The 72,089-nt window shown below is 43.0% G+C and overlaps 1 protein-coding gene and 1 long non-coding RNA gene across 4 annotated transcripts in view; both read right to left on the reverse strand.

Moving 5' to 3' along the window:
• Positions 1–20,063: 20,063 nt before the first annotated feature.
• LOC132252088 (uncharacterized) lies at positions 20,064–46,001 on the reverse strand. 3 transcript variants are annotated; one of them, XM_059732105.1, is made up of 3 exons: positions 42,633–46,001; positions 40,077–40,189; positions 20,064–24,326 (listed from the first exon to the last, which is right to left on the reverse strand). In XM_059732105.1, exon 1 carries the CDS (start codon positions 45,999–46,001, stop codon positions 43,605–43,607), a length of 2,397 nt encoding a protein of 798 aa, XP_059588088.1. In that variant the 3' UTR covers positions 20,064–24,326; positions 40,077–40,189; positions 42,633–43,604. The 3 variants fall into 3 exon arrangements, with proteins under 3 accessions (XP_059588088.1, XP_059588092.1, XP_059588090.1); XM_059732109.1 differs by lacking the exon at positions 20,064–24,326 and adding an exon at positions 24,344–32,293; XM_059732107.1 differs by lacking the exon at positions 20,064–24,326 and adding an exon at positions 24,344–34,070.
• A 21,442-nt stretch (positions 46,002–67,443) lies between these two features.
• Positions 67,444–72,089, reverse strand: part of LOC109285433 (uncharacterized) — an 18,442-nt gene continuing 13,796 nt past the window's right edge. The window contains exon 3 of the long non-coding RNA XR_002093171.2: positions 67,444–69,259. This is a non-coding gene — a long non-coding RNA (uncharacterized LOC109285433). The remainder of the gene's footprint in view (positions 69,260–72,089) is intronic.

Raw genomic sequence — 72,089 nt, forward strand, 5'->3', positions numbered from 1 at the left:
AGCTGACAAGGACATTGGGATATGTTTCTGAGACCAATGAGAGTGCATATACATTAAACAATAACTTAACTTTATGATAATCAGAGATAAGGATGCCAATAATAAAAATACTTAGAATTTTAGCTTAGAAATTTGCATCATGATACTACTAGACAAAACACTGACTTAAGTACTATTGCTACTGTGGGGAAGATAAGTATTATTGCCTTTCCTTAATATACAGGGAAACAGAGACATAAGAAATGTAAGTAACATACCCAAGAGCATGCCAGAAATTTGCATATGGATTTGAACTTTCCAGTCCTCTTGGTTTATATTTCTACTGATGTATTCAAACCACATCAGTTTTGGATTTGGTGCCTAAACCTAACATTTTTGTTTTGGTGCCTGCCCCTGAAAAAAAAAAAAGTCTTTTGCAGTCAATCTAGAATGTTTAGTTCAAGCTGAAACAAAATATTTTGTTTCATTTTGAGGTTATTTAAGATCTTTTTAGACATTTCTTAAAAAAAATAGGTCCATTTTGAAATGAGAAATTAGCATGTTTCCATGTTTCATTTAGAAATATCAAAACAAAAAATTTAAACGTTTCCAAATCCCTCCTGCTGTCATATCATTCTTTTTGTCTCAAAGTTTTTGCTGAGTTTGACCTCAATTCATAAATAGTTTTTATCCTTCCAAAAATGTCTTCTCAAAAAATTATTGTACATTGGAAATACTTCAACCCACTTTTACAGAAATCAACAGGATTCCTTCTCTTACCTTATTTAGCTCTCCTTACAGAAAGTCTAGGGATCTTGCCTACAATTTTATTACACATAGGGAGCATGTATATTGAGTAAGGAAGTGCAATATTACACAGATATTTTTAACACAGGGTCAGCAAGCAACGGTTTATGGGCCAGATCTGGTCTGTGGAGCCAGTTGATCTCCCACCAATGTGGGGCTTTGGCAACACTTGCTGTTGGAAGGGGGGGGAGGTGGAAGGGAGGGGTCTTCAGCAGCATTTGCTTTCCCTTCTGCCCTGAGGAAAAGTGCCACCTGTGGGTGCTCTCTCCATGCTGTCATAAGGAAAAGAGATGGCAGTGGCTGGGTCCTAGTGTCTTCCTACTTGCTGTCTCTGACTGGAACTGGGACACTCTGACACGCAGCCTAGAAAGGTTTCCAACCACTGGTTTAATGCACACTCATCCCTTAACCACAATTAAGGATGAACCATTATAAGGTTAATGGTATTACATGGACTATAACATGTAAACACTAGCTTAAAGTGTTTATTATTTTCCTATGAGAAAAATATTTGTCAGAATACCAGAATGAGTCTTGCTTTGATTGCACTTAATACATTCTCAGCACATGTTACGGGCACGACAGTTCTGGCTAATTAAATCAGAACGAGTTCATTTTCCAGATAAGAAATCTTGTTCTGTATCTGTAGAACATAAGGGAATAATAGATGTCAAGAGCTGAGTTTGTGGGATTTAGGAAGAACTTTCGATAATTGTTTTCTCTGCTTCTTACATTCTATCACCTTACCTTTACAGCAGCTTGGCACACACAAGTTAAATACATATATACACTGTACTGAACATACTGAGCTGTTTTGCTTAGATAGGATGAAATGCACTAGAGTGCAGACAGCCTGTCTCTGAATCACTGATGTCTCATTTATCCTGTTTTAAAGACCTACTCTATGCACAGCCACTGTGTGGATTCTGTGCATAGAGACAAATTCTGTCAGGAGGTGTCAGATTTACATAAATCCCCAGATTTACATCATGCTATCCTTAACTGATGGAAGAATAAATCCCCCTCTTATCAGTCTGTGATGAGCTGACCTGAAAAAATCATATTTTTTTTTCAGTTAGTATTTGCGAGTGTTGTGCAGCAGCCATTGCTTCCTCCTCCATTAAACCTGGAGCTGAATTAATGATATCAAAAAGTTTTTCACAATTACTCTTCTGATTATTGTACATGAATCCACTTTCATTAATTACTTGCCTCTTTTGAGTTGTCCTTCTGGAGGCACTGTTATGACAAATTTATTAGCTGGAGTATTCATGGAAACAATGAATGTTAGGCAAATATTGGAGAAGTTTCCTAAACACTCATTTTGCTTTCTATGAGGACTTTATATTGAAACCTGAATATTTTCATAATAATCAGACTTATGCAATCAGTATAAGCATGGCTCTAGAACAGAGAAGCTAGTATTAAAATAGAGAAACAAACAACAAGACTTGGATTTCTATTCACACAGCATATCCAGCATGTTCAATGCATTGATTTGACTAAGCTACAGCCAAGAAATATTTATGAACATTATTTAGCAAATCACATATAACTTGTAAATTCAAGACAACTGCAATCTGTTTTTGTAGGGAAAAATAGAAAGATGAAATACTTCAAAATATTTGTTGGGGATGCTTTCTTCGCTTCAATTAAAACATTGATTTTTTCTGTGGCTGACATACTGAATCTGTTTCAACCTAATAATTTATATTTAGCTGTACAAAATGATATTGGTATTCTACAGTATTGAATTTTGGGCTGTCAGGAGGCAAAAAAGCATACGGCTTTGGAGGAAGAAAACCTTAAGAGGAGAACATGCTGTAATATATGAAGATCACACTAGGTGGCAGAATGAGCACAGGGCTATACAAGAAATGAATGTCAGTGAAGCACTATCACTTTCCAGGCTGCAGAATATCCTTGCCTGCCCTACTAATATGCCAGGTCCCTCCTGCATATGCAGATGGATAATACAGAATATTTGATCATCATCCAACTACTTCCTTTGGAAACTTAAAGGAAATGGTGGGAATCAAAGGCTACTAATAGAAATTAATAATCATGCAATTCTAAATCAGATCACACCTTCAGTTTTATTTAAAGCACAATTTATTTCCTATCAACATATTGATTCTGTAAGTGAGGCTGAAATCCTAAGTAGAAGGACAGCTACAAGCATGGGCCAGGCCCTGAGGGAACATTTGGCTTTCCATTATTGATATACTGCTAACTTTGTTTCAATTGTAAGTGAGTTACTCCATTGACACTACTGGAATTACAGTTACTTGCACCAGGTCCTACTTTGCCACTTGAAGTGAAACATATTCCATCTGCATTGATGTATGTGGATGAGGTACAGACAGGTGAAATGAACCCTTCCCTTCACCCAGGGCCACATATTAGATTGCTGCATAGAAACCTCAGCTGGTGAGCTGGGACAGCAGCTGCACTTCCTCTTTGCCAACCACATAGGGCACAGGGACCACTAGATCTGTCTAATTATGAGTACTGGACACTTCCCATAGCTCACCTGACAGCCTGATTCCACAGTTCCTCTCTGCAGTGACCTGAAATACTCTGCATATGGAACTGGTGTGGTGATAGTGGATAGTCTTCATTGCATGGCTGCTCAGCTATGAAATCATGCATATATCCCCAGTGGGAGAGCATAAGCAATGAGGAATCATATAAAATTAGTGTTGGACCTCACGGGGGTTGTCATCTTGTCCAACCCCCTGCTCAAAGTAGGACCATCTCTAACTAGATCTTCCCAGCCAAGGCTTTGTCTAGACGGGTCTTAAGAACCTCCAAGGACTGAGACTCCACCACCTCTGTGGATAACCTGTTTCAGTGCTTTACTACCCTCCTCATGAAAAAGAATTTCCTAATATCTAACCTAAACTTCCCTTACTGATACTTGAGACCATTGCCCCTTGTTCTGTCATCTGCCATTACTGAGAACAGTCTAGCTCTGTCCTCTTTGCAACCATTCTTCAGGTAGTTGAAGGCTGCTATTAAATCCCCCCTCAGTCTTCTTTTGTCCAGACTAAATAAACCCAGTTCCCTCAGCCTCTCCTCGTAAGTCATGTGACTCAACTCTGTAACCATTCTCATTGCTAGACCCTCTCTAATTTATCCACATCCTTTCTGTTGTAGGGGGCCTAAAACTGGTCACAGTACTCCAGATGTGGACTCACTAGTGCCGAATCACTTCCATTGACCTGCTGGCAACACTCCTACTAATGAGTGCCACCCACCTTATCTACAGAAGTGCAACCTTTCCTCTTAATGTATAGATGCTGGCCATCTGACATGGCTAATAACTATTCTTGAGAAAAAAGATAAATCAAAATAGGTTTATTTAAAATGTAATCAGCAATTTGTAATTTTAAATACTATTCAGCATTTTAGTTAAGTCATGTCTATAAATTAATTACAAAATAATTCACCAGATTAGTTTTATACATAAGGACTTTTGGAGTGGAATTATTCATCTGTCCTAATGCAATATGTTGTGATAGGCTCATAAGAAGTTATCAGAGCTTATTCACCCTTTCAACCTACCCAACAGATGTTCATCTTAAATGTTTTCTGTCATTGCCATGAGGTCTTTGACTAAAAATATAAATAGGACATAAAGTACTGCTGATTTCAAAATTATTTCTTTTCCAGAAATCCAATTAAAATATAGATTATTTTTAAAAAAGAATTTCCCTCTACTTGTTCTTGATTTTTCAATTAAAACTAAAAAACGAGAGTTAAGTGAACCATGGGAAATTCCAGTATTTAAGTATGTGCCCCATGCCAGACTGCAAAGTAAAAAATAACAATTTAGAAAGAATGAAAAGTTCTTAAAAAAAATGAATCCAGCAGTAGCAAAATATATGGGTGGAATTTTATTATCCTGTGGGTGCCTAAATGGCACTTACACAGCTGCATAAGTGACAGATTGGGCACTTGTTATTCTGTTACCTGTGGATGTGTACAAATGCTCACCACACAGGATCTAGGAACACAAGGCTTGCTTTAACTATGTGATTGGAAGTGGTGCATATAGACTTTTACCTATACTGGGAGCTGTTTAAGTAACTTGGGGTGGGAGGAAGGGTGGGTGGGATCAGAGGTCTAGTGGATCTATTGGGGGGGGCGGAAAGTGTTTGTGGGTCTGGAGAAAGGGCTTGATGGGATTTAGGGGAGGATCTGGTGGGTCTTCGGGGGCGGGGAGGGCTTTATAGATCCACCTGGGGGTTGTACTTTAAGGGTTGGGAAGGTGGGGGAATAAAAATAGTCTAGTCAGGGTAGGGTAGGGTGGGGGTTAGGAAGAGTTTAGCCTAGAGCTAAGGTAATTGATTGGGCTTTACCAGCCTTGGGGCTGTGCTCTCAACCTGTACAGATGTTTAGAGGATCAGGTTAACTCATTTCTGATTTGAATTAGTTCACCTACTGAGGTGAACTAACTTAGATCATGCACAGACATGTTTTGCCCTGGGTGGATGCACATTTTTAGGTCAATTTAATGTAATGTCTGCACTTAGCCTGTGTAGCGTAGATAGAACATTGTGTGTGCACATACTACACGTGCTCAGTAAGTGATACACTGGCTGGGTAGGACTGATAGGCAGCTATGTATGTTAGTTTATATAAACCAAGAGAAGGACTCTCTCACATTTTACCCCAGTAGCTCAGTGACTAGGACTCAGGAATTAGGAGAACCAGGTTCTAGGTTCCATCAATCAGAAGGGGTTTGAACTTGCTTCTGACTTCTTATGATGGTTCTCTAAGGATCTTGTCTCATGTTACACTAAGGACATGTTAACTGCATTTAAAATGCTAATGTCTGAGCATTCAAGCAGTAAAACGTGTGCTGGGACCAACAAACTCTGTTTGTTGCAGTCCTCTGCAGCACACCACTCACTATCTGTCTAAGAGTAACATATCTAAATAAAACCCATCCAAAGAGTAATGTGCAGCAAGGCTCTTAACCATGGCACTAAAGGTGAAGCATTATCCCTGCCCTCCTCCAGCATTCTTTTTTTAATATGACCCAACGCTCCTTACATTTGCTAGTCAATAAGGTCCAGACATATGTAGTGGCTGAATAAATAACAGTTGGTGGGTATAACAGTCATAACATGAATAACAATATAATTGGCCTCAGCCAATGTCTTCTGAGTTACAGAAGAACAGCAAGCAAATGTAGTAATGACTCATTGATGGCAGTGCTGAGGGAGCTGTGCTGGCAGCCTTCTCATGCAGGCAAAGAGTGGCAACCACCCATACACTAACATCTGTAGCACCCTGCCAGAGAGAGGTGTTATTTATATGCATATTGTACACATGAACCTAAACCCTAATAGCTCCAGGACCCGGGAAGATTTCATATTCACAGTATGTGGAACTGAAACATATATTATAAGCTGCAGCCATCTTGTCATCCACTTCATAGAAAAACATTTTATGGCTGGATATTCACTTGAAACCACTCAGGAAAACAAGTGGGTGAATACACGCTATACATATCACTGGAGTGAGGAGACCAAAGTAATGAGTGTGACATGGACAGTGGATAAGAAAAGAATGTACTGTATGGGTTATTTGGTCACTGAGAATTTACACAGATCAGTGTGCTCCTGAAAAGCTTGTAGGAGAAATGCTGTATATGGATGATGCCAGTGTCTGGAAAATGTACTGTGAAACTGCTGTATTATATTGCAAGTGATTTCTAAACTGCAGACACTGACTGACAGCCTATGTAAAGCCATATGAAGCAAAGTACCAGTGCGAGGGAGGAAATAATTCTGTCTTGATTAATGCCTGTATTGTAACTATTGATGCTTTAGCTGCTTGTACAAAACAAATGTGAGTGATCAGTTGGTCCTGAAATAATTCATTCTATTGAATAAAGGATGCTATTGCCTAATCCATTTCTTACTAATTGCTCCATGCCATATATTCAGGGCCTGATCCAAAGCCAAACCAAAACCAATGGGAATCTTTCCTTTGTCATCAATTGACTTAGGATCAAGGCTTCTATATAGGATCAGGACCACAGACTGCTAAGTTAGCATGAAACCAAGTTTTACACTTGAAAAAAAGAACTAGTATTTTAGATATGGTTAACAAGTCATTGTATTACATGCTAGATAATAGGCCAGCAAAAACAACATGAGCAGGTCAAAATGCCAGTAGCGGTTAATGCTTGTCACATGATTAGCCACTGATTTGATAGTAATTATACTGACAGAGGGCATGAATAACACTAAGGTAGTGTATTTGGTCTATTTTATCACACATCAATGTTTCAGTAGGTTTTACCTATCTAACCTGATCAGACTTTCTTCAAAAATATCAGCATCCGCCAGTGCCTAAATATCTTTGAAAATCTAGTCCCTATAGCCAGATCCAGTAAGACTGAATCCAGTAAAAGATGTTTGTTCCTACAAATTAGGTGGTGAACTTTTAGGCACCTCAGGCGAGATTCTGTTCTTTCTTTCTTGTCCAAGTGGCCATTTTTTGTCCATCTACAAGAGTTTTTGATGTTTACATGCCTACATTACCCCTCTTTTTTCTCCCTCATTCCCCACCCCACCCTTCCCTGCTCTACCTTTTGTTTTCCTAATTTCCACCTATTTACATTCTCACTGACATCCTGTCACACTTTTAGCTTTTTTCATTCTCCTGAGTCTCAAAACAGCAGAGTCTTCTTATGCAAAAAAACTTTCCCTCAACTACTCAGTTGGTCTAACAAAAGATATCACATCTACTCAAAGAACCTTGCCTGCCTACATGCCTACAGGAATTATCTTCCTAGACATGCATGGGTAGCAATGTAATCATGTAGACTGACAGCAACAACATGCTGAGTGGCTATGGCACTCACCTGGGAAGCCAGACAACTTGGATTCTTTCTCAACCCCCTGCAAAGAAAGGGTTTGAAACTAGGTCTTACTAACTTCCCAGCACAACAGCCTAGCTACCACACTGCAGATCAGCCATTCCAGGGCTTACTTTAGTGATCCTCTTGTGGTCCCTTGGGCAGCCATGAGAAGGAGCTATGTGGGACCAGGAGGAAGAGAGTGAGAAGCAGGGTGTTTGTGGTTGATTGAGGTGAGTGCTGGCTTGGAAATGAGGAGGCCTCAGGTTCTAGCTGGGATACTTGCTTCTGATGAGAATGGGTCAGACAGAGGTTTGGATTTAAGCTCCCTTTTGGGTGAGAAGACCCAGAGCCCAGAATATCCAACCTCCCTGGTGAGTGCCCTAATCACTGAGTTTTGAAAGCAAAAGAAAAGCACACTCTCTTCTCATCCTGAGGCCAAGTCTGCTAGATAGATGTTTTGGCTATATCCATTTTCAGGCATCAAATATGGTTACACATCCAAAGGTAGTGCCCGTATGTGCTGTGGTTGCTACTATGCATGCTCAGTCTGCATGATAGTGTAGCTGGGTGTAGTTGTCCTTGGGCACAGAGCTATGTGCCCAAGAGTAGAATTCCTCTGGTGCCTAAGTGCCAAAACTTCCCTGCAGATGGTTAGAAACTAGTGACTTAGATGCCCAGGAAAGAAAAGAATGACTCTTGTTTTCTTTTAAAATATCACCATGATGAGTCAATGGTGATATGATGTCTTATATAATTGCCTAGTGAATAGAGTGCTTGCCAGGAAGTGGGAGATCTGGATGTAGCCTGATGGGATTCAAATTCCAGTTTCCCACAAGAGCCTAACATTCACCAGGCTAAAGGATGTGTGTGTATGTGTGTTTGTAGGAAGGATACTCTCCAGTCCCTTCTGTGGGAATGTGTGCCATCACGCAGAAAGGAATGCAAGATCATGGGGCCCAGGAAGAGGGATCCCAGAGTGGATAAGCACAATTGCCTAACAGGGAAGTATGTGGCAGTAGAGAGTCCTGGGTTCTGTTTCTATCACTGCTTGCATTTTACATTAAAGAGTCATTGGATAAAAACAGAAATAATAATAAAGCCAAGGGTTTTAATTGGTTCTTCAGCACAGAAAGTACAGCCTTCAATCTGTTCTGCTAAAGGAAATCTACAAAAATTAATAGCAATAGGAGTCCTTTCCAGGCCAGTCACTGAAGGGCAAAATAGATGTCTCATGAGAAGCTCAGAAGGCCTTTGATTGTGTTGCACAGTCATTCCTTTTCCTGTCATTTTGATGATGAGATTAAAAAAAAAAAATCTCCTAACCAGATAAGATTAATGTAGCTGAGTCCAATTTAGAAGATTTTTATTAATTGCTTGGGATTAAAAAGTTTTAACCAGACACATGGGAGTCAGTAGGGTTTCCCCTTCACCTCATCATTTGCTCTATAATATACTTGGTTGAAAGAAGCAGCTTGTGAAATTATTAGTGATAACATTTTGGGGAGCAGAGATCACTGTAGTACATTACAAGCTTTACCTTATTACCACAAGCCCCACCTATATGTATCATTCCCAGTATATGAATTGTTCTGTTCTCTTGAGGAATTTTCAGAATCAAAATTAATTGAAGTAAGACAAAGTTTACCACCAGATCTTAGAACAGAGAAGAGAAGCTCTTCAGGCTGCCTTCATTTCTTTTCGGATTCTACCTCTGGCAGGTGTCAGTAGCAGATTATTAGACACTTTGAAGGAAAAGGGGAGAAGCAAAGGGATAATCATATACCTCTGGGACGTAGATTTTCCTGGTACTGCTCCTAGGGTGGTGCAGCTACATGCTGTCTCTTGTACAGTGGAAAGTGCAAAACCATACTATTTCCCTGTATAATTAAATGAATATTTAACTGTTTTAAAGTGCAGTATGTTATAAAACAATTAGGTTTCCTTTTGCATGAAAAGGTAAATTGCCATTCAGCTTCTTTATGTAATTAATATGTATATATGGCAGGTGTAGTATCTCAGAAAATTGCAAGACACTGTGCTATGTTTTTGTTCCAGCTAGTAATGTCAGAGTCATAACTCCTGAAGACTTGAAAACAGGAGTTACAGAGATGTGAGTATTTGAAGTGTGATTTTATAATCATAACTAGCACCGATAGTCGTCTATGTAATAGGCATGAAATGAATGCCGTATTTTCTCACAGATTGTACTTTTAACTCATTTAATTTAACTGCAGACTGCAAGCTATTCAATATTATATTGTGTACTACCTTTCTTACATTCCCAGTTCATCTTTCTAACTGTAAATAGAGGTTTGTGAATGGTAATGGTAGTGGTATTATATGAACTTTAATTTCTCTCTCTCAAGACACCGTTTTATTTCAGTGGCACAGAATTCTTTATGTTCCTTGAGATAAATTACTTGGGGTTCATTAGCTCTTTATTGTGTTTTGCATAATTTTGTTTAAGAAATTCAAAGGTAATCCCTCAAGACATTTGTAAAGCAAAACACTAATCTCTAACTGTTTGTGCAAAACTAAGCCCAATACCTGACATTGCTGTAGCAACCTTTCTTTCTAAATTCAAGTCATTTATGTATTCAGGTGCATATAGTAAGTAGAATGCTTTCAAAACTCTTTTTTATCCTAAAGGTTTAGTTTAAAACATGGGTGGCATACCTACAGCACAGGTCCCGCAAGTAGTATGGGCAGCTTCTGTGTGTGGCATGAAGAAGACTGGGTAGGGAACAGGCAGCACAGTGGCAGATACAGAATGCAAGGATCAGAAAGTGGAGTATCAGATCAAGGAGGGAGCACAGTGTAGGAAGCAGAAAGCAGAGCAGAAGCTTCGTTAGGGAGTGCAGGGCAGGGAGCAGAAAGGAATTGGAGCAGCACGCAAGGAGGGTGTGGGGCTAGTTTGTTGTACTCCTACCAAAAAAGTTGGCTCCCACTTGTCTAAAACTATATCTAAAATTGGTGTGAACTGGAGTTTTCAATAGAGCAGCATCAATTCACATCAGCTGGCTCAGAGACTTGAAAGGTCTGATAACCATATGAAGCAACTTTATATCACCCTCATAGAGAAAAGTGCCTTAAAATCCATGGAAATTATTCATAGCCATATTAAGGCTCTCTTTATTTTGCCAGAGAAGTTTAAAGAAGCCTCCATGGAAATTAGTCCAACCCAATATTTTTAGCAACATAAATCATCCTGAATTGGTGGGTGTGATCAGTGTGTAACATTTCTCTGTTCCCACTGGGTGTGAAACAAGTTAGTCTTGGACACATCATCATTGAGCTTAATGACTGGCCCAGTATGTTTGTTAAGTGGAAAGGGGCTAGTGACTACCATTCACAAGAATGGTGCATGTGTCTATGCATTGACTTTGAAGCATCTGCTGAAGTGGGGAAAGAGAAAGGCCTAATTGGGAAAAACAGCCAGAGAAAACAAGATTATTTTTCTGCTGAGTGAATCACCTTGGTGGGTATACTTTAGAAAAATTACAACATTTCCTGCCATCCCTTACTTATACCTTTCACTATATTGTGTTGTGGGAGGAGGTGAAAAAGCCTATACTGGAATGGGAGCAGCCAGAAGAAAATGTCAAATAAAACAAAACCTTGGATTATGCATATCTCATGACAAGATAAGAGACATTTGACTTCAGGCAGAAGTATGCTGTGTATAGCAATCATAAAAGTACAGCTGTTTAGGGGGCTGTGTGTGGCATAAAGACATACATGTGCAGCAAAAGCCTCAGGGTTTTACTGCATGACACATGGATTTATGCAGACTTCAGTTTTCTAATGTAGATATACTGGGTAGTTTGATACTTGCTCTGAAATTATAATTCTAACAGCTAGAAAAGGAAATTTTATCGTAGAATCACGCAGCAAATCCCCTTAGTCTGTGCTGGCTGTGAGCAGAGCTGGCCTTAGGGGTGGGTGACATGGGTGATGTTCCAGGGCACCAGTGTCAGGGAGGCGCCACACACACACACACACACACACACAAGCACACATGCACATGCACACACATGTAAGTAGCCCACAATCACATCAGCGCCCTCCCCTCCCCTCGCCCTGGCCAATCCCTACCCTAGGCAGGAGGAGCAGAGCCCAGCCCAGCCTGCCCCCCACCTCCAACAGCTGGGCAGGAGGAGCCAGGCTGGGCAGTGCAGGCATCAGCAGCAGTGCCTGCTTGCCTGCCTGGCACACCATGCTGCCGTGTCTCCCCACTGCACCCCTGCCTGCTTCTGCCAGTAGTGGGGAAGGGGGAGAGGCATGTCACTGGGGGAGGCCACCAAAATACAATTTTGCCCAGGGTGTCGTTTTCCCTAAAGTTTGTTCTGGCTGTGAAGTAGTGAAATTGCTTGCCTCCATCACAGTGGGTGCATCTACATGTGATGCTATGTTACTGTAGCACTGCATTATGGCCACATAGTGTCCACAGGCAAAACCCATGATGCTGCAGCTACATTGCTGTAGTGACACACTCCCCTGTTATAGTGCATTGCTACAGTGACATAGTTCCTAAAAACAGGAGTGCACAACTTTTACTGCACTCTTTTAGCACTTCCAAAAGGATGTATTCCTAGATGATGGTACAGTAACCATGGCACCATAGTGGCACATGTAGATGTGCCCAGTATCTCTTGTCATCATCTGTGGGTTCTCTGGGCAGACCTCTGTGCTGTATAGTACCCTTCACACACTTTTAATGGGTAGGGCAGGTATTCACATATAATTGCTGGCTGGAGATGGTATCTCTGGGGAAGAGGAACCGAGGTTCTGACTATACAGAATCTTCAGTGTAGTGTGACATTTTCTCCTTCACTTGTTTTCTTATGGACTTCTTGTGGGAGTGGGTGACTGATCCCATGGAAATTAGAAACTGAGAAGACTTTGTACAAGTGAGTGTACTTCATGAGATCCTTTTAATGGTGCTGAGCAATACTAGCCCTGTTAGGTGTACAAAAGCCTACACAATTCATTAAACAAAACTGGAGATTGCAAATAAAAATCCATAGAGTCAAAAATATTTTGACTTGTGGACTTTCTGAGTTCTTTGCAACAGAAAAATTGCTCTATTGTGTTTTTTGTAGCCAAAAAATGAGTGAAAGCTAGGAGTTGGCATTTTCCAAGAGATGCCTGGAGTCTGAAAATGTTGAGAACCACTGCTCTAGTGATTTCAAAAGTCATAAGTAATAGACATTCTGCATTTCCCTAACCTGTCTTATTGACAGAAATGGACAGAGCTAAGGATCTCAGAATCCAGCAGAGATGTAATGAGAGACAACAAAAGAAGAGAGATGTGGGATTCATCTTTCATAATAAGTAAAAACTGTTTAGGAGTATAAGGAGTGGGACTAAAGGTGTCTACTCAATACTTATCAGCTAAGATCTCCAAGGTTTAGATATAATGAAATTTAGCATCATCCCAAAACAAGCATTTTCATCTTAGCTCCCTTTTATGTTTAAAATTATTTTTTATTTCACATTATTAGTGGCTTCTTCTTGTGTATTCATACATCGTTTAGTTCAAGAGGGTCCTTTTCCACTAAACTCTTGGGTATGAGATAAAATTGGAGATGTTATAAGAATATGAGACACACTCTCCTTGCAGAATTTCTGATCTGCCAAGAAACATCGAATTCTGGTGAAATTTATAACCATGAAATGTTTAAAATAAAGCAAACAAGGTTCCTTGGGTGAATTTGATATCTTTTATTAGACCAACCCAAATAGTTGGAGAATAGTTATTAAGCAAGCTTTCGGGTTCAAAAACCCTTCGTCAGGCTAAGGAAGTTTCAGCAGTTGGTGTGTGCTCATCCTGGATGGAAACCCTCCATCAGGCTAAGGAAGTTTCAGCAGTAGGTGTGCGCTCGTCCTGGATGGAAACCCTCCGTCAGGCTAAGGACGTTTCAGCAGTTGGTGTGTGCTCTTCCTGGATGGAACCCGAAAGCTTGCTTAATAACTATTCTCCAACTATTTGGGTTGGTCTAATAAAAGATATCAAATTCGCCCAAGGAACCTTGTCTGCCTATGTCCTTAGACCAACATGGCTACAACCTAAACCCCTAAAATAAAGCAATACACTTCTTACTCATCAAGGCTTAATGAAAAGAAAGTCTGAAAAGTTTTGAGGTTCACCTATCAGTTCTTATTGGCAGTGTTATGTATCTATTTTCTATTCTGTGCTGTATCACAGCTCACTGGCCACTTACTCCTTGGCCTGGACATATTGTCCTATTAATGCCTATTGAGTTTTTTTCTCCACTTCCACTTATCCATATGGGCTAGGGACAGAAGTTACACATGAACTGGTTTAAGTAATCAGCAACTGGTTTAAACCTGTAACAGAATAGAAGTTCAGTGCACATAAACCAGTTTCAAATTGGCTGAAACTGGTTTAAGATAAACCTGGTTGAATGTACTATCAGACTTAACTGATTTAGGTCAAATCAGTTTATGAAATTTCTGTCCCAGACCCCTTCCTGGTTCAAGTTAAATCACAGTCCCCCAGCATCCCAGCATTTTGCAGTCCTGGGCTGGGCTGGGCTGGGCTGTGCTGTCTGCTCCAGAAATCAGGACTGGCCCTACCCCTCTGCTCCCCAGCTGGAGCAGTGAGGGCTAGCTCTCTGGCTTCACTGCCTTCTGCCCCACTCCAGGCAAGACCCTGCTTGGGTCTGGGGCCAGGGTGGGGGGTTAAATTTCCCTTCCCCTCAGTACAGAGCTGCCCTGCCCTGCTTAGTGCTGGCTGCCACCATGGGCTTCAAATCCCAGAGGCACCTGGAAGCAGGAAGAGGAAATGATGAGCAACCCTACAGAGTCCTGCTGCTGTGAGTCTAGACTGCAAATCCCAGAGACCTCCAGGGCAGCAGGAAAAGGAAGCAAACACACAGCATATGCTGGTTATGTGCCAGAGAGCCATGCTGTAGTGCCCCCTGGCTTCTGGCTTGAGCCATTGCAGAAACATAGCTACATTTCCTGAATCAGAAGTGAATGTCTTTTCATTTGCTTATTATTTCAATCTTTGCAGCTTAGACTAACCTGCAAAGACTGAATCAATTCAGCCTCGGGCTTTTTGACTGTCTGTACTTAGCCCCAGTGTTGCAGTATATAAGGAATATTATTTCAGCAGAAAATAACCCCTGCTTATTACTGGTTACTAGACAGACAAAAATCATGTAATTTTTATCTAGCTGGTATTTCATGTATAAACATTACAGATTTTGCCATGATAACTGTTACTAAGGTGGTGAATAGCAGATGTAGCTGGTAGTTCATTCTGCTTTAGTCTCATTATGTGGTACCTTCTTTGTTTCTTTGCTTTTGTTTTGTTTGTTCAAATTAAATATTTATTGAATTTTTAAGAAGAATGAATTTTCAGTACAACATAATAAAGGATTTATCTGACAATAAAACATGTAAATGTCTCCAGAAACTTCAGGAGGATTTTAATATTAATGCATATCAAATATGGAAATACATGCAACTTAAGAATTGTTTTACAAAAGCAGAGATCTGTGAAAGCTGTCTTAAGAGTAACCCTTTATTAGGTGAGTTGCTGGTACTAATAACAGCCTAATAACAGAAACATGTTAACTCAAATTTCCTTCTCTTGTTTTAATCTCTTTCCTGTATGCTTAGTATGACAGAATGGGAAAAAATGGCAGTACCATATGTCTTTTTTTACAATCTGTGGTTCTGCCACAAAAATTCCTGTGCTTTCTGTTTATATTTCTCTTGCCATGAATCTTATGCCTTACTGTGGAATTTATAGTTACTGTCTTTTTTGTTTTGTGGTTATACACTTCCGACCACCATGGGCTTCTAGTCTAGAACTGGGACTCATAAGTACTTTCTCAATATAAAAAAATAATAGGGAATATTCTTTGTTGTCAAAATTACTTTTTGTTCCCCCACTTAATCTCCTCAAAATATTAAATCATTTCCCTCCAGCCAAGGAAGAGAAATTTGGAGCTGGAGAAATTAGAGAAATGATGGTCCCTGAAAAGGGAGGGGGCAAAAAAGCCAAGACGTAAAAAGGGCTACTTTTTCAAAATACTCTTATTATAAAACTCCTTTTCTGATTTCTTATAAATATTTTTTTAAACCCTTTTTTGTTGAGGAGAGGGGATGCGGAATTTCAGGACTGTATTTTCCTCTTTGGGGAATTTAAGGAGAGTATTTAGAAAGCCAGATTTACAATAGGAAGCTTGTTCTAACCCTAACAAAAGGTTGCCTATGGCTGCCCTTTAACATTATCATTTATGTTCTACTATTTTAGATAGTACTATGTATTACTCCATGTATGAGATGGAAACAGAGTCCATGAAAATCATTTACATAAAAATCATTCAACTAGACTTGTACTTAGACAACACACTACTTATCAAATAAAACACAACAATGTATGAAGCATGTGCTGGATTACCTGAGAATGAATTAAGATTTGAGATGTTATTATTTAGAATTAAAATGCAGCATTAAATCCTAGGTAAAAATGACCCCAATCCCATTCAGGAAACTCCATCCATGTATGGAGCCTACCCTAGTGATTTGGTAGGGCTTCATATGAGAGGTTTATGTTACCAGGATTGGGGCTGTGTCACTGTGTGCGATGCTTATTGAAATCAGTGTAATTAAAAGGCACTAAGGCTAGGGACAGACCAAAAACCAAAAGAATATGGTTTTTCACCATATTCTTTTATAATTAAGAATAAACTTATACACCTCACTAGTGTATAAACATAAATTCTCAATTCATTCTTTCAGTCAATTTAAGGTATATCTTGATATTAAAGAAAAAAGTCATCATTTATATAAACGTTACAATAATCAGATTACAAAATAGCACATAAATGTTATTGAAGATGGTTTCAGAAGTGGTCACTTGAAAATTTAAAACCTGACCTTATGTGCAGTAAATTCAATGTAGACACTTCAATGAGCTTGGATCAGTACATCATTATACTCATCCATAAAAGACAGGATGACATAAAAACATAATTAAAAGATGCTGGTAATTTAATGTTGTGAGTTTATATGTCTGAAAAACAGGTTGTGAGGTACTGAATAATGAATTACTTTCCAAAGTCTATCTGTTTCTTAAGCAGAAAAAAATGTGTTGAATACATTAATCGAATCACAGAAAAAAATGGGCTGGAAGGGACTTCAGGAGGTCACCTAGCCCAACCCTGTGTTGCAGGACAGGACTATTCCATGTCTAAAGCATCCCAGCCAAGTGTTTACCTAACTTGTTCTTAAAAAATTCCAGTAATGGGGATTCCACAGCATTTCTAGGTAATCTATTCCATTGCTTAATCACTCTTAGGGTTAGAAAGTTCCTCCTAATATCCATCTACCCTGTTACACTTTTTAAACTTACTTCTTGTCCTATTTGAAAATGGTTATTAAATTCCCTGTAAGTATTGTATATCTGTGCTGACAAATTGTTAAAATACAGATCTTTGAGACAAGAAAGCTTATTGTACAGAAAGTCCAAGTCAATAAAAAGATTTAGAACCATTTCAATACTTCAATTTTGGAAGTATACAAAAATTAAAAAATAACATATGCTAGGTGCATAAACTTATAAAGCAGTATGATATTTATAATTGAGAAATAATATGTTTTTAGATAATAAAGGACTAACATAATGGGTGCATCTACACATGTGCTTTACTGCGGAGTTGAATAATTAGTTCTGTAGTAAAGTGTCACTGGGTGCATCTCCATGAGACACTACTGTGAAGCTGTTACTGCACATTTATTTAGTACTTGTAGTAACAAATAATAAATTTGCAGTAATTGGAGTTACTGCGTAGTAGCACAGGTCAATGTCTTTTAAATGCTGCTGCTGCTGCACAGTACCCTAATAATGCTGCTCAGTAGCGTATTAGCACTGTCTGTACTGTGACATGCTATTGCGCACAGTATTTTTTGGCTACTGTGCAGTCAGCATCTCATGTAGATGCATGCACTGTCTGTCTACATGTGTGCTGGTATTAAGGCACAATAAATTAATTTACTCTGCTGTAGGATAGTACTGTCAGGGAATGTACTATTTTACTATTTTATAACGGAATAATGACGTGCTGAAATGCACGTGTAGACAGTGACGGGCTGGCTGAGGCACAAGGGTGCTAAAGTGTGGGGGCTGCTTGCTGCCTAGCCCTGCACTTTAGCATCCTTGTGCCCCAGCCAGCCCCTTTGCCACCTGGCGCTACCACCTGGAGCAGAAGGTGGAATTAAGGTAGCATTTCCAAATCTTACTTTGGCATTTTTGGTCTTTTTAGTACTTAACTTTTCAACCTTAATGTTCCCTTAATGTAGTTTCTGTATGGAATTGTTTCTTGGTCTCTGGCATGCAATTGATTCCTTGAGAGATGTATGCATCTCTAAATAATGATTGCTTGTCAGCAAGACCATTTTTTTACCTGGCTTTAATGCAGACCTTTATTTTATAGACAGGTTCTCAGAGGCTCATGCTGTCTGATTTCTTAAGGGAAAAAAAAGGAAAACACTGTCATCCAGACATTCCAGACAAGCCTGGAACAGCAGCTCATTTAAATAACCACCCTACAGATCTATCAAGCTGAGCTGAGACATGCCTCAGCAACCTCTAGCAGACTCAAAATCAAGCCCTTGGATAAAGAGCTGGATAAAGAAGTGCCTGCAGTCTGATCATGCCTTGGAACTATTCGCTGAAATAAGTCTGCTAGAAAGAGAACTGAAGTGAATAGAACACATTGTTACAGAGGAACTTAATTGCTTCATTGCTGTATTACACAGAAACATATGGTTGGAAGCCTGGAGGAAAATACTAATGGGAGAAGTTTGTTACAGTACTATAGACATTTTTCATGAACCCCATTTTTAGGATCAGAATACTATTCATTACCAGATCAGACTGAGTTTTGGGGATGTTATGGTGTCCTCATCCTTAAAAAGATGTGCCTTATGTTAGAGGAGAGATCTGTCAACAGAAAACTGGCTGGGAGTGAGTTCCTTTTTGTGAGGACTCTGGTTCATGAGATTTATTCCTAAACTTTGTGTCTTGACTTGAGAGATCATGTAAGACTGTAAGAGTTCAGAGTCAGAAATAAATCCAATGGTGAAGATTAAAGAGCATAAAATGAAAGCAAGCTTGATATGATGGCCCAACTCCAACTCCACCTTTTTATAGGTAAGCTGCACTTATGTTGCTAAAGTTAGCCACATACTTAATAGCATTTCAGGCCACTTATCCAGGGCATTTATACACGTACTCCAGGAACTATTTTAATTAAAGCACCAGAGTGTCTTGTGTACCCTGTGCTGAAAAATGGTGGTGGGGGAGCTTTAACTAAAGCTTCTGGGGATGGTGATACCCATGGTCCAGCAAACTTGATTAATCAAATCTGCTCTGACGCACTGTAACTATAGCATGTCAGAGCAGCCTTGCTGCGCATGTATAGAAGCCCCTCCATTTTGGATCCTACTCTCTGCAACCATCCTTTACTCTTTGAAACATGTTTAGAAGGCATCTTCTGTTGCCACTTCCTGGTCAGTCATTTCCAGGTTCTAGGCTCCCATCACCCAAAGAGAATTTGAACTTACATTTCCCCCTTTGCACCAGGTGGGCTAAAAACACCCTCTGCACCTTCTGTTAAAACTGGCTTTTTGGGCAGCCAAGAAGGAAAGCCAGAAGGAGAGCAAGCCAGAGGGAGTGTGGTTTGGTGATGTGAGCCCTGTTCCAAAAGGGTTGGTGTATTGGGTTCTGCCCTGCTTTTTCTCCTAGTAGTGTTTCTACATTATTAACAATTGGATAAAATGATTAGACATCAGTAGGATAGCTTCTCCCCCAGTGGAGCAGAAGCTATAACTCAGGACTCCTTTCCTCCCAGGGTAGGGCCTGTCTCACTTGAACTGCCCTCCTTCTGGCCTCATGTATCTTCTTCCTTCTGAGTTCCACTAAGCAGGTTATTCTGTGAAACAGATACCTCCCCTTGCACAGAGAGGTGGAAAGACGCTACCAATGATACAACCATTTCCTTGTGCTTGGCTATAGATGATTTTCCAAGCAGATTAGCTTGGAAACAAATTAGATTAGAAACAAATTATCAGGCATAATCAGCATTACATGGGGCTGATCACTGACAATATATACAGAAGGCATATCCACAGAATAACGGAAAGAGACAAATATAGTTGTGGATTATTGGTCTTCATCTGCCATGAGCAAAGCAGTTACTTTAATGGGTAAAGATTAAACATATGCCACTAATTTTTAAGGATGAACATCTTTTTCATGTAGATGGGCTGTTTAAGAAGTGTTTCATTTCCATTCATTCATCCATTTTGGCTAAACTTTTTGTCACAGTTATGGGAGAAGTGTAATTAAGAAGGACTATAAGATCAAAAGCATATTTATTTAAATGAAGAAACTTTTACAGTTATGATTGTAAAGACATATGATGAAGAAAACAGAAATCCTTTGTATGCCATGACTTGGGGCAGCTGTAAAAGATAAAAATCTTGTGGGGCAAATATACCATATAGCCCATTAAATGTATAGATACATAATGTATGTACACCTCCTTCCTAAAGAAGACATTACAATATTAGCTAAATCACATGTACAACAGAATAATTTAGACACACTGAACACAATATAGGTAAAGCTGCTGTGAAAATATCTGGGACATATGTACTATAAACAGTAGCTCCCAGTTACTTTTGATAAATGAGCTTAATTAAATTTTTTTTTTTCTGACATTGTTCTCAAGATGCCCAAATAGTGATTCTATAAACAACCTTTGCTGGTGATCTGATGAGAGCTGGCCAGCTTCCTGGTGCTGTCATTAGGTTGCTTCTAAATGCTGAGCTGCATTAAAAGGAACTAAATGTGCATTAAATCCTTCTTAATATCACTGTGCTATATAAGCAGTTGGTGTAGATTCCACAGAGAGAAAATGTTATGGTGAAGGGAAGGGGAGGTGGTTTGAGCAAATGTGAACAGAAGGGGAATTGGTCTATGTGATCATCAAAGGGAGAGGAAGTGATCACTGAGACCGTCACTGTTCCTTGCTTTATACATTGTAAAAATTTTCCTTTCACGCCATTTCTGAACGGATTGCTTTATGAAACTTCATTTAGCTGGAGGGTCAAGTAGTCCACAGATTTAGTTTCCTCTTCTACCCTCCTATTGTCATACATTGTGGTTTATTTTAATTATACTGGATACTCTGTTGATGGGAGCAATATACCCACAGTAACATGAGTACCATTACGTTGATTATCCTTAACTATAAAACAGTGTAATCATACTCTGATGGGAAGCATTCAAGTATCTCCTCAATGAGAGATTTAAACATTACGGTAGCTCTGTTAACATTCTTTGTCTTCTGTGGAATGAAACACTTCACTATTGCACATACATGCTACCTTCCAGACAGAGCTGTGACTAACAGTGCAAATTAATTTGTCAATGTATTTACAACTGGATTTACAAAATAGCTTTTCATAAATTTCTAAAAATATATTCCAAACCAGGTCAGAAAAGGGGCAGCATTTTCTATGAAAATTTTTGGAAAAAAAAAAGCAATACTCTCCATTCTGGGTTTTTCTTTGTGCAGAATTTTTCGGTTTTTTTTTTTAAAGTTAAAATCTGAATCTGTTTGGTTTACACAAATTGAAGGACAAACTATACAGCCAATAAGTACAGAGTCAGTTGCAAAAGGTGGGCAAGTATACCAACAATTTTGACTTTTGCTTAAAAACTGCAACATTTTTTCCCCCTGAAAACTAAAAACTGAAATGTTCCTTGAAAAAAAAGCTAATTTTCAACCAAACAGTTGTTTTAATTGAAACATGTCTAAGAGCGTTATCTGTTTGTCATATCCATCTTGCCCTTTGCCTCTTTTCTATACTGAACTGCTTCTCATTCCTTTCCTATTTCTTTTCCTTTTCTCATCCTCAAAAACAACCTCCTCATGCCAACCTATACAAAAGGATGAAGGCAAGAAGGCAAGGAAAGGTGTGTTACTGCTGTTTTCTTGTTAATGTCTTCTAGGTCCGCTGAATAGTGCGGTCTGATAACTCAGTTAGAAACCTAACTTACAATGTGATGTCTTTATTGGTGTGATAGTATATAAATGTTTTTCTAAAGTTAATACACAAAACATATGCATCTACGGTAGTTTTCTCAGTGTATTTTATATAGTACATCCATGTTCTACTAATGTAACAACAATATTCAGACACCAGTAGTTAGCTCATATTTGCCTTAAAGTGTAACAACCACTTTAAGCAATTTGTCATATCTCTGTTTCTAGTAATATTAAATACACAACCTTGCACCTATCTTTTAACAGAGGAGAAACGTTTGTGCTTGGAGCAGAGTGTTCAGCTGAAGATTTTTTTTACCCTTCGGCCTTGTGGCTCTTTAACGATCTGCTGCATGCTGTCTCTTTCTCTAATCTTCTGAGAGATTCAGTAGGCACAAACTGTACTGAGAAAATTATACTCTACCCATACTCTGAAACTGTGAGTTTGATTCCAGCTTGTCTGGTGGGACCGCTGCTAAAAATCAGCATCTAAAGGAGTAGCTCATTTGAATTCTCAGTGCACACGTGAGTTAATAAGAATGTGCTTGCAGACTGAAGGCTGATGTATGAAAGACACAGTTCTATACCACCTCAGGAGTGCTCCTAATAGTGCGACCATTTTTTTCTTTTCACTGCTGTCAAATGTATCAATGTCTGATGTCACTCTTTCTCAAAGAGAGTGCCTATTAATATGTATAAAGTAAAAAAAAGTTCATCCCTATGCATTAACATTTACTCATAGCAATTATATCAGAGCTTATTGAATTTCTAGGGCCCTCTCAATACTAACCCCCACCAAAAAGAGCACCAGGTATTTGAATTTTCATGAAACTCATGAGACTGTACAAATGTGCGTGCGCATATAAAAAAAACTCAATGAATGAATAATTTCGCTGCTGCTTCATATTTTGCTGTTGGGTAGCCGTAACATTTCCTAATGCTAATAACTGTGTATCTGCAGCTAGACTGAGTCATTAGGCTCACATTTGTACTTCCCCAGGAGGAGTAAAGGCAAAGAACTGGGCCTTAGAGATACACACTTTGACTTGCTTCTCTCTTCTTATTTGTAAAAGGGGACAGGTAATTTGTTTTACCCCTTTCGGTGGTGAGTGTCAGTGTGAACTCATAGGGCATCTATACACATACTTTTCTGTCCTGCGATGCGCTGGAGATCTGCCGCTTCTGAGCAGACTCGATTAATCTATTAATCAAGTGTGCACCGCACGCGAGCTGAGGTGAACTGTGCTGCCCTGCATGCGGTTGTATAAGTGGAGAAATGTGCATCAACACGCAGAAAATGGCAGCAGTGCGCTTTTGAACCAAAGCACCTGTGATGTGTTTTAGTTCCAAAGCACATCACTGCCATTTTCTCGGAGCTGACATGCATTTTGCCACTTATACAACTGTAAGCATTTCAGCGCTGGGCCCTTGCATATGTAAAAATGCCCATACTCTTTCCCCTCTCCCTATAATTGCAGGCACAATTGAGTCTGAACAGTTCTTACTTGACTGTGCCAAAGAGGAGTGTATCAGGGAAGGTCTGTTGTACTGCATCACAGAACCAGGCGTAGGGAACATCTGATAACTAGAGCCCTACTCTAATAGCAGCTAGATTTACCAATTTTCATAAGTTAGTTGTGACATAAAGAGCAAATTTCCCAGACATTTTGCAGATTTGCTCTGGGAGCCCTGCCCCTCGGTGCTGATAGGTGGAGAGGCCTCAAAGGGGAAGGAGAGATGAAGGGGCGGTGGCCATCTTTTCGGTTGCTCTTTGTGCTGCCCTATCAGCTAGCCCCTTCCCCTTCTGGATGGGCTGTGAGTCTGGGCTGTTCCATTCGGGAACCAGCATTTTATTATTAAGTGGGGTGTTTTTTGGTGATTTTGTGGACAATACTAGATTTTGCAGTTTCCATGAAATCCGCAAAACAGCATTTTAATGAGATCCCTACTGATTACTATTCTCTGCATGTAGGGCCACCAACAGGGTTGAATTCTGGATCTTTCCTTTCTTGAAATTTTTCCCTGTCCACGTGTGTCTAAATGGATTCTATGAGTGTGCATTTTCAATCTATGACCTCCTTGCTTTTTGTGCTGTGATAGTGTTTATTTGCACACACGTGCTTGTTGCTGTTGCCCAGGGTATTGATTCAGAAAATGGCACATTTACTTGGAGTTTTCACATGTAAGCTTATATGGTAACTATTCAATATATAATTCACATGCACACTGTGTGTGTGCTGTGTCAGCTCTTTTCCTGTCTGCAAGATCTAGGTGGTTTAGTTCTAGGTACAATTCAGATCATTACCCAAAGCCAGGGCCTTGATACTTGTTATTGGATGCAGTTCCAGTTGAGATGGACTCAGGTGTTTGTACTGGCATTTCCTTTGTTTTAATTGGAGGGAGATGATGGAAGGGAATTTCTGATGAAGGCCTTTTGACTCCAGAATTCACTTCTTGGTCTGATGTATCTTGACTCTGTTCCTTTGGGGTGTTCTACACAACTGATCTGTTTTCCTAGGCTCTTGAGAGGAGTGTTTCAAAGGGCAAGTTCTCTTTTCTTATTAATTCTGAATGGGAGAGGGGAGAAGAGAATTGTATATTTCAATATTGGCTTGTTCTGTATACTCTGTTGCTGTTGTTATATCATGCACATGAAAGGATAGGGCAGAGTATAAAAATAAACAGAACTGGATAATTAAATAAAAATCAAAATTTCCCTCCTGACAAGCTTGTTAGCATTTTATTGCATGGCATAGGGACAGGACTAAGAGCAGCTATCCTCATCTTGCAGTTTCTTATTGAGGCTCTGATCTTGCACAAGAGATGCATCAGGCAGATATCCAAAAGCAGTGTTTTGCAGCATTAAGGTCTTAAGTTGCAAGCTCCTTGAGGAAGAAACTGTCTCTTACTCTGTGGGGAGCTAGTATATAGCTAGTGTGTCCCCGGAGTTGCATTCTGTTTTGCTTTTCAGAACCATACAGCACTTGTTTTCACTTCAATAGGAAACACTTAGAGGCTTTCAGAGATGGATCCTTGGTTACCCTTGAAGTGTGGGCTCTTTCATTTCAATGGGGAAGTTTAACTTCTGTTAAGATGCATCTGTCTAATTAGAATTCTGCTTCTCTTTTACGGTGTAAGGCACATGTATTTTGGCAGCGATTCTGACCTGAGCTGAGTAGATAAACATGTATGTGGGCAACTTCATCTCACTAAAATTCCAGCAGCTCATCTATAAATAGTAGAATGGTTAAAGCACTTTTCTGTGTCATGGGAAATATGGGTTCTACTCCCCTTTCATCCACAGGGCCTTGACCTCATACCTACTGTGGTTACAACAAACTGTTCTAGCCTAGCGAATGATCACACAGATATCACAGAATCATAGAAAATTGGGTTGGAAGGTCCCTCAGGAGGTCATCTAATGCACCCCCTGCTCAAAGCAGGACCAGCCCCAAGTAGATGATTCCAGCCAGGGATTTATTGAGACAGTCCTTAAAAACCTCCAAGGGAGGAGATTCCACAACTTCTCAAGGTAATTCATTCAGTGCTTCACCAGTCTCCTAGTGAGAAGGTTTTTCCTGATATCTAACCTGAACTTCCATTGCTACAACTTGAGACCATTACTCCTTGTTCTGTCATCTGCCACCAGTGAGCAGTCTAACTCCATCCTCTTTGGAACCACCTTCAGGTAGTTGAAAGCCACTATTAAATCCCCTCTCAGTCTTCTCTTCTGCAGACTAAATAAGCTCAGTTCCCTCAGCCTCTCCTCAGAAGTCATGTGCCCCAGCCCCCTTACTATTTTTGTTGTCTTCCACTGGACTCTCTCCAACTTGCCCACAACATTTCTGTAAGGGGGGGGGGATGGGGGAGGGGAGGGGCAAAACTGGACACCGTACTCCACATGTGGCCTCACTAGTGTAGAATAGCGAGGAATAATTACTTCCCTCCATCTGCTGGCAACGCTCCTACTAATGCAGCCTAGTATGCTGTTAGCCTTGGCAACAAGTTCACACTTTTGGCTCAAGAAAGGCAGTCCCCAGGCTGTACCAGTGTATAGGATTGTTCCATCCTAAGTGCAGAACTTAGCACTTATCCTTAATGAACCTCATGTTCAATCCTCCAATTTGTTTAGATCACTTTGAATCCTCGCCCTAGCCTAGAGTGTATCTACTACTTCCTCCAGGTTGGTGTCATCCACAAGCTTGTTGAGGGTGCACTCTATCCCATCTTCCAGATTTTTAATGAAGATATTGAACAAAACTGGAACCAGGATCAATCCCTGGGGCACTTCACTTGATACTGACTGCCAACTAAACCTTGAGCCATTGATCACTACCTGTTAAGGCCAACAATCCAATTAGCTTTTTATCCACTTTACGGTCCATTTATCCAACCCATACTTCCTTAACTTGCTTGCAAGAATGCTGTGGGAGACTGTATCAAAAGTCTTGCTAAAGTCAAGGTATATCACATCCACTGCTCTCCCTAATCCACAGAGTCAGTAATCTTATCATAGAAGGCAATCAGGTTGGTCAGGCATGACTTGTGCTTGCTGAATCCATGCCGACTGTTCCTGATCACTTTCATTTCCTCCAAGTGCTTAGAAATGGATTCCTTGAGGACCTGCTCCATGATTTTTTCAGGGACTGAGGTGAAGCTAACTGGTTTGTAGTACCCTGGATTCTCCTTCTTCCCTTTCTTAAAGATGGGCACTATATTTGCCCTTTTCCAATCATCTGGACCTCTCCTGATCACCACAAGTTTTGAGAGATAATGGCTAGTGGCTCTGTTATCACATCTGCCAACTCCTTCAGCACCCTCAGGTGCATTGCATCTGGCCCCATGGACTCGTATATTTCCAGCTTTTTTAAATAGTCCCTAACCTGTTGTTTTGCCAGTGTTGGCTGCTCACCTCCTCCCCAAACTGTGCTACCAGGTATAGTAATTTGGGAGCTGACCTTGACTGTGAAGACTGAGGTAAAAAGGCCACTGAGTATTTCAGCCTTTTCCTCCTCATCTGCCCCTATGTTCAGTAAGGGACCCACACTTTCCCTGACCTTCCTCTTGTAGCTTACATACTTGTAGAAACCCTTCTTGTTACCCTTCACATCACTCGTAGCTGCAACTCCAACTTTGGCCTTCCTAATTTCATGCCTGGATGCCTGAGCAATATTCTTATACTCCTCCCTAGACACCTGTCTTCCACTTCTTGTAAGCTTCCTTTTTGTGTTTTAGCTCACTGAAGAGTTATCTGCTCTGCCAAGCTGGCCACCAGCCATATTTGTTATTCTTCCTGCACATTGGGATGGGTAATTCCTACTCCTTCAGTAAAGTTTCTTTAAAATATCTGCTCTTCTAAACTTCTTTCCTCCTCAGAGTGGCCTCCCAGAGTGGCCTCCCAGGGGATCCTGCCCATGAGTTCCCTGAGCAAGTCAAAGTCTGCTTTTCTGAAGTTCAGGGTCCTTACTCTGCTGCTCTTCATCCTTCTTTTTCTCAGGATCCTGAACTTAATCAGCTTGTGGTCACTGCTGCCCAAGTTGCTATCCACTACTACATCCCCTGTCAGTTTTTCCTGTTTTGAGCAGCAGGAAGACCAGAACCCCTAGTTGGTCCTTTTAACACTTGCACTAGGAAGTTGTCCCCAACACTCTCCAAAAACTTCCTAGATTGCCTACTCACTGCTGTATTTCCTTCCCAGCAGATGTCAGGGTGATTGAAGTCCCCCATGAGAACCAGGTCCTATGATCAAGAAATGTCTGCTAGTGAAAGCCCCATCTCCTCATCCTCCTGGTCTGGTGGTCTTTAGCAGAGCCCCACCATGACATCACCCTTGTTGCTCTCCCCTCTAACCTTAACCCAGAGACTTTCAACAGGCCTATCTCCAGTTTTATACTGGAGGCCTGAGCAATTATACAGCTCTTTTATGTACTACTTCTCTTCTCCCTTGCCTGTCCTTCCTGAGCAGTTTATACCTCACCATGACAGTACTCCAGTCATGCGAGCTATCCCACCAAGTCTCTGTTATTCCAATCATGCCATAGTTCCTTGACTGTGCAAGGACTTCTAGTTCTTCCTGCTTGTTTTTCAGACTCCATGCATTTGTGTAGAGATACCTGAGATAACTAGCAGATTGTCTTACTTTCTCAGGAAGAATGAGGAGGCCTCCCCTGCTTCCCCCTTCTTCTTGTGCTTCTCCCACTTCCCAAATTACCTCAGGGATTTGATGTCCATCCCCCAGCAAACCTAGCTTAAAGCCCTCCTCACTAGGTTAGTGAGCCTGTCTGCAAAGATGCTTCCACCCTCCTTTCATGCTCTGGAGAACACTTTCCTGTGATGTAGAAAGACAGGCTTTTTCTCACAATAAGGTGGAGCTACAGCCTGCATCTCTCCTTTCCTAGCCTGGTGCCTTAGCCATTTGGCAAAAGGCGGGTTCCACCACCATCACAGTTTCATTTCAGCATCAAAGAATTCGTAGTGTGGTTTTTGTCCATCTAAAATTGGGAAGTTTTCACAGGATTTCTGCGCAACCATGGCAAAGTTGAATCCTAACAGAGCACAGCTGGAATTAGATGACTCCAGAGCACTACTGATTCACTTTGTAGTTCTAGGTGAAAATGTGGACATGGATGAAATTTAGGTGCCTTAGCACTACTTTGGCCATTACATGAGACAAAGTAGAAAATGATGTTTTAATCTGGACACCTGAAAACTGTGCAAGTAATAAGCATCTTTGCAATGAAGTCTCATTTTAGTACTGATGAGGTTTCCTCTGAATGCCTAAGAACAGCTCATTTAAAACTGTCAAATGAAGTCTTCATTACTGCTGCAAAAACTGGGCTGAATACACAAATAAGATAGTATAATATGTTTTGAAAAGCTGTGAAATCACACACATATGTGTAGAAGCTGTAACTCAAGGTTGAGAATAAAATGCTTATTTGTCAGACTGCCTTATGCTGGCAGTAATAGCACACTGGAAAAGGCTAACCAATCAGCCAATACTTTTCCTTGGGACCTGTGTAGCCATGATCATATCCTTAGGGTCAGAAATGGTGGGAACACAGATCTGACCCAGTGACACAATGAAGAATGTGACAATTCCTTTGGGCTGTGATCAGATAATCCAGTGGAAGACAGAAAACCAGACAGCCTCAAAAGGTCCCAAGTTCATGTCCATAAAAAATCACTATCATAGACATTACATGTCCATGGGATGAACATCTGGCAGGAAAGGAAGAAGAAAAGCTCTCTAAATATTAACCAATATTAGTAATATCTTTTAAATTCTTTTTTGATTTAGCTGGGCCAGTATCTTTGAACTATTGAACTCACTGAAATATTAGTTGAGGCTGCTCTGCTTTGATGGATTCTTAAAACAAATATTTACAGCTTTACTACATTAAACCAAATCCATGCAAAGAGTAGCTGTCTTCTGCTTTTGCCAGGAGGAGGAGATAGGTGCTCTTGGCAGGATCATTTTGGTTTCTTATATTGTTGTCACTGACAGATTCGACTCCTCTAAGGATTCCTTAGACTACATTGCTGGGAACTGTAGAGGAACGAAGGGAAGGAGTGGTCTCAGGAACAGGACCCATCTCAGAAGAATGGTTTTGCCAGTAGAGATACAAATATGGTCCCTACTTAGTTTTAACCCACAGTTGTATTGTAATCTGCATTTCTAATGGTGGGTCATCTAAATCAGTAGCAGAATATAGCAGAGCTTCTTGCTAGCTGCCCAGTATTGGACAAGGGAGGTAAGTCAGAGCTGCTCTTGTCATTCCCATCACCTCTGTTTCAGGAGAACCATAGGTGAGACTAAATTTTCTTGGTCTTTCTACTGTAAGACCCTAAAAATGGTCCTTCAGCCTTCCAGAATCATCAAAATGGAGAGCATCTATTTAATAATGGATACAGACATAGAGGCTGCTGTTTAAATGTTAGTCCTTATTATGCCTTACAATTATCATTGTTAAAATTGGTTTGTTAAAAAAAACCAAAATCATTCTTTCCTGGTTATTTCTCCTAATGTTCGGCTCCAACATCTCAATTAACTTTCATGGCATAACAAACTTGTACAGTCAAAAGGCAGCAAGTGACCTCTGCTCCTTGGGCTCTTCATAAGTCCCATGTTCCATTTACCTGTCTTCATCCACTAGTCACCTATAACCTAGCCCTGTCCCTATGCAATACCCAAAGAATAATTAATCAATGAGTAGGATACTTAATATTCTCTGCACATAAGTGCCAATCATCAGGCTATTATGCTGTCCCATGGTTGGCATTCCATAATTTCATGATTTAGTTGAAAAGGAAATTGGCAGGACAACTACTGACCGCACCATGGGACCACTCCACATATCTAGGGCAGTTATTATATGTGTTGTAAGGAAAGATTTTCTCTGCTGGAAAAGCCTTTTAAATAAATGGAAAAGTTACAAGGGAGTAAAATTTGCTTTCCACAGCTTAGAAAACTTTCTGTTCTTATTTCAAAGACTTAAGTGTCAGAGGGGAATCCCCTAGCAGTTACAGGCCCTGGGAATTCAATTCACTCCATCTGTTCCCCATTCCCTGAGCAGCATTGCAGGGAGTCATACAATTGTCTGTTTCAGTAAGCAGCTTCCTGTGCAGATGGAGGTTTGATTAGCATGTATGCATGCAGTAGTCAGTCCACTGCTCTAACCACTTTCAGAAACCCAGCCACTGAGAGAAATGTGGGCTTGACGTTCATTAACATTCTTTAGCTCTCTGCAATGTGTACATAAAAAGGTGACATTTCCATTAGGAAGGCAGCACTTGTGGGAAATAAGGATTGAGATATTCTTACCAGTAACTGAATTGATTCAATTGCTGTACAGTTCTCAAAACCGTCAGTCACTTAAATGGATGACCTGGGTTCAGCAGGTTTGCATCTCTCCTGTGTCCTGAATGCCCTGCAGTCGATCCGGTTCATGTGTATGCAGATGATTTTGGGGCTTATTCTGCTTGAACCAGTTTGAAGCTTTTCATGAAGCAGTCATGCACATCTCACATTTTCTTAAAGTTAAGATAATCCTGAGCTGCTATTGACTGTTTCTCTATTGCAATTCTCTTGAGCTTCCCTGTCTGATTGTTCTTTTAGTGGCAGTTTTCTTTATCATCCAGGTAATGCTGTTAATAGTGGGTTTTTAGCTTTTGTATGAAGTACATAGTAATTGTATAATTTAAGACACATTTTGAGAAGTATGTTGTCAGTCAGGCTTCTGTATTCTCAAAGCATACTTTTATTTCATCCTGTCTTGTCTATGTTTTGGGGTGATGGTATTTCAGCAGATATTCCCCTAACACTGAAAAGCTAAGTTTTTTTGAGTGACTTCAAAGAAGTTGCAATCACACTGGGTCTGCATTTGGTTTATTTGGTATGTAGTCAAGAGCATTCTGTTGGCAGTCAGCAGAGAAATGGGTTAATTTTAAGATTTTGGCACTCATTTAGAAAAAAGCTTTACAGGACATGACTGCATCCTATGTATGTGGTTAGACTAGTCCCCTTCATTCACCTTTGAAATGTCTTTAATCTGCTCCATGTGTGCAGACTATGTTTTATGGATCAAGTGAATTGGCACACTAAGCTCCTGAACTATGGAATTCAATTCCTTTATGTATTATGTTCATTTTTATACTGTGATGCAGAAAGGGAAAATTTATAGCAGACATCAATAATGGTTAAGAACCACAGTACACTAACCTTTTACAGGGGTGGCTTTATAGTGAAGAGCTTTTTAAATGAGCACTGTATTAGAACTTCACAGTAACTGTCTCCATAAATGTATGCTCTGGAAAATCAATTTTATACACTGCTGACTAGAAAACAAAATGAAAATTTCATGAAAGATTTTGAAAGCCTGAAAATATTTTGGTCCAGACCCATTTATATATATTTGTAAAGGTCATATTTTACCATTTTAAAATTTCAATTTTTAATAAAAAACACTGAGCATTTGAAATAATTTGAAATGGTTATTAATATTTTCATTTCATTTTTGGTAGAAGAAAAATGTTGATATCCACCTTGCCAATAATATATGCCACACTTATTTTGCTAAAAAATTCAGTTAAAATCTTACAGCATTTTCGGTAGCATTGAGGTGATGTTACCGCAATAGTCCAAGAAATATGCGAGGGGCAAGAATTCAAGAATTCATGTGGATAATATCTTTTATTGGACCATCTTCATAGCTGGGATAGACGTAGGCAAGCTTTTGGGTATTAGTTTCCTTCCTCAGGTCTCAGATCATGCACCAAGTCTATCTGAAACACAGCTGTATTCCAGCCAGTGCAATCAGCTGGCAAATGAAGGGATTGCAGCATGCATAGTCGAGTTATGTCAGCTGCCCAAGAACTGTAATTTTGAGTCTTGAGCTTTTACTGAGGGATTGACTCATATGCAAAGGTTGAGATGAAGCCCTGCAAGGCAGACTCTTTGCAAAGCAAAACTTAATAGAAGAAGTACTTGAACTCAAGCCTGCGTCTCTCTGTTCAAAGATGATCCAAACACTGTCTGCAAAGATTACATCAATTGAGACTTACAAAATGCAATCTGAAAGGAATTCTCTAAAGAAGTTACTATCAGCTCACAAGAAAATATATTCTTCACCCCTAGCAAGCTGCTATAACTGTGCTGGGAACCACAGATGTGACACATGCCATTTCCGAGACACTGAATGCCATCATTGCAAGTGAAAATGTCACGTTGAATGTGTATGTTGTTAAAAATTCAAGCCATCCAGGAAGACGTCAAAGAAGGAGGGTATACCTTCAGTGGCCACAAATATTGCTTCTGATCCAAATCAACTTTCAGCCCGTAGAACATATACAAATGTCTATAGGATTTATCATTAGTGTAGGAATACCAGCCCTACAGAATAAGAAGATTGACATTATAGTGATGCTCTAAGGTATCCCATGTGTCATGGGTGCAGACTTGGGATCGAAGCATACCTGGGGGTTACAGTGGACAATAAGCTGAATATGAACTAACAGTGTTTTCTTGTTGCAAAGAAGGCTAATGGCATACTGGGCTGCATTGGTAGGAGTGTTGCCAACAGATCAAGGGAAGTGATTCTTCCCCTCTATTCAGCACTGGTGAGGCCACATCTGGAGTCCTGTGTATAGTTTTGGGCTCCCCACTACAAAAAGGATGTGGACAAGGGGCAACAAAAATGGTGAGGGGGCTGGGACACATGACTTATGAGGAGAGACTGAGGGAACTGGACTTATTTAGTCTGGAAAAGAGAAGACAGAGAGGATTTAATAGCAGCCTTCAACTACCTGAAGGGGGGGTTCCAAAGAGGATGGAGTTAGATGGTTCTCAGTAGTGGCAGATGACAGAACAAGGAGCAATGGTTTCAAGTTGCAGCAAGGGAAGTTTAGGTTGGATATTAGGAAAAACTCTCTCACTAGAGGTTAGTAAAACACTAGAGCAGATAACCCAGAGAGGTTATGGAATTTCCATCCTTGCAGGTTTTTAAGACCTGGCTAATCAAAGATTCGGGTAGGATGATCTAGTTGGGGCTAGTCCTGCTTTGAGCAGGGCGTTGAACTGGACGACCTTCTGAGGTGCCTTCCAACTTCAATTTTTTATAATTCCATACCTTAATATCATAAGAGACATACAAATCATTTTGTCCTCAAAATCATCTCCCTAGTGTCCCATGCAAGAGTTGCTGACTACAATAAACAAGAAACTGATTTAAAAGGAGAATCTTATGTCAATGTCCACTAGGGAAAGGATGGAGGGGTCTTCCACTTCAATTGCCAAAGGACAGCAAGCAAGCTAACTAGGTGGGAAATGATTCAAACCACTAGGCATCAAGTTAACAGGAGCCCATAGCATTTCAACAGATATCATTCAAGATATCCTAAGGATTTCAGCAAAGTTTTTGAAGAAGGGCTAAATGTGTACAGAGATCTACCTGTTTCACTTATGGTGAGTCCCTCTCCCATTGGCTAGAAGTTGTTTCAGTTGCATCAATGACATCATTCCGTAATCTCAGTTTTAAGAAAACTTTTTGTGATGCATTCTCCAGCATAGGGTGGGAAAGATAACCAGTAGGACAGAAGTGCTAGGCTTCATAAAGGCTAACTTCAGTGTGGTCAGGAGATTAGTTAGCAAGGCACTGAAGAACAAGAGAATTGGTGAAATAGGAGTCCAGGAAGGGTGGTTGTTCCTAAAGGGAGCAACCCTGTAGGCGCAGAAGGAGACAATCTCTTTGTGCAAGAAAGGGGGCAAAGGGGCCAAGAAATCCTCTTGGCTGAACAGGGAAGTCCGGGAACACCTAGGAGTGAAAAAAGAGGCATATAGGCTGTGGAAGCAGGTGGTAGCTACCAAGTGTACCTACTAGGCCTGCACTTGCAGGGAGGCAGTCAGAAAGGTCAAAACAGAAATGGAACTTAGGCTGGCAACAAAATATTAAAGAAAACAAAAAGTCCTTCTTCAGCTATATAGGGAGTAAAAAGAAGGCTCAGGGTAGTATAGGGCCCCTACAAGACAAACTAGGGCAACTAGTGACAGATAGTGGGGACAAAGCTGAGCTCTTCAATGAGTTTTTTGCCCCTGTATTCCTAAACTCGGATCAGGACAAATCTCCCAATTGGATCATAGACAGGCATAAGGGTGTAACCAGCCCACCAACTGTTAGCAAAGACTTAGTGAAGAGACACTTGGAGGGGCTGGATGTGTTTAAGTCAACAGGCCTGGATGATCTTCACTGAAGGGTGCTGAAGGAAGTGGATGGTGTCATAGCAGAGCCACTGGCATGGCTGTTTGAGCACTCTTGGTGCTCTGGTCAGATCCCAGAGGACTGAAAAAGGGCCAATGTGGTCCCTATTTTCAAGAATGGGAGGAAGGAGGACCTGGGTAGCTATAGATTGGTTAGTCTCACCTCTATACTTGGAAAAACATTTGAAAAAAAATATTAAGGATCACATTTGTGGGAGTCCAGCAGGGAAAGCAATGCTAAAGGGCAACCAGCACAGATTCATAGCAGGCAGATCCTGCCTGACTAACCTTGTTTCTTTTTATGACTAGGTCTCAAAATGCATAGACGCAGGAATCGAGGTGTATGTCATCTACTTGGATTTTAAGACAACCTTCGATATGGTATCTCATTATTTTCTCATACATAAACTGAGCAACTGTGACGCAGATGATTACACGGTCAGGCGAGTGGCAAATTGGCTTAGGGGTCACACCCAGAGAATGGTGGTGGATGGGTCGGTATTGACCTAGAAAGATGTGGGCAGTGGAGTCCCAAAAGGCTTGGTCCTTGGACTGGTGCTGTTCAATGTCTTCATTAGTGACTTGGATGAGGACATGGAAAGCACTCTATCCAAATTTACAGATGATACCAAATTATGGGGTAAAGTTAACACACCAAAGGGTAGGGAATGAATCCAGGTGAACCTGGACAGGTTGGAAAAATGGGCAGAACAAAATATGATGCAGTTTAATAAGGACAACTGCAAGGTGCTGCACCTAGGAAGAAAGAATCACCAGCCCACTTACAGGCTGGGAGAGGACCTTCTCAGCAGCATAGCAGCAGAAAGGGATCTTGGAGTCATTGTTGACATCAAGATGAACATGAGTCGTCAATGTGACAAAGTAATCAGTAAAGCTAACCGCACGTTATCATGCATTAGCAGGTGCATGACAAACAGGTCCAAGGAGGTGATACTTCCCCTTTATGTGGCATTGGTTAGGCCACATTTGGAGTGCTGCATCCAGTTTTGGGTGCCACACTTCAAGAGGGATTCATAGATTCATAGATGTTAGGGTCAAAAGGGACCTCAATAGATCATCGAGTCCGACCCCCTGCATAGGCAGGAAAGAGTGCTGGGTCTAGATGACACCAGCTAGATGCTTATCTAACCTCCTCTTGAAGACCCCCAGGGTAGGGGAGAGCACCACCTCCCTTGGGACCCCGTTCCAGACCTTGGCCACTCTAACTGTGAAGAAGTTCTTCCTAATGTCCAATCTAAATCTGCTCTCTGCTAGCTTGTGGCCATTATTTCTTGTAACCCCCGGGGGCGCCTTGGTGAATAAATACTCACCAATTCCCTTCAGTGCCCCCGTGATGAACTTATAGGCAGCCACAAGGTTGCCTCTCGACCTTCTCTTGCGGAGGCTGAAAAAGTCCAGTTTCTCTAGTCTCTCCTCGTACGGCTTGGTCTGCAAGCCCTTAACCACATGAGTGGCCCTTCTCTGGACCCTCTCCAGGTTATCCGCATCCCTCTTGAATTGCGGCGCCCAGAATTGCACGCAGTACTCCAACTGCGGTCTGACCAGCGCCCGATAGCGGGGAAGTATCACCTCCTTGGACCTATTCGTCATGCATCTGCTGATGCATGATAAAGTGCCATTGGCTTTTCTGATGGCTTCATCACACTGCCGACTCATGTTCATCTTGGAGTCCACTAGGACTCCAAGATCCCTTTCCACTTCCGTGCCACCCAGCAGGTCATTCCCTAGGCTGTAGGTGTGCTGGACATTTTTCCTCCCTAGGTGCAGCACTTTGCATTTCTCCTTGTTGAACTGCATTCTGTTGTTTTCTGACCACTTGTCTAACCTGTCCAGGTCTGCTTGCAGCTGTTCCCTGCCCTCCGGTGTGTCCACCTCTCCCCATAGCTTTATGTCATCTGCAAACTTGGACAGAGTACATTTGACTCCCTCGTCCAAGTCGCTGATGAAGACATTAAAGAGTATCGGTCCAAGGACTGAGCCCTGCGGGACCCCACTGCCCACACCCTTCCAGGTCGAAGCTGACCCATCCACCACGACTCTCTGGGTGCGACCTTCCAGCCAATTCACCACCCACCGGACTGTGTAGTTATCCAAGTCACAGCCTCTTAACTTGTTCACCAGTATGGGGTGGGATACCGTATCGAAGGCCTTCCTGAAGTCTAAGTATACGACATCCACCCCTCCTCCTGTGTCCAGGCATTTCGTAACCTGGTCATAAAAAGAGACTAGATTGGTCAGGCACGATCTGCCTGCCATGAACCCGTGCTGGTTTCCCCTCAGCATAATTTGTCCTGCTGGGCTCCCGCATATGTGAGCCTTGATAAATTTTTCAAAGACTTTGCCTAGGATGGAGGTGAGACTGACTGGCCTATAGTTGCCCGGGTCCTCCTTCCTCCCCTTCTTGAAAATGGGGACCACATTGGCCCTTTTCCAGACCTCCGGGACTTGGCCTGTGCGCCACGAGCATTCAAATATTCCCGCCAGTGGCTCTGCAATGATGTCGGCCAGTGCCTTCAGCACCCTTGGATGGAGCTCATCCGGGCCTGCCGACTTAAAGGCATCCAGTTCTTCCAAGTGACTCTGCACCATCTCAGGGTCTACGCATGGAAGTCTCAAGTGAGACTCATAGATTCATAGACGTTAGGGTCGGAAGGGACCTCAATAGATTATCGAGTCTGACCCCCTGCGTAGGCAAGAAAGTGTGCTGGGTTCAGATGACCCCAGCCAGATGCCTATTTAAGCTCCTCTTGAAGACCCCCAGGGAAGGGGAGAGCACCACCTCCCTTGGGAGCCCATTCCAGATTTTGGCCACTCTAACTGTGAAGAAGTTCTTCCTAATGTCCAATCTAAATCTGCTCTCTGCTAGCTTGTGGCCATTATTTCTTGTAACCCCTGGGGGCGCTTTGATGAGTAGAGCCTCACCAATTCCCTTCTGCACCCCCATGTTGAATTTATAGGCAGCCACAAGGTTGCCTCTCAACCTTCTCTTGAGGAGGCTGAAGAGGTCTAGGTGCCCTAGTCTCTCCTTATTGGGCTTGGCCTGCAAGCCCTTAACCATACAAATGGCCCTTCTCTCCAGGTTACCCACATCCCTCTTGAAGTGCGGTGCCCAAAATTGCACGTAGTATTCCAACTGAGGTCTGACCAGTGCCTGATAGAGGGGAAGTATCACCTCCTTGGTTCTGTTTGTCATGCATCTGGTGATGCACGATAAAGTGCAGTTAGCTTTGCTGATGACTTTTGTCACACTGCCGACTCATGTTCATCTTGGAGTCCACTAGGACTCTAAGATCCCTTTCCACTTCCATGCTGCCGAGCAGGTCATTTCCTAGGCAGTAGTGGTGCTGGACATTTTTCCTCCCTAGGTGCAGCACTTTGCATTTCTCCTTGTTAAATTGCATTCTGTTGTTTGCTGCCCATTTGTCCAACCTATCCAGGTCTGCCTGTAGTTGTTCCCTGCCCTTCGGTGTGTCCACTTCTTCCCACAGTTTTGTATCATCCGCAAACTTGGACAGAGTACACTTCACTCCCTCATCCAAGTCACTGATGAAGACATTGAAGAGTACTGGTCCAAGGTCTGAGCCCTGAGGGACCCCACTGCCCACGTCCTTCCAGGTTGATACCGACCCATCCACCACCACTCTCTGGGTATGACCCTCTAGCCAATTTGCCACCCACCGGACTGTGTAATCATCCAAGTCACAGCCTCTTAATTTGCTCACCAGTATGGGGTGGGATACCGTACCGAAGGCCTTCCTGAAGTCTAAGTAAATGATATCTACCCCTACTCCTGCATCTAGGTGTTTTGTAACCTGGTCATAAAAAGAGACTAGATTAGTCAGGCATGATCTACCTGCTAAGAACCCATGCTGGTTTCCCCTCAGCATAATATTTCCTGCTGGGCTCTCACATATATGAGCTTTAATAATCTTTTCAAAGACTCTACCAAGGATGGAGGTGAGCCTGACTGGCCTGTAGTTGCTAGGATCCTCCTTCCTCCCCTTCTTGAAAATAGGGACCACATTGGCCCTTTTCCAGTCCTCAGGGACCTGGCCCGTGCACCACGAGTGCTCAAATATTCTTGCCAGTGACTGTGCAGTGACATCAGCCAGTGCCTTCAGTACCCTTGGATGGAGCTCATTCGGGCCTGCCAACTTAAATGCATCCAGTCCTTCCAAGTGACTCTGCATTATCTCAGGGTCAACACTTGGTAGTCTGGCACCCTGCTGTTGTCTCTCTATGATCCCATTGTGAGACTTGTTTTGCCCCTCGTTTAGGAATGAGGCAAAGAACTCATTGAGGAGTTCAGCCTTGTTCCCCCTGTCTGTCACCAATTGCTTTTGCCCATTCAGTAGTGGTCCTCTACCACCCTGGGCCTTTCTTTTACTCCCTATGTATCTGAAAAACAATTTTTTGTTATCCTTAACTTGGGATGCCATCCTCAGCTCCATGGTAGTTTTGGCCCGTCTAACTGCCTCCCTACAACTGCGAGCTGAGGAGGCATACTCCTCTTCAGTAATTTCTCCCTGTTATCACTGCTTATATTCCCCCTTTTTTGCCCTTAGGCTGCTCTGGACTTTTCTGGTCAGCCAAGGAAGCATCTTGGCTCTTTTTCCCTTTTCCCCTGCATTGGGATCGTCTCCCTCTGTGCCTGAAGGATCTCTTCCTTAAGGTACAGACACCCTTCCTGGGTTCCCATCTCGCCAAATCTCTTACTCTGCAGTGCGTCATTGACTAAATGCCTGAGCTCACTGAAGTCAGCCTTCCTAAAGTCTAGCACTTCCACCCTACTAGTTACCTTTCCCACTGTATGCCTTATGGTGAATTCTATTATTTGGTGGTCACTGTCCCCCAGGTGACCACTGATCTATAGGTCCCCTACCATGTCATCTCCCATTGCCAGTACCAGGTCCAGTAAGGCCTTCCCCCTAGTGGAACCATGTACCTCCTGCATCAGGTGGAGGTCCTGCACACAGGATAGGAACCTGCGTGAATGGTGGGAATTTGCTGTCTGCATCTCCCAGCAGATGTCAGGGTAGTTTAGGTCCCCCATGACTACCACTTCCCTAGTCTTTATGGTCTCCAAGAGCTGCCTCAGGAGTTCCAAATCTAGTTCTTCCCCTTGGTGTGGGGGTCTGTAGCAGACCCCTACCACCAAATCCCTTTCCCCTTGACCTCCAGGTATCCTAACCCACAATCCTTCTACTTTCTCCTTCTCCAATTTCATTTTGATAAGGGTTAATGTATAACACTCCTTGACATAGAGCACAACCCCTCCCCCTCTTCTCCCTACTTTATCCTTTCTGTACAGCTTATAGCCCTCAATGTGTACTGCCCAGTTGTGGGTAGAGTCCCACCAGGTTTCTGTTAACCCCACTAAGTCGTAAGTGTTTTCTGCAAGCAGAAGTGATAGTTCATCCTGCTTGTCCCCCATGCTCCTAGCACTGGTGTATAGGCACTTGAGCCCTGTGACTGGCACCTTTGTTGCCCCCCAGCTCTGACGCCCAATGGGCCCCTTGTTACTTACCTGCTTATTGCTTACCTGCGCTATACTGCTGAATGTCCCATGGATTGCAGGTTCCTGATGTTCTCCTTCTTCCGCCTCCCCTCCCCTGTCTGAGCTAGTTTAAAGCCTGATGTAGGAGATCAGTCAACCTGTGGAGAAAAGATTTTTACCTTTTGCTGAGAGGTGAAGTCCATCGCGTCCCAGGAAGTCCTTTGCCAGGGAGTGTGGGTAATGGTCCAGGAAGTCAAATCCTGTACAATGACACCAACTCCTGAGCCACAGGTTGACCTCTTTGATGCAGGAGCTGTGATGCCTACTGACCAGGAGGATGGACAAGAAGACCACCTGCACCCCCATCTCACTAAGCCTGGCCCCCAGAGCCCTGTAGTCACCCATGATATGGTCCAGACTACTCCTGGCCACATCATTGGTTCCTACATGGATGAGGACCATGGGATAGTAGTCCAAGGGCTGGGGAACTCAGGAGGGTTCAGAGGAGGGCCACTCATATGGTTAGGGGCCTGTAGGCAAAACCCTACAATGAGAGATTGAGGGCCCTGGATCTCTTCAGCCTCCACAAGAGAAGGCTGAGAGGTGATCTTGTGACTGCCTACAGATTCATCAGAGGGGGGGGAGGGGGGGGCAGCAAGGAATAGGAGATGCTCTGTTTACCAGGGCACCCCCTGGAGTAACTCGGAACAATGGCCACAAACTGACAGAGAGCAGATGTAGGTTAGATCAGGAAGAACTTCTTCACAGTTAGGGTTGCCAATATCTGGTATGGGCTTCCAAGGGAGGTAGTGTTCTCTCCTACCTTGAGGGTCTTTAAGAGGAGGCTAGAAATGCACCTGGCTGGGGTCATCTGACCCCACTGCTCTTTCTTACCCAGGGCAGGGGGCTGGACTCGATGATCTGCTAAGATCCCTTCTGATCCAAACATCTATGAATCTATGAATTGTCTTTCAGATGCCATTGTGTCTGACAGTGGTGCACAATTCACTTTTGAAGAAATCAATACATCACTTCTGCACTATCCCACTCATCATCCAATGACCATGCCAAGTGAATGATCCAAACTACTAAAGATGTATTGAAGGGGATTGTTGATGGTAATTGAAACATACAGTTAGCCACTTTTTTACTCCAACAGTGTGTAACTCCATGCACAGCCACAGATCAAAGCCCTGCAGAACTACTGAATGAGCTGAGAATTAAAGATTTGTTTGGATTAGCTCTACCCAGACCTGTTAGTTGAGCACCAAGTGAAGAAAGAAATTAATTTCTCTGCCGAACAGGCTGCTTCACCTATATGGACTTTCAAATCAAATGCTGCTGTATATGTCTGGAACTATGGAACTGGACCACAGTGGATACCTGCAACTGTCCTTGAAACTACAGAACTATGCAAGGCCAAGGCTCCAGATGGCAAGATGCTTTGCAGTCATGTTGACCAGATGCAAAATTAACGTCCAGATGATGTACCATCTACAGATCCAGGGAACATTGTATTCTCAGCAGGACTAGTGTTTATGAATTCATCAGCTATTTTACCAGACCAATCAAATCCTCTGGCTGCTGAAGCAGCTCACAAAGAAGATACTGCCATTTTTAGTGACCTCACACTAACCTCTGAATTGGGTACTCTGAGGTGAGCCAACATTTGTCTAGGGGAGAGGGATGCTATGTACTGAGCAGCATTATGTACTGTATATGTTATGCATTCCTGCCAGTAGAAGGCTCTATTCTGAATGGTGTTAATTTCCTGTTGCTGTCTGTTGTTTTGCTTGGAAGCATTCATTAAGACTTTTATTAATATAATAAAGAAGCTGTCCCTGTTGCTGCCTTACTGGGACTAACCAACCCATGCAGCCATCTATAATGGTGATGGTGATACCAAGCCCTAGAAAGCTTTGGTAAATAGCTATGAGTGTAAATCATTGCATAAGTATGTACCTGTGTTTGTGGAACAGAGGCCTCAAGATACAGGAATTAGCTAGTGACCATCATAAAGATAGATTGGCAGGTTATAGTTATGTGCAGGGATCCTGGTTTTCTCTGATAAAAAAATAATCCTCAATTTTCAGATTAAAAAAAGTAACCCAAAATCCACCATTTTCTGTGATTAAAGGGAAGCACCATTATCTATCTATCTATCTATCTATCTATCTATCTATCTATCTATCTATCTATCTATCTATCTATCTATCTATCTATCTATCTATCTATCTATCTATCTATCTAGTGGTGTTTCCTTCTAATCACTGGAAAAGCTGGATTTTGGGTTACTTTTTTAATTAAAAAATTGGGGATTTTTTTAGCAGAGAAAACCAGGATCCCTGGTTATGTGGAAGAATAACCATATAAAAAAGGGACCAACTCTTGAGAACTTAGAGCCGCCTCTGAAATCATCTTCCTTTTTTCTTTTTCTCTTACTGCCTTGCTAATTCCTGTTGTCCACTTATCACCCTGTTGAAGACAGGTGTCTCGGACGGCCAAAGCCAACTCGAGGTGATTCAATAATTACTCGTTTGTCGGGGTGGGCTGGTGAATAGAGAGGACGAGAAAGCTTTATGGTTGTAAAACTTTACTCACATTGCTTGCTGTTGTGACGAAAACGGTCCGGTCATCTGAACAACTACGTTAGTTGTTCCAGCTGGCAGGGCTCAGGCCAGCACGTCCGTCTACAAATCAGGCCGGCAGGGAAAAGGATACGTCTGGGATTGCGCTCAGTGACGGGGAGAAGAATCGATAGGTGATCAGTCTATCGATCAGCTCAGCCACGAGTCAGATCTCTTCAGAAGCACTCTGCAGCACGCTCAAAGTTCTGCGACTTGGGTGGAAGTCGCACGAAATTTTAAATGGCTAGCAAGCCAATTACTAGCTGCCACGTGTGCATAATTTAGAGCTGGCCAATAGCGGGACACAAATTTACATTCGAATGGTGGGAACTCTCTTGCACTGGGGGTTTTCTGCAGCAACAGAAAACCTTTTACTTTGCAAGAGGCTCTCATGTGGCAGGAAAATTCCACCGTGCCGAGGCACAAAAATCACTGGGTTGTGACATGTCCCCTTGCCGACGGCACAACTGGAATTTTAGACACATGAGCTTATCATCCGGCATCTTTGTTTCAGGACTCACTGACCTGGCAAAGCTTTAACAACCAGTAATATATATATAAACAACTTGATAGACCGGTCTTTTTAACAAGTTACAAAATACAATAACTTTGAACATATAACAACAACTGTTGATCATTGTCTGATTGGAGAACATCTGCTTGGGACTCTCCTCGTCTGGTAGTCAGTCCGTCCCTCCCTACTAACAGACAATGTCAATAAAATACTTAATAAAATGGGAGTGAATAACGTTATAATAAGTCCTGAGCTAATGAACATTCATTGTCTCAGTGTCTCCTTTTTAATCATCACCCTATTAACTCGAACGAACTGCAGTCTGGAGCTTGATGAATCTCACATTCGGGCGGTTGTGGATTACTACTTTTCTAGGGTCAGTCCTATGAAGAGAGAAAACAACAACACAAAACAAAAGACTCATAATTGGATTTACTGTAAGGATACTGGGGAAACGTTGGAACGGCGTGTCATCCGATTGTGATGAACGATAATAGGAGGACAATCGGGCTTCTCTTCTAATTGGACAGAATAGGTATTAGGATATTGTCCCGATCGTTGGACTGTCCCTTTGTGAACTTGTGGATGAGACTGATGGGGGTGCAGTATTGAAATCCACACTAACTCGTCTGGTTGGAATTTGGGCTCCCAAGGTGGAGGTTTCTGGACATTAGCTTCGTCCCATAACGGTTTAGCGGTGTTTAGTGAAATAAGGACATCGTGATTAAATTTAGTCCAGTTTTTAAACGTCCCTCCTCCTCTAAGGCAAAGTTGCTCTTTGTACAGACCTATGTGTCTTTCCACAACACCGTTGGACTGCAGGTGGTACGGCAAATGAAGATGCCAGGCTATATTATGAAGACGAGTGAATTTGTCTAGAGCATTAGAGTTAAACGGGGGTCCTCCATCAGACTGAATTTCATGAGGGGGTTGCCAGGTAGCAAATACAGCAGTCAAAGCAGAAATGACAGCAGTGGCATTACTTTTCCGTAGGGGGATAACCTGTAACTGTCTTGTTCCCAAATCGACAACAACTAGTCCTTTATTTGGCAGCTTAGACCCTGGGAGGGGTCCCAGCAAATCTACCTGCCAAACTTTTCCCGCTTGAAACTGTGAAGAATCGAAAGCTCCTAGTTGGTGCTTGGTTCTATGGCACTTTTCTTTAGCACATATCTCACAGGCCTGAGCTACCTTTTCCCAATCGCTCCGAGCTCCGTATGAGGCCGGCTCCATAAGGGTTCGGCACCAACGTTGATGGCAAGCTCGTGGTCCCGGGTGACCCCAATTCTCATGAAGCCACATGAGGAATGGATTTACTTCAGGACCAGAGGTAGATGTGACAGGCAAGACTATGTCGGTCCTGAGTGGATTTTCCAAGAGCTTATCAATTACCTCATGCACTGGATCGGTATCTGGACGATGGGACTTAGTGTGCCTAATCAACGGAAGGCGCACAAATTTAGTTAACGTTTCCCAAATATCTTGCCAATCATTTAAATTCTTGGAGGGAAAAGCTGTTCCCGTAAGAATTTTATAAATGTATTGTGAATCAATTGCGATGATCGGAACTGGGAGTGTATCGTTATGATGTGTCAAACAATGTTCCAGTACCTTAAGGAATCCTAATAATTCACATCTTTGGGCCGAATTATCATCTGGGTCAGCTTGAAAGATTTCCTTATTGTTACAAGCTTTGCAATAATACCCATAGCCTCCACCATGTTGGGAGGTTCCATCTGAAGCCATCCATGCTGGGGCAGAAGTTCCATACAATGTAGGGACCTTCTCCTCATCTTCTGGGCTTGGATCAGGTACCATGTCCTCCAACCTCCAACAATGCCAGTTGTAATGGTGGGTAAGAACTAGTGTATTCCAGGTCTTAGATTCCCCCTGAAAATCTAGGTCAACTCTTCCTGCATCCAGCAAGGGTAACAATGTGGCACCGGGAGTGCGTAATGTCCCATGCCCCCTTGTTAAAGGTTCCACCAGTTGTTCAGCTAGGAGGATTTTTCCTATAGCTCCATATCGATGTTGTGCTGCTTGAAGCGTCTTATGGGCTGTATATACTAGCTCATTGTGAGGGTTATGTGCGACAGCCCACACATGGTTGGTGGTGAACCTGAGGGTTACGGTTAGTGACTCACCCAGATTGATGGCATGGAGTTGTGTATCTTTAACCGTAGCTAGCAGGCGAAGCAGATTCTGCTGATCTCTTTTTGTCCAGGGCGTAGACTTTCTGGATTTATTACAGATCTGTCGCTGCAATTTGTTGAGGAGTGCCAAATCACTAGGTTCAATATAATGCCGATACCAATTCAAATGACCCAACAGCTTAGTTGTAGGGAAGAATATTTTCAATGGATTGATGTTAGGACCCTCATGAGAAATTCTGTGGCGGATGGAACCAATGTATCGAGTACCAAGGAACGTAATGTCATCTACAGGTTGTAAACAAGAGTTTTCCTCGTTGATTGTCCATCCCTCACTCTGAAGGTGAGTGACTAGTTGATTGACTATACTAGTAACTACGGAACTATCGTGACCCATGATGGTGATATCATCAATGTAACTCCAAATCTTTAGTTCCTTCTCTGGGGGAAGAGAGCATGAAGCTTTGAAACTTTTTAGGGTGTTATTCATGGCACCAGTGGCCAGTGATGGAGTGTTACGATATCCTTGTGGACAGACCGTCCACCTATACATGATGCCATCAATACACATGTTTAGTATTCCTTCTGGGTCATTTATCGGGATGGAAAAGAACATATTTTTTAGATCCAATGTGACTCCAACCCACTTACTTTGTTGGAACTGTGCCATCGCAAACATACACTGTGGCAGAGTAGATGGATTAGGTTGTTGAAGTACTTGCCACCTTTTGTTGACTTCTCGATAGTCTACAACCAACCGGGCTTCATTAGGCTTTCCAGGTTTTGCTACCCCCCATCCTGATGACAGGTAGGTGCTGGCTGTTACAGTCTTAATACAGCCTCGTCGCTCGAGTCACCTCAGGAGGTCAGTAAGGGACTGCTTTAGAGAACCCTTAGTCGGGATTGGTCGATATCGCCAGGTGGAATTGTTACGAAGTATTGGTCGATGCCAATCCTGTTCTGGGATAATGACGGGTAATGCCTGTAGCACTTGTTCTTTAAGGTCAAGTGCTTTTATCCCCAGGATCCCTAAAATGTTGATGCCCCCTAGGACAGCCTCTAGGGGATATCGGTAGCCTTGGACCCAAAATTTGACCTTCGTTGTGACAGCGATAGCATTAAGCCCTTGTACCTTAATCATTTTGGTGGTCTTTTGATGAGGTATCATTGAGGTAATCACATTGGTCTGAGCTCCAGTATCGAGAAGGAAGAATGCTTGTTGTTGGTCATCCGGATCGGTAGGGTGGCAAACAGTGAGTTAGGCATGTGGTCGAGAATCCGTAGGGTCAGGTCTGAACTGGAGAAGGCCGCCGGCAGAGCCGCCGGCCATCACTCGTTTTTTGATGAGTCCTCGAATTTGAATCCTAATGCTTCAGCCAGATGAGACTGGCCCCTTTCTCCCAAAATTCGTAGCTGCACCTTTGTAAGTCCGGTGCGGGAGAGAAGAAAACCAAACATGGTTTTTTCCTTCAAGGTTCTCTCCTTCAGGGTTCCTGGAGGTGACCACCCTTGTTCTCTTTGGGGAATAAATTCTTGCCGTCTGGGTCTCAGTGTTCTGGCTGGGTATACCGAAGATCGGTCCCTTATAGTATCAGAAGCTTCTTCACCTTGTTGCATAAGTGCTTGTAGATGTGAGAGATGACCTAAGAGATTTCCCACCAGTTGACCTGCCATTGGGTTCAAGAAGAGTCGGAGTGTAACGGCATTTGCTCCTCCGTATACCTCCACGCAGGCCTCTATAGCTTCCAAGGGCATTGGGATTGCCCCAGGGTCCGATAGGTGGCGATGAGCCCATCTCTCTTTTCGTTGTACGGTGGTTAGTCCCATTGGATTTGTTCTCGGACTCCATGAGAGATATGACACCCCAACTATAGCCAGGAGGAGTTGCTCCGGAGTAGCCTTCTGTGGACAACCTTCGTGCCAGGTGTGAAATTTGTGGTTTACCTGTCCCACCACAAGCGCTGGGAGCGGGATGGGCCAGTGGGCACTGTCCGCGACCACATTCAAGTCGGTAGCACCCCCACCACTCCATGCCGCCTGTCGGGTCAAGGCACTTGCTTCTTCTTTATCCAAGGTGTCAGATCCGAATTCCACTATTAACCGTCCTAACCACATTGCCAAGGTCTCTCCTGATCTTATTTTAGATTCCTTGCAAAGCTCTTGAATCTCTGGTCGAGTGCGTGTGCATGAGATAATAGTGGTACGTGTAGCACCATCTTCATCTGCAACATGCTTCGTCACAGCTATCGGGTGAGCTGCGGTAGAGAAAGAGTTAAATTCTTCATCTGGGGGCGTTGAGTATATCTCTCCTCCCATTGCCCCCTCCCCTTGGCAAGGAGGCGGGGTCGTTGGGAGCGATGTCACCTCAGGGGGCGGAGGCGCTAGGCGGATCCCCGCCTGGTCTTCTGAAACTCTGCCCCTCCTTTCCAGGTTTCCCGGATGGCTCGCGCTTCTTTCGGTGCCATTTTCTGCTAGCGGTATCATGCGGCCGGTGCTTCTGACAAGTGCCGCTCCAGAGCTTTTCGCCGCCCGCTCCAGCAACTCCTTACCTGCCATATGCATCTGTGCCTCTAAATTTGCGTATTCCCTTAGTAGACCCGCTACTGTACAGAACAGCACATTTATCATTTTTCCCTTCTTCCATTTAGCCAGACCCCGTCTTGGCACACGACGGCCCTTAATTTCCAAATCCTCCCGGAGCTGAACGAGGAGCTCATGACCCCGCAATTCTGGCACCAGCTCCGGACAGTTAAACCAGTCCGTGGGGGTGGATTCCCCTCCTTCCCTTAAGTATTGAATGCATTGAGCGAACTCTTGAGCGGAGGTCAGTTTCTCTGCCTTCCGCGCTTTCACCCAGGCTAAGGATATGGTTGAGGTTTCCTCCGGGGGTCGATAATAGACCTGGTCACTCCCCATTATGCATCCGAACTCCCCAAGGGATAGCTTAGTTCTCCATTCCTTCACTACGGCTTCTTCTCTCTTTACGGAGAAGTAACCATCAATGTTTCTTTCATCCCCTTCTACCGCCTGCTGGTAAGCAATATGCGCCCATAGATCGTTGGCATTCTCTACGTGGTGGGTCCCGGTGCGCCAGGGGCAGCACCCGATTAGGTTCTTCTCTATCACTGTGCCCTTAGATCCCATCCTCGTCGCCATGTCTTGGACGGCCAAAGCCGACTCGAGGTGATTCAATAATTACTCGTTCGTCGGGGTGGGCTGGTGAATAGAGAGGCCGAGAAAGCTTTATGGTTGTAAAACTTTACTTACGTCGCTTGCTGTTGCGACGAAAACGGTCCGGTCATCTGAACAACTACGTTAGTTGTTCCAGCTGGCAGGGCTCAGGCCAGCACGTCCGTCTACAAATCGGGCTGGCAGGGAAAAGGGTACATCTGGGATTGCGCTCGGCGATGGGGAGAAGAATCGATAGGTGATCAGTCTATCGATCAGCTCAGCCATGAGTCAGATCTCTTCAGAAGCACTCTGCAGCGTGCTCAAAGTTCTCTGACTTGGGCGGAAGTCACGCGAAATTTTAAACAGCTAGCAAGCCAATTACTAGCCGCCACGTGTGCATAATTTAGAGCTGACCAATAGCGGGACACAAATTTACATTCGAATGGTGGGAACTCTCTTGCACCGGGGGTTTTCTGCAGCAACAGAAAACCTTTTACTTTGCAAGAGGCTCTCATGTGGCGGGAAAATTCCACCGTGCCGAGGCACCAAAATCACTGGGTTGTGACAACAGGAACCCTAAATTCTCATAAAACTATGTGACTTTGATCCTCTGGAAAGAGATACTGGTAAGTAGTACTTTTGTCAAAATATCCTCCCCTGCTAAAGGAGGTATTGGATTGAAGTTAATGGAATTATAGAGACTTATACCATACAGGGATTTGGGCCCATTCCCCCTCTGTGGTTGGACTCTAAGGACCATAAGATGGCTTGCAAAACTGACTTTCCTTCATTGTGGTACCACCTTCCATCTCAGTTGACTTTTTTCAGTGAGTTTGTAAAGAGGGAAACCATTATTGTGAAAATTACTTGGACCACTTATTTTACAGCAACAGCTAGTAGTATTTCTTTCATTATTCTTTTCATTGACTAGGTAATACGGGCTGGTAAAAAACATATTCCAAACACATTCAGTTCCATTATTAATACCACTGTTTGTTTCAAAGCAACTTCTCATAACAAGAAATTATTTTGCAATAGTAGCTTCAGACGAAGTGATTACTTGCTTGTATTCACTAGATTAAATTGTGCCAAATCTCTCTTTTTCCAGAATCAGATGGAGAGTGGTTTCAAGCCTTTTATTTGAGATCCTGTTCCAGCTAAATGCATTATAAAACTAAAGATCTTTCCTTATAAGGTATGAGGAAATAGCCTGCAGAACCCCCACATTCTTGCAGAAATCAAAATGCGATTGATTTTCCTTTTACAGAATTGATGGCATAAGATGACAATAGAGCAATTTTTCAAAATACAGTCTTTGAGGCAAGAGACAGACTGAAATTCTTTTGAAAAGTTTCTCTTTTGCATGTTAGAAGGACAACAGAGTGCAATCCTCTGATCCTTGTACAGAAGATAGATACTCATGGCTCAGGGACTGTGGTAGCTAGGATGTTGAATATGGTCAAGGAGGAATGCCAACACGGAAGGAGGGTGGTAGCTACATCTTCTTGCCTTGCCTTCTTGTCCCTAATGTCAGGCCCAATGGCATGCAACTATGCTTTCTATTTAAAGTTGTTAAGTACACGCGTGTGTGTAGTTTGTGATACTAAGCTCTTTATCTCTATTACATGATCCCAGCCTGTGGTGGTTATTTAACCTGCCCCGTTAAGACATTAACAACTGCTTCACATTTTCTACTGCCTTAAATGTGTAAGATGAAAGCAGGTTTTTTGCAGTGGTCAAAAAACTGCCCCTTTCCTCTCCTTTTTCTTCACACACAGTGAGTTGAACACATTTGTACTTAATTGCTTAAGGAATATCTGCCTTTAATTTAAGAGTGAGAAAGCAGTCTTCAATACACCTATTGTATTAGTTAGCTATATAAGCTGTACAAATGCCCATGAGTTATTTAATCAGTGCCTGACGTGTACAGCTCTTCCTCCTGGGGGTCAGATTTTGATTCTGTCCCTGAGGACAAGTTAACAGAAGTCCTGCCTCAGGAGGTGGCATCCTCTGATTCAGCTAAAGTGCCCCCTATATAGGGAATGTCTGCACTCCAGAGATGGAACCTGTTCCTGCTTCTGAGGAACCTCCCTGTGTTGGTTACTTGGTTGAAAGCCTTATTGAGTTTCTAGACCACACAAAGCACCACCAGAGGGTTGCACAGCATATACATAAATGGTTCCCAGAATCTTAGACATTTGTGGTATCTGCTAAGTCCGCAGCAGTGGCACTGCACTCCACTGCGGGGATGCAGCGAAATAGTTTCCACCTAAGCAAGCTTGCAGGCAATGTTGAGTGCTTATTGTGAGCAGCGCCAGCTGGAAAGCTGGAGGCCTCATTTTTTCCCTATCCTGCATGCTTGCTTCTCTCTGCTGTTCCTCTCTGTTCCCTTGACTTTGCCTGTACTCCTTTTCTACACCCTTCATGCATGCCTGCCATAAACTTTGGTACACTCAATGCCAATGGCTGCAGAGACCCTGTGAAGCGAATGGCACTCTTTGATTTCCTGTGCCAGGAAAAGCTGGATGTCACCTTTCTGCAAGAAACTCATACTGATGCAGCTAGTCAAGCTGACTGGCATGCCACCTGGAAGGGCCATATGTTTCTGAGCCATGGCACCTCTCAGCGCAGGAGTAACAATCCTCTTATCACTGTAGCTGACGCCTGACTCGGCGGTAACCCAAGAAGTCATCTCTGGCTGCCTGTTAACTGCTCATGTCACATTAGCACAACATCACTTCCTCCTAATTAATATCTATGCACCCACTGCTGGGCAAGAATGGACAGCCTTTTTTGAGATCCTGGCTGACTTTTTGAGGAGTGCAGCTGATGATGACGACCTTCTCCTCCTGAGTGGGGAATTTAATTGCATGGTTGATGAACAGCATGACTGGAACGGGCCAGAACCCCATCCGTTCTCAGCCCAGTGGCTGCAGACAGCTTTGGAGGCAGGGGACCTTGTGAACGTCTGGTGCCATTTCCATGCTGACACAAGGCAATCAACTTGGAGAAAGGTAATCACTGGCAGGGTTGCCATGGCACACTTTGACCACTTGTATGTTGCCAAGCATTGCCTGCCAGTCCAGCAGCTGCATTATTCCATCCAGACTCTCAGATCACGGTCTTATTTGCTGTGAGCTGAGTCTCCTGGGCAGAGTGTGTTCCCAGGCACCATACTAGTGTTTTAACACCAGCTTGGTGCAAGACACTCACTTTTGTGAATGCTTTGCCTATTTCTGGCAGACATAAGAGACTGCAAGAACCACCTTTTCCTCCTGGAAGCAAGGGTGGGATGTGGGGAAGGCACAGATCAGAGCTTTCTGCCAGTGATACACACAGCTGGCAACAAGCGAGCTCCGCTGCCCTGTCTGGGGGTTGGAGGAGGATGTAGAAAAGCTTGAGGTGGCCCTACATGATACTGGCAGAGACACAGAACTACTTGAGAGCCTTAAGCTTCAAAAGAAGCACCTGCAGGAGCTGGCGGAGGGCGCAGCCTGAGGCATGAGGATTCATGCCCGCTGCCAAGAGCTGGCAGAGGCTGATGCTGCAACCCAGTTATTTTTCAGCTTGGAAAAGTGATGGGCCCTGCAGAAAATCCTAGACCATCTCAAGACTCCGGATGGCTGGATACTCATGGATCCTGTTGAGATCTGCTGTCATGCTGTAGCCTTTTATCAAGACCTGTTTGCAGCTGAACCTTGCTGCCCGGAATCCACTAAGTGCTTACACGATGGCCTTCCCAAGCTGTGCTCAGTGGTGGCTGATGAACTTGAGCAAGTCCCTGAAGGAACTCATGATTGAGGTGGGGAGCCTCACCACAGGCAAAGCCCCAGGGCTTAATGGGTTGCCCGCTGAGTTTTATAAGACCTTCTGGCCCCTGCCTGTTGCACGTGTTTCATGAGAACCTTGCTGATAAAATCCTGCCTGTCAGCTGTTACTGGGTGGTTCTCACCCTGCTACCAAGATAGAGGACCTCGGCTGCATTAAGAACTGGTGGCCAGTATCCCTTCTGTGTGGTGACTGCAAGATTCTGGCCAAAGCCAATCAGCTGTGTACTGTCATAACCTCAGTCATTGGTTCCACACAGAGCTACTGCATGCCGGGCAGGACCATCCAGGACAATCTGTTCCTGCTTCGTGACCTGGTGACAGCTGTGGACCTCTTTGGACTGAACATTGGGCTTGTCTTCTTGGACCAGGAGAAAGCCTTTGATAGGGTTAACCACAACTACCTTTTTCAGACCCTAGAGGCCTTTGGTTTTGGACCGGTCTTCACTTCCGCCCTCCAGATACTGTACTGAGACTTTTCCAATATTTTGAAAGTGAGCGGCATGCTCTGTGCTCCATTCCCAGCTCACAAGGGCATCTGTCAGGGCAGCCCCCTCTTGGGAATGCTGTGTTCTGGCCATTGAGCCCCTGCTTCACGTGCTGTGATAGTGCCTGACTGGTCTTGTTCTTCCATTGACCTCAGGTTTGGTTGGCAGTCTGCCAGTTAAGCTGATGGCATATGCAGATGATGTGATCATTCTCCTTAGCACCCAGGGTGACGTCTAGTTGCTGGTGGACTGTCAGTGTGCTTATGAGCGTGCTTCCTCAGCTCGTGTTAACTGGCCTAAGAGCAACACCCTAGTCCTTGGTGTGTGGACCAGTCATCCCCCACAGGCCTGCCTGGGGGTCTCACCTGGCAGAATGAGGGCCTTAAAGCTCTGGGGGTGTTCCTCGGCCCATTGGTCTTCCCATCCTGGAATTGGGAAGGCTTCAGTGAGGAGGTGGAGGCACGCCTGCAGCGGTGGTGCTGGCACTTGCCCAACCTCTCCTACTGTGGGCTGGTCCTCACTGTGAACAATTTAGCAACCACAACATTATGGCACCAGTGTGTCATGTTGAACCCACTACTGGATTTACTTGAACAGCTTCAAAGACTGCTGGTGGACCTTTTCTGGGATGGATGCCATTGACCCCCCTGAGCTGTTTTCTATCTGCCTACAGTTGAGGGAGGCCAGGGCTTGGTTGACCTGGCAGATAGAGTGGCTGCTTTCAACCTGCAAGATCTCCAGATATACCTTTATTGTGACGTCTGCCCTCCCTGGCAGCAGATGAACTGTATGTTTCTGCACCGGGTAGGGAACCTTGGGTTTCTCTGAGAACTCTTTTCCTGGATCTTGTCCTCCTGGACTGGGGCACCCTTCTGCCCTTCTACCGCAGCCTGGTGCAGGCCTAGCAGACTGCCTTCCACTTCCAACCCTGGGCCAGATGTTTGCAATTTCCACAGTTGCTGCAGGAGCCACTCGTCTACAACCCTGCTCTGCAGCACAGGCTGTTGAGCCTCGGGTCTGATAGCCTCATTGACTCTCTCATACAGTCACATATGGTCTGGCTAGGCTACTTTCTTGATATGGCCCGGTCAGATTGGCTGTCAACTGAGGCTCTGGCTGCCTGGTTGGGCATGCATTCAGTCCGCTGTGCTGCCCATCTCTTGGGGGATGTGTGGGCCACTCTCCCAGCAGAGGCAGTGGCTGCCATAAAGGATTACCTCCGAGTACAGTGGGACATCACTACCAGAGATGTCTCTGGAGAACCCTTTCCACCACTGCCCATTGTCCCAGTCATGGATAACAATCTGGGTGGTGGGCCTGCCAACTTATTGACTCTTCCTGTGCTTCCTGACAATGATGCTGGGATTCGTCTTGACGTGCTCTCCTGGAAAGCTCTGTACACATGGGTGGTTTGTGTCTGCCACACTCATGTCCTTGCCACTTGACCTGACATGATGTGGAGGCAGCACCTAGTGGTGCTGGTGCTTCATCAGCTCGCCTTGTGTGGTGTACACTTTTTAAGCGACCCATTGCAAAATGGACTGGTGACCTCCAGTGGCAGTTGCTGCATGGGAAACTGGCTACCAGCACTCTCATCCACCACATGGACCTGACTGCATCAGCAGCCTGTCCCTTTTGCCCAGGGGAGGTAGAAGAGGATTTATTTCATGCCTTCTCCAGGTGCCCCTGGCTGCTGCCACTTTTTGAGGCACTAGACTTGGACCAGGGGACAGAAGGGGGTGTTGTCTGCCTGGCCAACTTTTTGCCTGGTCAGGCTAAGATAGCCATCTTCAAGAGCTGCAGGAACTGGCTCGCTGGGGCCAGCTCTGACGATCCCCTGAGACTCTTTCAATTCTTGATCCGGGCATGCCTGACACTGGAATTTGAACATGTGGTCCTCCAGTGGACAGAACCCACCTTCCCGGCACATTGGGCCATTCAGGGGGTGCTCTGCAGCATCAAGGGTAACCATTTAGTCCTTGCACTGTGATACTGCTTGCCCCTTCATGGGGTACTGGCAGGGGTCTGAGCGGGCTGTTCTTGTACTAGCTGTTTTTGTATTTTAGACTGTGAGGGCAGGGCTTGCAGACCATAGCCCTAGGCTCTGTCTGTTGTACCTGGGCCCCTGTGTGAGTATTGTTTTATTTTTTTGTTTGATTGTTACCCCCTTTTCCCCTTAATAAACCTTTATAAAAAGTTAAAAAAATGTCTTTCTCTCTCTTTCCTTCTTGCCCTTGCTCTTTCTCACACACACAGAGAAGGTACAGAGATCTAGTGTTTTTGATATTGATTAACCTGTTATACACCTGCTTCAAAATGGTCTTTAAAAAACAGGAGAAATTGATGAATCAGACTGGACTGTGAACCTGAGACTCATAAATCAATGGCAATGTTACACATAGTTAACCCTGACCAGTTAACATATTATCCCAACCATTATCTAGGTTATATGGTTGTGTGTATTAGTTTCAAGTGTGTATTAGAAAGCCTATCTTTGCTATGTAACCCATGTCTTGTGAGAACTTAACAAAAAATACTTTCTAGACTTGATACAGCTCTTAACTTCTGTCTTTTCACACAATGAATGTAGCTAGATTTGAAATTAAGGGCTGTCATGTCTTGCAGTTACCTTCTCTGTTTCAAGCCACGTGGGGTATGACTATATCACACAATATAGTGCTGTGCAGAGCTAGACATGAACATGGTAGCTTGCAAATGTGATAGCTCAACACAAAAATAAGTGAGCTCAGGATGTGCTAACTCTGAGGCTGGAGGCAGCATAGCTACATGTAAGGTGCAGCAAACATGGTAATTAGTTCTACTCATTAGAGACTTAATTAATCCAGGCCTTGCATCGCACTAACACAACTATATTACTTTAGATTCTGGAGGTAGAACCTCTGCTGGGCACATCATTGTGCTGTGTAGATAAACCCAGTAGGAACAGCTTTCAAAGACCCTCCTGCCCACTTTCCAGTGACCTTATATTCTATACCCAGAATTTCCCCAGATTTTTAGGCAAGGTAATTGACAATTTTCTAAAGGATCTATGTATTGCACTATTTTAAATACTGAAATCCAGATCCTCAGCTGATGTATATTAACATAATTTTATTGGCTGTGGCTGCCTTCAGGTCCTTTTGAGACACAGAAGGAATATGACAACCTTTTCTAGTGCCTTGACAAATGTGCACATAATCATATTCTTCAAACAGCTAGCAAAAGATTCCAGATCACAGGTCTTGGTTCTCATGGGGGACTTCAATTACCCTGACATCTGCTGGGAGGGCAATACAGCACTGCACAGACAATCTAGGAAGTTTTTGGAGAGTGTTGGGGACAACTTCCTGGTGCAAATCCTGGAGAGACCAACTAGGGGCCATGCTCTTCTTCACCTGCTGCTCACAAACAGGGAAGAATTGGTAATGAATGTACTAGTAGATGCCAGCAGTGACCATGAGATGATTGAGTTCAGGATCCTGAGGAAAGGAAGGATGGAGAGCAGCAGAGTAAGGACCCTGGACTTCAAAAAAGAAGAATTTGACTCTCTCAGGGAACTCATGGGTAGGATCCCATAGGAAGCCAGTCCGAGGAGGAGAGGAGTCCAGGAGAGCTGACTGTACTTTAAAGAAGATTTACTAAGAGTGCAGGAACAAACTATTCTGATGTGCTGGAAGACTAGCAAGTATGCCAGAAGACCAGCTTGGCTTAGCAGGGAACTCTTCAGTAAACTATATCACAAAAAGGAAGCTTATAAGAAGTGGAAACTTTTACAAACAACTAGGGAGGAATATAAGAGTATTGCCTGGGCATGCAGGGATGAAGCCAGGAAGGTCGAAGTGCAATTGGAGTTGCAGTTAGCAAGGGATGTGAAGGTTAACAAGAAGAGTTTCTACAAGTATGTCAGTAACAAGAGGAAGATCAGGGAAAGTTTGGTACTCTTACTGAATGGGGAAGGCAACCTAGTGACAAAGAATGCAGAAAAGGCTGAAGTGCTCAAGGCAGACAAGGTTCTTTGGGTAAATCTGATATCTTTTATTAGACCAACTTAAATAGCTGGAAAATGTTTTCCAATAAAAGATTGTTTCCAATAAAATATATCAGATTTACCCAAAGAGCCTTGTCTGCCTATGTCCTTAGACCAACACGGCTACAACCTACACTCCTGAAGGACTCAATGCCTTTTTCACCTCAGTCTTCACAGGCAAGGTCAGCTCCCAGGCTACTGTGCATGGCAGCACAATTTGGGGAGGAGATGAGTAGCCAATAGTGGCAAAAGAACAGGTTAGGGACTATTTAGAAAAGCTGGACATATACAAGTCCATGGGCCAAGATGGGATGCACCTGAGGGTGCTGAGGGAGTTGGTTGATGTGATTGCAGAGCTGCTGGCCATCATCTTTGAAACTCATAGATGTTAGGGTGTTAGGGTCGGAAGGGACCTCAATAGATCATCAAGTCCGACCCCCTGCATAAGCAGGAAAGAGTGCTGGGTCTAGATGACCCCCGCTAGATACTTGTCTAACCTCCTCTTGAAGACCCCCAGGGTAGGGGAGAGCACCACCTCCCTTGGGAGCCCGTTCCAGACTTTGGCCACTCGAACTGTGAAGAAGTTCTTCCTAATGTCCAGTCTAAATCTGCTCTCTGCTAGCTTGTGGCCATTGTTTCTTGTAACCCCCGGGGGCGCCTTGGTGAATAAATCCTCACCAATTCCCTTCTGTGCCCCCGTGATGAACTTATAGGCAGCCACAAGGTCGCCTCTCAACCTTCTCTTGCGGAGGCTGAAAAGATCCAGTTTCTCTAGTCTCTCCTCGTAGGGCTTGGTCTGCAGGCCCTTGACCATACGAGTTGCCCTTCTCTGTACCCTCTCCAGGTTATCCGCATCCTTCTTGAAGTGTGGCGCCCAGAATTGCACGCAGTACTCCAACTGCGGTCTGACCAATGCCCCATAGAGGGGAAGTATCACCTCCCTGGACCTATTTGTCATGCATCTGCTGATGCACGATAAAGTGCCATTGGCTTTTCTGATGGCTTCATCACACTGCCGGCTCATGTTCATCTTGGAGTCCACTAGGACTCCAAGATCCCTTTCCACCTCTGTGCCACCCAGCAGGTCATCCCCTAGGCTGTAGGTGTGCTGGACATTTTTCCTCCCTAGGTGCAGCACTTTGCATTTCTCCTCGTTGAACTGCATCCTGTTGTTTTCTGCCCACTTGTCCAACCTATCCAGATCTGCTTGCAGCTGTTCCCTGCCCTCCGGCGTGCCCACTTCTCCCCATAGCTTTGTGTCATCTGCAAACTTGGACAGAGTACATTTGACTCCCTCGTCCAAGTCGCTGATGAAGACATTAAAGAGTATCGGTCCAAGGACCGAGCCCTGCGGGACCCCACTGCCCACACCGTTCCAGGTCGAGACCGACCCATCTACCACGACTCTTTGGGTGCGACCCTCTAGCCAATTCGCCACCCACCGGACTGTGTAGTCATCCACATCACAGCCTCTTAACTTGTTCACCAGTATGGGGTGGGATACCGTATCGAAGGCCTTCCTGAAGTCCAGGTATACGACATCCACCCCTCCTCCTGTGTCCAGGCGTTTCGTAACCTGGTCATAGAAAGAGACTAGGTTGGTCAGGCACGATCTGCCCGCCACAAACCCATGCTGGTTTCCCCTCAGCATAATTTGCCCTGCCGGGCTCTCACAAATGTGAGCCTTGATAATTTTTTCAAAGACTTTACCAAGGATGGAGGTGAGACTGACCGGCCTATAGTTGCCCAGGTCCTCCTTCCTCCCCTTTTTGAAAATGGGGACCACGTTAGCCCTTTTCCAGTCTTCTGGGACTTGGCCCGTGCGCCACGAGCGTTCGAATATTCCCGCCAGTGGCTCTGCAATGATGTTGGCCAGTGCCTTCAGCACCCTCGGATGGAGCCCATCCGGGCCTGCCCACTTAAAGGCATCCAGTTCTTCCAAGTGACTCTGCACCACCTCAGGATCTACGTATGGAAGTCTGGCGCCTTGCTGCTGCCTCTCTACAACCCCAGTGAGAGACTTGTCGTGCCCCTCACTTAGGAACACTGAGGCAAAGAACTCGTCGAGGAGTTCAGCCTTGTCCCCCCTATCTGTCACCAATTGTTTCTGCCCATTTAGCAGCGGTCCTATTCCTCCCTGGGCCTTCCTTTTACTCCCAATATATCTAAAAAACAATTTCTTGTTGTCCTTTACTTGGGTTGCCATCCTCAGCTCCATGGTAGCTTTGGCCCGCCTAACTGCCTCCCTACAAGCACGAGCAGAGGAGGTATATTCATCTTTAGTGATCTCACCCTGTTTCCACTTTTTATGTGCTCCCCTTTTGGCCCTTAGGCTGCCCTGGATTTCTCTGGTCAGCCAGGGAAGCCTCCTGGCCCCTTTCCCTCTTTTGCCTCGCTCAGGGATCGTCTTGCTTTGTGCCCGAAGGATCGTTTCCTTTAGGCACAGCCACCCTTCTTGGGCACCCATCCCATCAAAACTCCTACTCTGCAGTGCTTCCTTGACTAATCGCCTGAGTGCATTGAGATCAGCTTTCCTAAAGTCTAGCACTTTCACCCTACTAGTTACCTTACCCACTCGCCGTCTTATGTTGAATTCTATTATAAGGTGATCACTCTCTCCCAAATGGCTACCGATCTGGAGGTCCCCTATCATGTCATCTCCCGTTGCCAATACCAGATCCAGTATGGCATTCCCCCTAGTGGGACCATGCACCTCCTGTGTCAGGTGGAGGTCCTGTACACAGGTTAGAAATCTGCGTGAGCGATGGGACCTTGCTGTCTGCGTCTCCCAGAAGATGTCCGGGTAGTTTAGCTCCCCCATGACTACCGCCTCTTTAGCTTTTATGGTCTCGGAGAGTTGCCTCAGGAGCCCCGCATCTATTTCTTCCCCTTGGTGTGGGGGTCTGTAGCAGACCCCTACCACCAAATCCCTTTCTCATTGCCCCCCATGTAGCCTAACCCACAATCCTTCTACTTCCTCAACCTCGGATTCTGTCTTGATGAGGGTTGATGTATATTGCTCACTGACATAAAGTGCAACCCCCCCCCCTTTCTTCCCCGACCTGTCCTTTCTGTACAATCTATAGCCCTCAATATGTACCGCCCAGTCATGGGATGAATCCCACCAGGTCTCTGTTAGCCCCACTAAGTCATAGGTGTTTAGTGCAAGCAGGAGCGCTATTTCATCCTGCTTGTTCCCCATGCTCCTAGCATTAGTATATAGGCACTTGAGCCCTGCGACTGGTGCCTTTGCTGCCCCCCTGCTCCTAGTCCCATGGGGCCCATTGTTACTTACCTTCTCGTTTCTTACCTGTTCTGTAGTGCTGGCCTCCCCATGGCTTTCAGGTTCCCAATGTTCTCCTTCTTCAGGCTGTGCTGTCCTTGTGGGTGCCACATGGTTTGGTGGTCCACAGCTTCCCCTGCCCTCGTACTCCCCTCCCCCCGACGAGCCTAGTTTAAAGCCCGCCGGAGGAGATCCGCCAACCTAGTAGAAAACACACGCTTACCTTTGGGGGACAGGTGACGCCCATCCCAGCTGAGCATGTCCCTCGTCGTGATGTGCGGGTCATTGTCCAGGAAGCCGAAGCCTGCCTCGAGACACCACTGCCGAAGCCGCCAGTTGGTCTCTCTGATGCAGTTCTCCTGCCGTCTTCCTCGTCCGGTCACTGGTAGGATGGAAGAGAAAACCACCTGGGCACTGAACTCCTTCAGCACACCACCCAGAGCACAGTAGTCCGCCATCAGGTGATTGGGGGTTCTCCTGGCCGCATCATTAGTACCCACATGGACTAGGACCATGGGGTAATAATCGGTGGGCTTGATCCTGGCCTGGATCTGCTATTGTGCTGTGGATGCATACACATTTATGCATAGACTGAGCATGCTTAATAGGCTATGCAGTGGCTGAGCACCTAGCCATGTCCCTGAATGAAATTCTGGGAAAAAGGGATGGTGGGTGGGGAGAAGGAGGATCTCATCACATTTTAGCACCAATACCTGAATGTTGAGGACACTTGATTTTGCCCAAAGAGGATGTCGACCCATATGTCTCTGACTTCCCATCACAGTGGTCTAATCAATACACCGCAGCACAATTTTATGGTGCACAATTACTTCTGAATGAGAGAAGCCTAGAATTTGGGTGTCTGGCTTTCTGGCAAGTGCTCTAACCACTGAACTGTTGGAGCTAAAACAAAAGAAGGACGCCTCCAATGTCTAACACATGTTAGTCGTAGGTTTCTGTCTGGTTACTTAGATGCACAACCAATGAACAGGTACACACCTTGCTGTGTACCTTCCAAGTCAGTACATTGCCTATGGAACATGTTCAGTCTCTGTGTTCACACTCATGCATCTGCCCAGCAGGGGAAGTAGACTACTACCTGCATGTAAGTGCCAAAAGCACCACTTACATGCTAGAAAACTGCCATTAAGATACACAAGAAGAGATAGAATTTCACATTTTTTTCTGTTTAATTTCTTTCTCTCAAGATTGTTTTCAACTTTTGGAAATGGCAGTTTTAGTGCTTTTAAAGCACCAATTGCACATATTACTGTTTTGGATTTTATTCTTTCTACATATAGTGAATTTAATCAAGTTCAGATTGCTGTATATAAGCTACTACAATTTTTTAGTTCTGTGATCACTATGCATTTATCTGTCGAGATAAGATGACTCAATATAGAATACCCCCATGTTACAACTACAACTCTTTTTAAATTTAGGAAATTGTCATCTATGTTATTTAAAAATTCCCAGGGGATGTTATTTCTGACCGCAAAACTTCCAGCATGCATCACTTAGTTTGATAACACAGGCTGTTTAAAAAAATTCTGATTTACAGATAGGAAGGAGAATAAGGAGCTGGTCATCCTGTTCTAGTATGATTTGGTAGTCCATAGCAGACACCAACTAGTATCCCATCTTGTGCTTTTTCCATCAGAACATTGACCCAAAGTCAGCATACTTTGAGTGTTTAGGGTTTAATTCTCCTTCATCATTGTTAACCAAGTGGCCATTTTTGGTTGTCTGCATGACATTTTTTGGAATGTATGTAAAGGTAGGAATGCAATTCTGGATGTATAGACTGGACATGTGCAGTAGGTTATGCACTGTGCACATGCCTGGCTACCTGGTGAACCCATTGCTTGTTCCAGGTTCGTTTATGCTCTCCTGATGTGATGAAAGAACCCCAAATGGTAAGAAATACCCCCCTTACAGCCTGTAATAAGGAAGGTTGGTAAGAGGTGGCACCTCCAAGCATTGTTGGCATTCTTGGAGAGGAGGCAGGGAAAACGCAGTGATTTGGCTATTCTCAGTTTTCTATAGCCCTTGGGATCCATGGGCAACCAGATGGTAACTTAGATCAAAGAATCAGGTCATCAGCATAAAATTTACACTCAAACCCAGCAAGCCGGCAATATGGATCCACTGAAGTCAGCTGGCATTAGCATTGGCTTCAGTGGGTGTTGGCTCAGATCCTGTAAAATTAAACCATGTAAGAAAGAAGCTAAAAGTGGTAACTTACTTGTTTTTTTAATTATTATCTAATAAAGGTCTTGTATTGATTAGACTTTTTGTCTGTTATAGTTACTACTTTGTAAGTGCTACTGTAGAGAAATGTACTAATATAGTAGATACTATATAGTACAACATATACTCTATAGTACATGGTGTCACATATTTATAATCGTTTTGTGTTTTTAATGTGGGACGTTAGCACTTTTGTGTTCTGATAATCCAATTTCCAGGTGAGTTTAGTAATCACTAAACTGTTAATTCATTTACACTGTGCCGAAGCACATATCAAGTTCCTCACTGGACACCTCCTTTTTGCACAATTTTTTGTTTCTATCTGGTCTGGGTTTAGAATTTACATATACCTAATTCCAATAAAGGATGTTGCTATCTATTGTCCCTAAATATAGAAGTAAATATACATATTTATATGTATATAGCAGTATAATATTATTATTATAATATATTCACTCAGTAGCAAACTGAGTGAATATTTTCACACCAAATTTTCTTTGCCTGTAAATGTGTATTCAGTGGTGCCAAAATTGTTTTGAGAAAATGTGTAAATTTTGCTTATCTTTTTCTTTAATTTTTAAAAAATATTCCAAAAATAGTCTATTTTGATATTTTCAAAATGAAATGCATGTTTTTTTCTGGTTGAAATAACTTTTGTTTCAAAATTTGCTTTAATTTAATTTGCAGTAAAAATAGTTTCTATTTCTATTAAAAACTAGAGATAGTGTTTTTCCAATGTAACAGTGTATACCTGATTAACATAGTGTACATTGATAAACATCATTTTAAATGCATCAAGATAAAATTAAAATTGGACAGATTAGTCATGCTTCTCTGACCATGAAAATGTTATTGTTCTTTCAGCATGAATGGAATGATGGACAGGTGATAGATGGATTAGATAAGCAGAGAGGTTTAGAGCTTGATTTCATGTGAGACAGACACAAATAACTTCTAGACAATTGGGCCTGAAAGGCTTTGCTGACCCTTGCTGTACTTGATGATACTATGCTCCAAAGGGATAGTGTGAATTTAACAGGCTGTGCATTTTTGACAGCAATAGTTTTTAAGAGCTGTGGAGATATCACTGTAAAACGTAGTATTCTGTAGGAAATAGGAGGCTTTAGACTAAGCATTGAATGGTCTCAGGAAAGTACTGAGTCCATAATTGCCTGAAATAAGGAATTTAATGCTATGCTAAAGCACATATTGAAGTATAGCATACAGTGTTACAGATTCTTCTAATGAAGAAAGGGAATATTTTTAAGAGTAGATATGACTAGGTAACATGGCTAACTTTGCCAAATGAGCAATCTTGTCTGGAATCATTACTCCTTGGGTATCATGGTTAATTCTGACATGATGGTCTGTGACTAGAAAGTGTTGATATTGGCAAACTCCATTGTTAAAATGTCAGCAGACAAATGAAAATGAACCCCTGAAGTTTGTTTCCAGTTTGAAATGAACACAGGATGTAAATGCCTCTTTATATTAAATAAGTGCACATTTAGTAGAAATGTACTATGGAAAGCATATGTAGACGAAAAGAAAAGCTGGATGGATGGAAGGATGATGCTATGCTACTCATTTGCTCAAGTGCTATTCCAGACTTGACAAAATTGCCTACTGCTCTCCTACACCTATCAGATTTCTTTCTAGTTTTTTTTTCTTTTTTGGTCTGCTCACCCACCCTGCATTATCTACCTTGGAGGCAGAATAAGTTGCTATGTAAATTGCACTGTAAAAGCAGAGTATAAAATGTTATTTGACTGTGTGAGGGTGTTCTATAAATAAGTGTTGGACTTGCATAACTGTCAGTCTTACTAATAGCTTTGCTACACAAGTTAATTAATAAACAAGTCATGTCTGTGGTCCTTGCTGGTGGCTGCAGTATTCTTATTGCTGGGTCCAAGGAGCTGAACATAAATAAAGTTGTCACAAAGTACATGGTGTGAAGGAGAATTTGGCTTTTGGGAAAACAAAAGTAAAACAAGCCCAGAAGTATCCCTGTGAAGTTTTTCCTTTGGAAGTGCTGTAGTAGGCAGGAGAGAAGAATCAAGAGGCTCATTTACAATTCAAATGTGGGTTTGGTCATAAAGGACATTTTGCAGTGAGATGTGGATCAAATATGTCCTCTGGGTTACAATGCTGGGACCACCCAGGCTTTTGCTAATGTTAGTGTTTACATAACAAGTTAGAAACAAGCTACTCTCCAATTAAAAAGCCAATGTCTAACTAGATGCTAACTCGTTATATACCCTGTAGTCTAAATGTTAATAGCTTTGACCTCCTTCTGTTTTATCTTAATCTGCTCGACAGAGCAAGTGAACTCTGGGTTATGCTTTACTGAATGGTTCCCTTTGTTTTTTTCTCTGCATTTCTAACAGTGACAGTGTCACATATTGCAGACCTTAATGAAAGCCTGTCTTCTTTTTCAATCAGTTATATCGCTAAGTATATGTACAGAAAAACCCTTGTGATTGACACTGCTTCAACAAAGGCAGATTCAGTTTGCAGATGATAAGAGGCAAAGTCATACAAGCAGTGTTTACAAAGCAGTGAAGGAGAGTAAAAAAATTAGTGATAAAAGGGCTAATCTTATTGTTTTACTAGATGAGAGAATGGCCCCTTTTGTTTGCTCAAGCAAAAGCCCACACTTTGTCCCCCACCTCTTTGTATACGTTTGGCAGCAAAATAATTTCCAGATTTTAAAAGTATCAAACACAGGCCAGTAGATGAAAAAGGGCTTAGGCATGTTTGGAAGGCTTCAGGAAGCAAAGTAGTGATTACACATGATATTGTGTATGTTCTTTCCACCTATAACCACAGTGTGCTATATAAATTCATATACTTTCCTTTATGCAGGGGTTCCTAGATACTAGAAAAATTGAAAGCAAAGCCCTTTAAAAGCCAAATCTAAACCATCCTACATAAAAGCTTTTAGGCCTGATTCTGACCTGAGGCTGTTTTTATATTTGTGCAATTCCACTGATATCAGTGGAGTTGCTTCTTATTTGTACTTCTGTGAATGAGAGCCGAATCAAACTTTTTGTCTCTAATGTTGTCACTTCTGGATAAGTTCATGAGAGGGGTGCAGTTCTCATGTCTGTCTTGGCTCCTGGTGCTGTATTACCAACAAAAATATGATGCAGTAGAATCACTACCTGCAATGAAATGCTACAATGTAGTGGCGTTTCTTGGGCAATACAAAGACAGCATAATGGTCTACACCACTTGTCCCACATATTCAGAGATGTTGCTGGTGGAACAAGGGGATGGCCTAAGTCCTACTGAACTGTTCCTCTTTTTGGCTATTGGAACAGCCATTTGGTGCTCTAGCAGGATACCTTTGCTTTGGATCCTTTTGGAGCTTAGTGGGTCCTTAAATGATACACCATAATATGGGAATATATGCACACATATAGTCTAGATTTGTTATCTTGCCTTACCCAGTAATTCTGTCAACCTCAACTCTACTCACTTATTGCCTGAGAACAGATTTCCTGCTGTGTTAATTAATGTACTGCTGCTTCCATTGTCTTGACAACCTTCTCTCTCACCAGAAAGTGGTTTGATATAGTATTATAAGACATAAACATATATGCGTGTATCTGTGTATGCTAACAAGATCTATCTATCTGTCTATGCATACATACATACATATGTGCATGCATGTGTGTATGCATACACACTGATTCACAGTATTGAACTGAAGCCAGACCCGCAGTCTTTTAAGTGTTACACGCCTTTGATTATTTAGTTCTGGAGTACATCTCTGACCTTTAGTGATCAAGTAGCATATACCCTTTATCCACATCTTTCTAGTAGTGTTTAAACTCCTTCCTTTTGTATAAAAGAGGTTGAAATGTCTTACACAGTGCAGAGAAGGGGGAGAACTCTAGCGCTAATTAAATCTGGAGGCTTGGGCAACAGAAATTTTTCAATGATATAATCAGAAGAGACAAATGCATAACAACAGCAGAAATCTGTTTTAACCTTCTGCAATGACCAAGTTTGACTGTGCAGGATTCAGGACAAAGAATTAAAATCCAGGACTGTCTCAGTCGCTGAAGGACAACATAACCTTGCCTTCTGTCTCCTTTACTGTTCATTAGTTTCATGGCTTAATTCCTATCTCTCGCTAGCAGGGCCAGGCAGCTTTGTCCATTCAGCAGCTGAAGTCATACTGCCCTGCCACTGATCACCAAAGGTTGTTGAATGAGAGTTGCCAATTCCATTCTCCTCAAGACAGAGCCTGCCAGCTCAGTCATGTCCTTCAACAGTCAGAAATATTTAGCTGGAAGGTATCGGCCAGTTTAATCTCTAGTGAGTTTTGTTAGGCTGAGAATGGGAAAGGTGAGGTGACAGAAAGTTAGTATGTGCTGGTAAAATGATTCTCTCCAGTTCTTTTGTGAAAAATCTCTCTATATAGATCTGTAGGCAAGAAGAGGTGTAGATCCCTGATCAGAGGAGGTGAAATGTAGTGTCGTGGGAGGAGTGTCAAGAGGAGTACTCTAATCATCTAGGCTTTGGTAGAACATCCCTCTAAAAAGCAGCCACTTGAAAAGAACTATGTATGGAAGAGGATGCTAAGCCAAGAGGTAAGCACTTACTTTACCAGCAGAAATGTTGGCCAACTTGTAGCTTAACTGCATAAAGTTCAAATCTTGGCAAAGAAAATACAGTATGTAACAAGTGATGCACATGAATAAAGAACAGATGAGGATAACTTTTGATTCTCAGAGAGATATTTAAAGGCATATAAAGCAGTGAGGTACCCAACTTCTTCTGAAAGTCAAAAGGAGATTACTGGCTAGGTCACATTTGTGTCTTTGAAAATCTCTCCTATTTGACTTATTTCTTGAAACCTCTCTGCATGACCAAGTACAGGCTGTAGCAGTCTAGCCCTAAATGATTATTTCTGGGGAATATCTGTATTGAAAAATAAAGCTGACAAACATTTTGCAATGTCATTTGCTACCAGTACAGTGTTCCTCTGGTACATTAGCTGGAGTAATTTGGGCTTTGGAACAAAAAATGAATAACTATAAAACACACAAACAATATCAGTGAAATCAATCAAAGTGTAATAAACTTTTATTAAAAAAAGACATTGCCCTCTAGCAATTCATAAAACAACTTCCAAAATCTGTATAGGCGGTACAAATAAACATAAAATGATTCTTTAAAGACATAATGAAGGGTTCTGTCAACAACAATAAGAAATCAGAGCAGAGATGTATTCTTGTGAAAGAAATTGCACATTTTCTGTTGTTCTGAAAGCCCACGGCATTTCTTGTCAGTGGGGAAAACACGGTGTGCAAGATGCAAGAAATGGGTTTCCCATCAGAGCTGCATCTTATTTGTCTCATTTTTCCATCCTACCAATTTAAGTTTATTGTTGTTTAGAATGGGCTTGGTGCTCTGTGAATGTTTTGAACTTGCTGCGACACAGTTCACGTACTTTGAGCTAATCCCAACGATCTAGGACTTGGACATATAGTTAGATTCAGTAAAGTCTATTCTGACACTCTGCTCCTTGTAGACCACTCCTGGAAGGTTAAGCCCTCCCAGTTATTTAAACTGTATATTTAAAATGAATCCCTTTCCAACAATTACAATTATTAATACTATAACGCATTAGGTATAATACATTTTATTAAACTAGCCATTCTTTATTTTGTTTTGTTTTTTCAGGGGTTTTTAATTATAAAGAATACTAAAAATCCTAGGAATTAATTATAAAGGATACTAAAGCCTTGTATCATGTCTGGGTCATAAGATAATCAATTAAATGTAATGTTTATGTAATATATATCTACAAAAATGACAAAAGGGTAGGGAGGTGAATTTCAGGTCATCTAATCAGGATACAGCCACAATGTTATTTAGGAAACCAATCCTGCGTCTCGCATATCTATATGTCAAACTAAGAATATGTCTGTTTTTTGTTTATTGGAATGTAAACCAAAACTGAGCCATTTCAACCAAAGCAACGCTTATTTTAGGTCTGAGACCTGAGGAAAGGGATTTGTTGCCCTAAAGGTAGTCCAACAGCTCTTCAAGCTACACAGTTGGTTCAAGAAAAGATCTTACAAAAAAAATCCTCTCTCTCTTACTTATTGTAGAACAATTCCACAACAAAGAAAAAGAGCTCCTATTAGCATGCAACAGTAGGGATTCATCACTGAATTCTTTAGACATAACTGAGTAGAAGATAGAAGTCTAGAACCCCACTCTCAGACTCTCTTGGTTTATGCCCCATCCACTGAAACATAGAGCACATCGAGACCAGCACAGATCTATTATACCTTGTGCCACTGGTACTTGTCCCAAGGAACACCCGTGCCATACGTGCTCTGGTGATGGCAGGTTATCCCAGGCAGGAAAGGGAGGCCAGGGCCAGCAACTGTGCTGGTCCCAGCATCCTTACCTGGGGTCCTGCAGGCCTCCCAGGGCTACAGCCAGAGCAGGAAGTGTGGTGGGCAGTCAGAGTGTAGTTTCATCCCACATGGCTCTAGTTTTGAATGGGGTGAGCTGATGCCATGTGCACTGCCCTGCTTTTTTTTGGCATGGTTTTTTTTTTACCCTGGGATGTCCTGGGGTCAATCCCCCCTCCCATGCTGCAAGGTAGCAGTGTGGGGAATGCCTGCATGTGTGGTGTGTGGTTGCAGGCAGGTTTGCAGTGCCACATACCTCACATCCATGCTCGTCTGCACGAGGCCATAATGTCTCCGACAGGAACTGAGCTATTGAACTGAAAAGTGGAAAAGACTGGTCAAGTCATTTGGACTATCTTTCAGCAAATGCATGGTTGTTTTCTTGATCTTTTCAGAATGCTTTTGAGTAGTCAGCGAAGTCTGGGACCTTCCTTGCAGGAGGAGCTGCTTTCTGAGGAGACAAAAGCGCAGTATAGCAAACTTTATTATTAGGATTTGTACCTGATGCCATTTTTATGTACCTGATCCTGTTATTCCTAGTTACACCTCCATGTATGACCCTGAACACTTTGGCCAGGCACAGACATTACAGTTTTACTGGTATAAGTGATCAGAAACTGGTTTATACACATAACAGAACAGAAGCACAGCCCACATAGGCTGGTTTAAAAATTGTGGAACCCAGTCCAAGAATCCCACTCCCCCACCCTGCCCCAGGGTGAATGTGTGTTCTGTTTGCTATTGATCTAAACTATGCCACTTTACCCTTCTCCTCCATTTTCTTACTTGCATCCACTCACAAACCCTAAACTGGATTTCACCCTTCACATCAGACTCCACATAACAAACCACACCTTTTTGTTCTTTTAGTATGTAATTCTCTAAAGCACAACTCATAATTTCCTTTCTCTGTAAAGTAATCTTTGTTCCTTTTTCTGTGCCACTCCTTGGCAAGACTCAATTTACACATCTGCAAAATGGGAATAATGACATCTACAGCACAACTGCATTAGAACAAGATCTCATGGGACAGGGAGAAAAGTTCGTTACTGAGGGTTGCACAATAGGATTAATCATTTATAGTTGTATTGTAATAAGACAGCAAATTCATCAGCATGCCATATGATAAATCCTCTGTTGGGATTGTTAAAGTAGGTGTTTGTGATAAAGAGTTTGGACTGTAAGAAGTGTGGCAGGGAAGCTCTATACCCAAGATAGCTATTAGGGCCACGCGAAGCTTCAGTTCCTGATTTGATTCAGCAGAGATTCAGCAAAATTTGGTGGCCAAATCTCCTAATCTAAATCAAATCAGAGAACCTTTTAATCTCTCTGAATTGAATCGGAACCCTCTGAATCGATCTGGAGAGATTCAGAAAGATTTGGAGATTTGGACATAGAGACAACTTTAAATGTTTTTTCTACATACCTCTGGGTAGCAGGGGCTTGTGAATGCTGTAATGCTGGGGCACATGGAGTGTCCCACAGAAGCGTGGGGGGGGCCCCAGTGCACTCAGCAGCAGACCCAGAAGTGGACCAGAAGCACTTCCTGTCTACTCCTGGGTCCATTGGGGAGTGCACTGAGGGGCTCCCCTGCCCCCCCCCGGCTCAGCGACTGGTGCCTCCTGGGTCTGGGGGAGAAACCGGGGTCCCTCTGTGGCCAATCGCTGAGCTGAGGAGATGTGGGGGTTGGGATCCCCAGCATGCTCCCCAGCAGACCCTGAAGTAGACCAGAAGGACTTCTGGTCCACTTCCAGACTTGCTGCCAAGCACATGGAGCATCCCTCACTCCTGTGGGATGCTCCATCCACTCCAGCATCTCAGTGTTCACAAGCTGTGCCTGCTACCTCAAGATATGTAGAAAAAACTTTAAAGTTGTGTCTATGTCCGAATTGCTGATTCTCTGAATCAGCATCAAATCTTCAGATTTGGATTCAGCTGAATCGAATCAGGGACAGTGATCCGAATCAACGAATTGAATCACTGTCCCTGATTTGGCCCGAATCCAAATTGAATAGGGACCACTATGCACAACCCTAATAGCTATGAGTCACAGTACTGACTTCCCTGGAATCAGTACTGGTGGTGAAGGTGCAGTCTGCTGTCATTGCTGTGGCATGTATTTTTGCACCTTCACATAACTGTGGAACCTGGTGCTGCTGTCCTGGTCATGTCCCCCTCAGTTACATTACTGTTGAATTTACTCTCTTCCTAGGACACTATGGTGACTAGAATCTGGATGACACTTTGAAGGCACAGAATGTTAATTAAGGGCTAGATAAATGGAAAAGACTTTGGTGCCTAGGTTAAAAGTTAATTGTAATTTAGGTGCCTAAGTCAAGTGAGCACCCAAAATGACTTTGTCCATTCCATTTCTGCAGTAGGGTGTCTAACAGTTAGGTGTGGGGTTGCTCAGAGTTCCTGTGGCCTAAGTCCCTTTTTGCATTTTGTCCTAAGCGAATGTATTATATATTGAATAAGATAGTTGTTTGTGGGAACTAAGTCAGGAGAAGATGAAGTTCACACAAGCTATCAAGAGTCCGAAAATGCAAGTGAATATACGTGTTCCCTTGCACCTTTGCAGTCTTCAATTAGATGCTGGCATTTTAGTTTTGTTGCTTAGAATAATTTGCATTTTGCAGCATCATAAACTTTGGTATTTCCTAGCATTTAATAGTTAATTGTGCTTTTCTTTTTATTTAGTCTTCTGTATGTAATCTCCTCATATTTTAAAGATAAAAATGTAGAAGGATGGAGCTTTATTTTCCAAAATAGCATTACAGACTTGTAAAAAATGGTAGTAGATATAAATTTCCTAATCTGGAACTCCTTAAAATTTATTAGAAATACAAGGTATGCAGACCTTATGGAAATCGTTTATCAAGATTCATAAATGTGGTGTTAGGAGACCAAAGTTAGCCAGGTCACTATATAATAAATTAAGTTTATTTTCTACCTAAGAGGACTTTTACAATCTTTGATTTCTCCTCAGCCTGAAGAAGTGCATGTGTGTCCAAAAGCTTGCAAAGAAAGACATTTTTTTTGCTATTTTTAGTTGGTCTAATAGAAGGTATCACTTCTGAACCAAGAGTTTTAGAGTTTTGTATTTCTCCAGGTCACTGTAAGCACTTTATAGATTATAAGAATAAGAATGCAGGAAGCTAGAATGAAGGTTGCTGTGGAGATGTGACTAACTGCTGCTATAATATGTGAATATCATTAGCAAGGTATGGCTGCGAGTTGCATAATCTTGTTATGGCTGTCACTAATATAGTCTGTACTTA

This window comes from Alligator mississippiensis, chromosome 1, assembly GCF_030867095.1.
Source record: "Alligator mississippiensis isolate rAllMis1 chromosome 1, rAllMis1, whole genome shotgun sequence".
Lineage (NCBI taxonomy): Eukaryota > Metazoa > Chordata > Crocodylia > Alligatoridae > Alligator > Alligator mississippiensis.

Coding starts and splice junctions, on each gene's coding strand:
- LOC132252088 (XM_059732105.1), bottom strand. CDS start 46,001: ATGTTTGCGATGGCACAGTTCCAACAAAGTAAGTGGGTTGGAGTCACA.